Source organism: Anser brachyrhynchus (assembly GCF_964034855.1).
Source record: "Anser brachyrhynchus genome assembly, chromosome: 2".
In the NCBI taxonomy this organism is placed as follows: Eukaryota; Metazoa; Chordata; class Aves; order Anseriformes; family Anatidae; genus Anser; species Anser brachyrhynchus.
Window position 1 is genome coordinate 123,726,557 of NC_137695.1, and position 72,089 is coordinate 123,798,645.

The 72,089-nt window shown below is 38.6% G+C and overlaps 1 protein-coding gene across 1 annotated transcript; it reads left to right on the forward strand.

Moving 5' to 3' along the window:
• The first annotated feature begins 6,118 nt into the window (after positions 1 to 6,118).
• Positions 6,119 to 28,515, forward strand: YTHDF3 (YTH N6-methyladenosine RNA binding protein F3). The gene is made up of 5 exons (XM_080582395.1): positions 6,119 to 6,482; positions 8,293 to 8,317; positions 13,518 to 13,603; positions 14,829 to 16,421; positions 27,547 to 28,515. Exons 1-5 carry the CDS (start codon positions 6,459 to 6,461, stop codon positions 27,568 to 27,570), a joined length of 1,752 nt encoding a protein of 583 aa, XP_080438521.1. The 5' UTR covers positions 6,119 to 6,458; the 3' UTR covers positions 27,571 to 28,515.
• The last annotated feature ends 43,574 nt before the right edge of the window (positions 28,516 to 72,089 follow it).

Consider the following 72,089-nt stretch of genomic DNA (forward strand, 5'->3'; position numbering starts at 1 on the left):
AGAAATTATAAACTTAATCTAAAATTAAAGAACTGCATTTCAGTGCATATTCTCAGGCAAACAGTTTACCATGTAAGGCTTCACATCTAAACTGCTAGGTTACTTTGGGCCCCTCAGTACAAGAAGGACATCGAGGCCCTGGAACATGTCCAGAGAAGGGCTACGAAGCTGGTGAAGGGGCCTGAAGCACAAGTCCTCTGAGGAGTGGCTGAGGGAACTGGGGTTGTTTAGTCTGGAGAAGAGGAGGCTCAGGGGAGACCTTACTGCTCTCTACAGGTATCTGAAAGGAAGTTGTGGGGAGCTGGGGGTTGGCCTCTTCTCGAAAATATCTAGCGAAAGGACTGGAGGGAATGGCCTCAAGTTGTGCCAGGGGAGGTTCAGGTTGGAAATGAGGAGACATTTCTTCTCAGAAAGAGCAGTCAGGCACTGGAACGGGTTGCCCAGGGAGGTGGTGGAGTCACCATCCCTGGGGGTGTTTAAGGAAAGGTTGGACGTGGTGCTTAGGGACATGGTTTCGTGGGTGACATTGGTAGTAGGTGTGATGGCTGGACCAACTGATCTTGGAGGTCTTTTCCAACCTTAATGATTTTATGATTCTATGATTCTATTTACCTCCAGCTCCTCAAAGAAGTCTTAAGACCGGAATGAAACATGCAAGCAGCTGCCCACGAGTATAAATGTCACAGGCTAAATGGAACTAGAGAAGTTTTTCTTACTAAAAAATGTTTGGACGAACAGTAATATATCTGAGCACCGTCTATGCCATAGTTCCATGCTTTTTCTCAGCTGGCATATAAAACAATTTGGAACATGAGCATACAGCGTACTTTAAGAGGGTTTCTGCTTGCAGGGGTCTGCGTCTGTGTTTTAAAGCCACACACAAGATTTATTTATTTATTTTTAATAGACGGTTGTTGGTTTTCGTAGATGTTATATAGTTTGCCAAGGAAGTCGTAGAGGTACAGTCTTAAAAGCGCAGTGATGTGGGCCCCAAGTACCCCTGATATACAGACCCTGGCTACCTCTACCCCAGGACTTGGTTGTTACTCATCCCTCTGGGCTGTAGTCAGGGTGTTGGCATAGCTAAGCTTCAAACGTTTTTAAAATGAGCAACATTGTGCACCAAAAAAAGAGATTGCTCGTTGTGACTAGGAGCAAAGACAGCAAGAGAAAATATTAATTTTAGAAAAAAAAGGTGAGTGAGATTTAGATTAAAAAAGCAGACTGATGGACAGAGAAGGTTTCAGGGAATTCAAGAAATTAAGTTGTTTGTTTTTTGTTTTGTTGTGTTTTGTTTTGTTTTTAAGATTTTATTAAGAAGAAATAATATGAGAAGATCCATCAGCAACTAATCATTATCATGGACCCAGCCTACTATGATATGTGATTATACAATCACTTAAGCCAAACAGCTAGTACACATTGTTATCAAATATACCAACATTTTACATTAGTATATACCTGGAAAAAAAGCTTGCCAGTGTCGAAAGCTCCTGTCTTACCTTGTGCTGCCAGTTAATAGAGCCCACCAAAAATAATATTCTGGATAACAAAGGAAATAAAATCAAAGTAATTAGGAGGTAAAATCATTGTTGTTTCAACAATGGAATGTCTTTTTTAAAGACCACCAACCTAGGTGCAATATTCTGTAACAGTGTTACCTATTGGCTATTACATTCTATTTAACTGTCCATCAATTACAATTTTATATGTACTATGATTATTTGCAGTCCTTTCATAAAATGTTTTCCTCTGAACTCTTTTGTAAATGCAAGCCCATATTTCCTCATTCCCAAGAAGTGCATCAACAACATTAACATATCATACAACATTATCACTCTTTTATGGTCAGTGTATGTTCCAGAATGCCTGCTCTGTATATTGAAATTCACCATTCCATAGATGAAAACATACCACTCAAACCTTTCAAACCCTGGAAAAGAATGCTTGCTGGAATCTGGGATCTGCCCTGGCCTTCAGTGTAGGATTGTATTTCACACAGGATGAAGAGCATGTAGTTGTTTAATTACTGCTGCCCAAATTATACGTGATAAATATATTCCTATTTTTAATAGCTCAGAACTATCAAATCTCACTTATGGAGAGTAACTGTTTAGTTATCTGAGGCTGCGCTGATCAGCACTCATTTGTGGCAGTGTTTTGAGGGCTTTCACTGATGTGATCATCCTTCATGCCAGATGAAGACGAGCAGCCCACCCTCTTAACCACAGAGGCAAGGAGCAGAGGTTCAATGCCAAGGTGCAGCTTGAGGTGTGCTAAGAACTGAGACACTCTGGAAAGAGAAATAGAAGAACATTGATAGCATCCATCTCCTACCTCTGTAACTAGATGTTTCATAATCTTTTTGATCTGTTTGACTACACTGAGAAACACAGGCATCATGCTATTTACAGTTTGTCTGCTGTCTATTAATAGTTTGTAAGACTCTCTGGGTCACTTTCTATCTGTAGCTAAGACTGCACCTGTTTTCCAGTCCAGTGAGAGCCTCTGAGATGTATTGAGAAAATAATGGTTATTTGGACTTGGTCTTTTTTACATTTTAGGTGCTAAGAAAAGAATTCTTGCTACATTTTCTAAGAGCTTAAGAACTTTTGTCTGAAATCCCAACTATTTTCGAAGAAAGCATTACCATGAAATTTTCCTAATTTTTAAAATATATATATTCTTCTGCTTTTGTCCAGCAAAACTGAAGAGAAAAATGTTTCTCAAAAGGGTAAACTGTCATTCTTTTGTCCTTTCAATTTGCTATTAAATTGACAACAAACTTCTGAAAACAGAATGGAAAAATCCAAAAGGGTTTGTTGAATGTAACAGGGAAAACTTTGATAAAGACCTACTGATTCTGTAGTGAAACAAAGGATCCTCTTGCTCAGCTCCATAGTAGTCTAGAGCTACATAAGACCTTTTCACAGTCATAAGCCCACATCAGTTTGGTATGTGTTGCAAACAACCACGAGGAATTGGAGTCCTGAAGTGAATGTAACTGTTGGTTGGCAATCCCTGTCCAGTGAAGTCCAGCTGGAGAATTGAGAGTACATTGGCTTAGACATAGCTCCAACTGCACCAACTCTGCAAATCACACACATGGATGATGCAAATCTTCATTATGGTAATTTGATGGCAAAAGCTTATGGAATCAAACTATCACAGTTCAGATCACAAGCAATTTTCCTGAGGATAACTACTAGAAGATGAAAAATAAGAGATAAAAAAGGGACCTAAAAGCATTTTGAAAATGAAATGTATATACCTCTGAGGTCTCTAGGGACACATAATGCAGGAACTTGAACTATAATGTTACAAAACTAATTGCCACAGAGCATTCCAGCAAGTCCTCAGAGTGGTGCATTATTCCCATCAAAATGGTTCATTTGAGCTTAGGACTTTTTAAAGCTTGCAATGCAGACTGGAATCCTGCTGAACTTGCACTCTCTTTAAGGATAATTTTCACTCTACCACATTCCTAATGATACAGATAAGAAGGAACAAAGTAGATTCACTTCCCAGTACAGATACCAGCCTTATCAAAAATTGAAAATATTTGCAGTACATTGGATTTGTGTCACACATATTGCAGCGACCATTACAAATAAATTCTAAATTCTTACTGGTTTCATTTATTTCACTATTACATTGCATATTCAACTGAATAGAGGCTATTAAGTCACTAGCAACCAGCACTTTTTCAAAGGCAACACTTAGTTGTATAAGAGGAACAATATTTAAATCCTTGAATATTCAACAACTTTTGGCTTAAAACAGTAATGACATGAGGCCAAATCCAATGAGATTAAAAACTAAACTAAACTAAATTAAACTAAACTAAACTAAAATGTCTTTTCCTTTCCCTGAAACCTGTTTTTGAAATCCTTAGATGCTTACTTGCAAATTTTTTTTTTGTCCACCAGGAAGGCCAAAACCATTAAAAAAATGGTATTTCATTGTCCTTTTATGATTCCAAAGAGAAGAGGTTAAAAAATACACTTCCTAAATCTCTGGATAAAATCCTGACAACTGGCAAGGTAATATCAACCAGATGGTTTAAAACCCATTGTTTCATTGGCCTGGTTTCCCTAATGGACTGATATGGAAGACTCCTGTCTAGTGTTCCCAATGTCATATTTAGGTTTGTAAAACCAAAACTGGAATTCTTAATGCCATATTCAATATCTAACATGGTAGGCCACGTAGTGTCCCTGAAATGGTGAGAAATCTGAATTAGCTCCTCAGTGGAAAGAGATTAGGACCCACATTTATTGTGGCAGCATTCTAATCACCATACTAAAAAGTATTCTGGTGTTGAAGTTATTTCACTGTGGTTAAATAAAATAAGGATAGAAGATGCCAGCAGGGGAGAAAGTGTAGAAATGAATGTCTAGCTTACTGGTAAGACTATCTAAGGTGCGGATGGACGGATAAATAGCTGGATAGATAGATAGACAGATGTGAGGTGGGGGTTATTTCCACCTAAGTGCCCATGCTCTATGTTTGAGTTACTTTTACTTTTCCTCTGTCTTATTGCATTTTTTTTTGCATGTAAACTAGATCCACTTCACCAAACAGTGAGAAACCCCTTATGACATAGCAGTCTATGGAGTAGGAAAACAGGAAAAAAAAAAAAGAGAAATGTGATTTTAAAGACTGAACATAAAGGGTCCCTCCTGCTTTGTAACAGTGTTGCTACAGAGGCAGGGTTGCAGTCTTATTTGCTCTGATGGTCTTTTAAAGTAGTCCTATCGTTAAGTTTACAGATCTAGGAAAGGTCAGCTAGTTCTTCCAGGTGTCATAAAAGAAGACCAACTTTACACATACAGTTTAAATCCTTTTTATTTTGTGATGCTCCAAAAAGTGCACATAAAAATGATCACTTTTCTCTTTCATACATAACAATATTTGATGACTGTATTCATATCAACCCTCATTCTTCTATTTTCTAGCCCAACTAAAGCAATTTCTTTCCATCTTTTCCTTCAGAATGTATTTCCCAGACCCTTCATCATCCTCGTTGCTTCCCTCTTGACTCTAGCATCTATGTTTCTTGATGGGTACTTGTCAGAACTACAGACTGCACTACAGTGGAATAAATGAGCACTCAAGTCATAACTACACCAATTTTATGTAAGGTCCAGTATAATGCTCACAATAGCAAGAAATTATTATCCACTCTAACCTGAGTCTTCCATGCAGAATGGTTGCTTACCCAGTTATTTGGATCAGTTTGCATAATTGCTAAGGAAAAAACAAACAACAAAAAAGACATTCCTTACTTTGTGAGGAAAAAATACATGTGCACGCTGTAGCAAAAGGAACTGACTGCAAGTGATGTACCCTTCACTTTGCCCAGACCACTATGCTTACACTACAGATGGTACAGGATTTAAGGCATTACCTCCCCCAAAGCTATACAACATTTGAATTACGATGCTAGTTTTTCAGATTCAAGCCCATAAATGCTTGATGATATCCTCATTATTTGTCAGATGAGCCTTGGCTTTTATTGAAGATTATCTGCTACTGGAACCACCTCTGCATGCTGAACGTGTGTTTACAGTGATTAAGGCCTGCGTGCTTTATTAACGAGAGGTGAAAGTAGCCATACACGTAACACTGCGTTTAACCAAGTGAGAAACTCGTGGGCACTCTCACACCAAATCTTGGCGTTGCTGCTAAGGGCGACAATGTGTGTGGGGGGGGCACTAACAGCAGGGACTCCTGTCAGAAGAAGTGCTTCAACTGAGGGGCTTCAGGGCCTGGCCTGGCTGTAATTAGGGCTGGAACTGGGATTGTGACTGGGATTGTGGCTCGGATTGGGGCTGGTGCTGGGACTGGGACTGGAACAGGAACACGGCCCCGTCCCACAACCGCCACAACCCGTTCCACCCCGCGCATGCGTCCAGTGCCTCCCCCCCCCCCCCCCCTCCGCGCCGCTCTGCACATGCGCAGTAGCGCGGAGCCCATCACCATCAACTCTCCCCGGCTGTCCCCCGGCGAGCATGCGCACCGCGCGGCTCCAGGCGGGCACGGGAGGCCCAGCGCATGCGCGCCGCCCCCTCCCGGTCGCCATTTAAGCCGCTGGCAGCGCGTCGCCGCTCCCCCCCGCCCCCCCCCCCCCACGTGACATGGAGGCGGGGCCGGGGAGGGAAAGGTCAGCGGCGCCGCCGGCGGAGGGGGAGCGGAAGGTCAGGGCGCCGCCGAGCGGAAGTGGGAGCCGGAGCCCGTCCGCCATTGTGGGGAAGCGGAGCCCGGAGCGGGAGCAGGGGGGGGAAGCGGCGCTGCGTCCGGCCGGCCGGCTGCCTCCTGCGGGGACAATCAGGCGGCGGGGAGGAGAACGAGGAGGGCGAGGAGGAGGCGGAGGAGGAGGAGGAGGCGGGCGGGCGGCGTGCGAGCGACCACTCGAGGCCCAGGCGGAGCGAGGGGATCGCGGCTCCCCGTGAAGAATGTCAGCCACCAGCGTCGACCAGGTACCGGCCTGCCCTCCCTCCCCTTCTCCCTCTCCTTCCCGGCCGCCTCCGGTACCTCTTCCCCCGGCGCCGGGGCGGCGGCCGCCTCCCTCCCCGCTCTCCCCGGCCGCCATGGGCTTGTGCGGGCGGCCGGGGCCGGGCTGGCGGGCCCCTCCGCAGCCCCTATTTATAGCCGCCCATCCGCCCCGCTCCGCCTCCCCAGGCCCGCGGGGCCCCCCTGCCCGGCGGCTTTGTGTGCCCGGGCCCTCCCGGGCTCCTCGCCCCGCTCCCCAGGCGCCTCCGTGCCGCCCTCCTAGCGTTTTGGGGCTGCAGCTGGCGCATCCTCGCTCTCCACGCCTCTCTTTCTCTCTCCTCACCCACCTTTCCTCCCTTCGGGCCTCGTTGCTTTCTCTTCCTTCCCCGCGGCCTCCGCTCTTTCCACCCGCTCTCCTCCGTTTCTTCCCTGTCGCTGTGCTGCGATCCTTCCCGGGCCTGCGAGGTTGTTTTTTATTTTTAACTAATCTTTGGTAGGCCTCTGCTGCTCTTCTTTTCTCGGTGCGTGCTTTTCTGCCTCGCTCTCCGCTTCCTCCTCGGGCCTCTGCCACTCCCCAAAAGTTTTCTCTCTGCAGCCTCCTTCCCTCTTTTATTTTCCCTGTATGCCTTTAGTGTTTTGCTTCTTTTGTCCCTCTGCATGCTCTCCGGTTTCCTTTTATGCACTTATTTCTAGCTCAGTGATCTCTTAGCTTTTCACTGCTCCCCTCTCTTCTGTGGGGGCCTGCTGCTTCTCGACTTTCTTTTAGTTTTATGTCTCTTGTTGGTCCGTGCGTGCCTGGATGAGATATATCACAAAAGAAGATACAGCTGGGGCTTTTAATATTACAGACATTTTTTCTGGTTTGAGGAGAGGGGAGTGACTAACCAATGCAGCTTTAGATGGAGCTGTGTTAAACAGGCACCTAACTCTGAGACAGATGCCTGTGAAAGCAAGATGGAGGTGGTTATCTCTAACCTACCCTAAACTTTCAAACCAGTAAATAACCCAGTCTTTCAGGACTAAAAATTGCTAGAGTGATGGAGCCAGGGGACCCAGTCATGCTTAATTGTACATATATGAGGAGATGAATTAAGTTCTCAGGGTTAGTAGTTGTTTCTGTCTTTAAGCTGTTTTATTTTGCTGTAGAGGAATTAAGGATACTGTGATTTGTACTGTTACAGTGATTCTTAGTGCATGACAGATTAACAGTGTTTTGTAATGACTAATCCTGAAAAAAAATTCTCCTTAAGGTATTTCCGTGTGTGAAAGTGTAGAGACTTAATGTAATTGCCTAAATGAAGAATGTACAGCTTGTAGTTCAGCTTGCAATATTACTGTGTATTTATATACTTTTGTATATCTAAAAGGCAAGACATGGTAGGTTTTTTCTCTGATAAATAATCTTAAGTCAATTCTAAAGATGACGTATCATAATAAGGTTCTAGCACTGGCAGTGATCTTAAGCTAACTTCCTCTGTTTCAGTTTATGCTATGTTTATTGCTTATGTTTCTCAAGGAGGGGCAATCAAAATTCATTTCTTCACACTTTCACCACCAGTTAAGCTTCACATGCTGTAAAAGACTGTAGAATACTTTAATGGTTTTCTGTGAAATTCTTTCAATTTTAAAACGATTTTGTTGGGTTTGTATATCAGCATGTTTTTATAAGAGTTTGAATTTATATTTAAATTGAAAAGAACAGAACTAGCAAATAAATGGAGATATCCTGAAGTAAACATCTGAGGATTCTAACTGAACTTTTCTTTTTTGCTTCCCTCCCCCCTTTCCTATATACAGAGACCTAAAGGACAGGGAAATAAAGGTAAGTTGATTCCTTGTAATTTTGTGTAAATCTCTGATCTTGTTGTTTGTGGAGGTTAATGTGTTCTGAGACAATTATGGGAAGAGAATGCAGCTATAGGATGTCTTATTTCAGAGCAAGATGACAGGAAATGGTGTGCCAAATATTATTTCCCAGCATTTTTTCTATTGCACAATGGCACATCAATTTAAAATGTTTTATTTTGCAGATGAAGATTAATGTCAGGAGTAAGCAGATAACATAGCTATTTATTTTTAGCTGATGTTCTGTGATATGTTTGTATAATCTCTTTAACAGTATACCTTGGGTCTTTCTGTAGAGTGAATAGAATCAGTTTACTAGAATCATCAGGAAGAGTCTTTGAACAGCTTCCTCAGCTTGAGAGATAACAGCCACGTGACTATTTAGTTACTCATATCTGTGAGCAAAACAGATCACCCTCCTTATTTTCAGAAAATTTCTTGGCTTTTCACTTTAGTATTAGTCAGTCAAGACTGTTTTCTTAGTTTTTCTAGGCCCTTTGTTTTTCTTTTTCATATTTCTGTCCACATCTTAGTTATTAAATACCATACTAATCGGGGTTTCTTCCCTCCCACAGAAACAAACAACTAACTACTTAATATTCTTCCCTCAAAAATACTTGGCAAGTCTGTCTTAGACAGCATCTAAGGTTATATCTTACAATTTATTTCTGGTCTGGGATTTATCTTTGATCTCAAAATAATTTATCTGGGATTTATTTTTATTTAATCAGTACACTTTTGCCCATTTATTTTTTTACCTGCTCAGTAAGCTGGGCTGTAGAATAATATGCAAACAGCTACCTGCATGATGTATTCAATATGCTTGTTATTTCTGTATGCAGTAAAGAACCATTTTTTGGAACTTGTGTACTTCTTGCCAATGCTGTTCATTACCTGAACTAATCTAATTGTTCTCTGTGAACTGTCATTTAAAGTTATCCACAGTTTACTTATTCAGTTGTCCTGTCTGTGCAGATTATCTGCTTCTCATTGTATATGTCACTTATGTGTTGACATGTGGTTCCTGAATCTTGTTGAATTTGGCCTGTTCCCTTTTAATTGTGACATGCATTCAGAGAAAAATGAGCCTGTTTGCTTCCTCAGACCTTCTCAGTTTGGTCATACTCTCATGTTCTCTCATATTCTAATACTTACGGAGCTTTTAACTCTTTCTGTCTCTTTAAAACAGTTGTTTGTCTTTCATGTTGCTCTTAAATGAGAAGAAAAGTCAGTTCCATGTTAGCAAGTAGTTTGTGGCTTCCTGTTCTTTGAATTACAGTAAGCTTTTTTCTGAGGTTAAGATGCATCTACTAGAGAATCTTACAAGTAGTTTTTGGAACTGTACTCCATATATATGAATTGAGAGTGAAAGTATTAAGCATCTCTGTTTTGGATGCTGTTTTGCAGTTTGTTCAATAAGGAAAACAAGTCAACTTTACTGACTTATGTTAGCATTTTTTTGTGCTGTAATTTGTAAATACTTCAGAATGTGTGGATCAAAATGCAGCTCATAAATTTCTAAATAAAAAGGTTTTTACATTTTTTTTAATTTGGGTTTTTGTGGAGTGCATCCTATTAAATGTGTATGTATATATATATGTAGGCTGCTGGTGGGAATATGATCTCAATGAAAATTGTAGCGAAACAAACCAATAATCAGCTCAATTTTGTTGAAATATACATTAAAGCAAATAATTTATGAATCTGACTTATAATTTAGCCTTAGATTAAAGGGGTAGGAGGTTGAAGATGGTGGCATAGGGTAGCACAAATAGTCATCTTTGTATCAGACTCATTCAAGAGGATATGTCAGTAGCAGAAATCCTTACTGTCCACATGTTAGACTAATCTTTTTCAGGTGTCATGATATAGTCCCAGCTTAAAGGGACTTTAAGGGAAGATGTGATTAGTCTGAGTCAACAGACTAATCTAAATTTGATTCTGTGCATAAGAATGATGATGCTGAAAAGGATGGTGAAAAGGTTACTGTTTGCATGGGCTGATAGAGCATATGAGAGATTGAGAATAGGCAGTTGAATGGGTGTATGCATGTAAATAGAAAGTATTTATATTGAAATAAAAATACTAAGCCTGCAAATGATAGAAGTAGCTGATTTGTATTGTCTAGTAAAATGTTGTTAATGCTTTGTTCTAGTTAATTATAAGTTGGTGTAATGTGCTTTTTTCCTTTGACCAGAATGTGTGGGATTGAAGTTGTAGGGCGTAGAACAGTACTATCAATCTGCTGGATGTTAATTCCAGTATTCAGAGACTTAAACCAGTAAATTATCTTATCTTGAAAGTTTTCTTATTCTGTTTGTCAAATGCTGTACTGTTGACATGAAACATCAGAATTGATAACAATCAAGTGATGTCTTGAGATGAGGGTGATAGGGACCTGGTGTTCCCCAAGCTCCCTCTTTGCCTTTCTTTTGTTCATGCCAGTGTATCACACCTACGATAGGAAAGTGCTGACTTTTGTTTACATATGTATGTATATATCTTTTTGGTTTTGTAGGAGGCTTAAACATAAGATTATTTTAAAGCAAGAATGAAATGTTACTTGTTTATTTTAGGACTCATTTTCCACATTAATCAAGGTATAATGGCTTCTTCTAAGGAAAAGTTTATTCTTATGCCTTTGGCCATCATTTGTGCATTTTGCAAGTGGTTATTCAAAGGATAGTGGCAGTTAAAAGAGCATAAGCTTTAAGTTCCTTTATTTGATGAGTTGTTTCTTCACAACATTTAATTACATTGTATGTTTTCACTGTTTGCGGAAGCATACAGTATTTTCAGGGTTGGATTGATACAGATATTTTTAGTAACTGTAGATTAGTTTCCATTAGTGTTTTTCATCACTGCCCTGTTCAGTTGGAACACTTAATGTGAGGTTTGGGGTATAAGGCATGCATCTTAATCTGTTTGCTCTTGTTAAATCTGTGTGTGGGCTACATTCTTCATGATTAACATGTTATGTAAAGTCAAAATGGAAAGCCAAAGGAACACTTCTAGTCATGCCATTTCACTGGGGAATGTATACATTTAATAGTAAAGATGGCAGCGTGGAACTACTTTGTGTCACTGACTTAAGATCTCAATACAGAATGAATAAGAAAGGAAATCCATTTACAATAGCATTCTGTGTCATAGCTGACCAAAAATAATTCTAAGTTATCTTTAGATACCTCGGAAACAAACATGGCAGATGTTTATTAGTATAAAGAGATTAATTTTGGTAGGGTTCCAGTCTCGACATGCTTGTATATTCCTTTTTTTGTGGCTGCATGCTTTTAAGACACTTATCCCTCCATTTACTTTTCTATTAGAAGAAAATTGTATTTGAAAATTTTGCTGTCCATACTATTTGGTTAAGAATAAGCAATGGATGTGGCATGGAGAAAAGACTTTGAGGATCATCCTCTGGTGTGACTGGGCCAAACATAAAAAGGAATATAGTGTTCCAGCTCATTAGTGTGTTTCCATTGTGTTTAAATTCAGGATGATTAATGGCCAGAACTGAAACTCCTTATTTATGGGGAAAACAAAATAAAGCACTAATATTAACTTCAGTTGTTACTTAATTTATAAGTATTTTTATATCTTGTTTTAATAATGCTTACCATTTCTGGTCATAGTTGGCTGTAGCTAGTATGCAAACATACTGTGCCAATATGTAGCAATTGAAGTGTCAAGTGTTCTGACTTTTAAAACCCCTGGGAGATACACAAGATGCAAGTTGCTTCCCTCCTCCCCAGGTATTTGCTTTGGAACAAATCTTTTATTGTTCTGTGTTAAATTATGATTTTTCAGCTCTTGTTACTGCTGTCTGAAACTAATGTATTTTTCCAGAATTTTGGTTATTTCTTATGATTGTCTATTCCATTGTTATTTTTTCATCTAGTTTAATTCCCTGAAGATAGTTTGAATTACTGAAATCAAATGTGAAAAAACTAGGAAGTGACATGGTCCAAGTACTGCTTGGTTTGCAGTGTGAGCTTTGGGGGAGGGAAGAACACAACCAAACAACAAAATCTGCTCTTAAAAACTGGCTACGACAAAGGTGAAAGTTTAGTTACGTGGTTGTATATACTTTTCAGAAGCATTTGCTAAAAGAGGGAAACAGGAGTCAACTCATAACTCAGATTTTCCATCTGTCAGAAAATCTACTGGAACTTCTGCTGTCATGAATTTGTAGTGCACCTTATTGATTACTCTAAAACTTGTTTTCACTGAACCTACTAATAAAAACAACAGAAAAGGTATTCAGAAAAAGTAATTTCTTTTTGAGAAGTTAGTCTCAGATTGAAGTTGTATAATTTCAAATCAACAGCCTCCTCATTTAAATGCCTGTTCTGCTTTGCACCATGGGAAGCAGTGGAGTTTAGTAGAAATTTGTGCAATTTGACTTTAAATAATAGCTTGGGAGGGGGAGTTGAGAGATGCTTCAAATAATTTGGGAGCTGCAAAATCCCAGGTAGGTGTAATGCCTTAGATGAAATTAAAAGTAATAGGCTAAGAAGAGCAGGTAGGTAGAGATTCCAGTGTGAAGTGGCACATATGCTGGGAAAGGATTGTAATCACCCTTGGGGACTTTAGTTCCTGCTTATGTCTTGCCTTGTCCCCTCTGAACTTTGGAGATGCTGCTTATTTAGTATAGTGTAATAGTTATGTAGCAATTACAAAATTAAACAGCTGGAATAGCTCTTCCCCGTTGTCTTGGTGGGTTATTGACTTTACTCTCAGCAAGAGAAAAATACATGTTGCAGCTTTCCCTCAACCTGTTGAATGTGTGGTCTGGTTGGTCTGTACATATGCACTTGGTCTGGTACTTCTGGAAACGCTGGATTTATTGCCCATGCAAATAAGGTGTGACTGTAGTTTTTTGTCTGTGGAGTTCAGGAAAATTCCTCTTTCAGGAAGGAGGAAACTCCACAGACAGGAATAGTCTGTTCTGGTTGCAGTCTTTCCAGGCCTCTCCTGAGATGTAATCGGGGGACTTAAAGACAAAATGAACTATTTTCTTTAAATTGGCAATGTGGTGCTTAATGATAATATATTCAGTCTCAAAGCATAAGGAGAGGTATTTCAGTGCACAGGTGATAAAGAAGTGTTACCTAGATTGAAAGTGTGTGATAGATTTCCAGAGAGTATACCTAATACAGATTTACTTTTAGTTTCAGTACAAAACGGTTCGATTCATCAAAAGGATGCAGTAAATGATGATGATTTTGAGCCATATCTAAGTAGTCAGACAAATCAGGTAAGTGAACATTACTTTTTTGAATTTAACTTTGCAATTCAGTGGACTCCCAGGCCTAATTTGATGCTCCTTAGCATTGCTTACTTGTCTGAGTACCTGTTGAAATACAATTTTATATCTTATCATATCTTAAACAGGTAAAGTTGTCTTAAATTCTGGAAAAGATTCAGTTGAAAAGCATGTTCTGATATCTCCTGATCTTGTGTTCTTACTTCAGAAAGATCCAGTTACAAGAAGCTTAAAATAAAACAAACTCAAAAACCAAAGCAAAAGCCCACACTGTAAATTTACAATGAATTAATCGTATTTTAGATTAAGTTCAGAACAACAGTTTCATTGGCTCTGAGGAAATATTAACTGTATGGATGTGATTTCCTTCGACATTGGTAGGAGTATCTCATAGCTGATGGCATAATAGATTGAAGTTTAATATTACTATGGCTTGGTATAACACTTCTGCCAGAAAGGTAATGATTTGTTTTCAGAGCTGTGAGTTGTCTCTGTAGTCAGAAGTTAATATTCATTAAGTTAACTTTATATGTTGTGACTGCCTTGAGAGATGGGGAAAGGGCAAATTATTAAAAGGCTTTTGAGAATTTTTCCGGCTTTCCCATTTCATCAAGTAGTGTGATATTAAGGAGGTGTCAGCTGGATGATGATGGTGCCATATTTTTTCCAAAACAACATCAGAAGTTACATGGGGGGGGGGGGGGGGGTATTCTTTCAAGTGTCTTGGTGCTTTCTCACATAAAGAAATAGCTGTTGTGATTTCCAGGGAATCTTGGTATTTGTATTTAGCCAGTAAACTTTGTTCTTCTAGACCACAAATAATACTTAATGGAAATGTTATGGTTTGAGTATTGTTCCTCCCAAAACAAATAGACATCCTTGCATCCTTTCTGCCATCATGTTCCTGCAGTTGTCTCCTATTAAAAGTGAGAAATCTGACAAAAAAAAAAAAACAACAAAATAGCAAAACTTTAAATCCTAGTTGCAGATATGCCTCTCCGCTTATGAAACTACTGTTGTTATGACTTGTTTTTTAAGATGTTTTGTGGAAAAAATGGCAACTTCTAACAGGTATTTTATTCATGTTGCCTGTGAGGAGCGGTGAAAGTGCAATTTGATTCGTATAATCCTTAAAAACATTTTGGATGGTATTAGAGATTTCTTTGTCTTGTGGATGTAGTCTGTATTGCTGATCTTTTGTTTTATTCTCTTGCAGAGTAACAGCTATCCACCAATGTCAGACCCATATATGCCTAGTTATTATGCTCCATCCATTGGATTTCCATACTCTTTAGGCGAAGCAGCATGGTCAACTGCAGGTGACCCTCCAATGCCATACTTGACAACTTATGGACAGATGAGTAATGGTGAACATCATTACATACCTGATGGTGTATTTAGTCAACCTGGGGCATTAGGAAATACCCCTCCGTTTCTTGGGCAGCATGGATTTAATTTTTTTCCTGGGAATGCAGACTTCTCTACATGGGGGACGAGTGGATCTCAGGGACAATCAACGCAAAGCTCTGCTTACAGCAGCAGCTATGGCTATCCACCTAGTTCTCTTGGGAGAGCCATAGCAGATGGACAGGCTGGATTTGGCAGTGATACTCTGAGCAAGGTGCCTGGTATTAGCAGCATCGAGCAAGGCATGACTGGACTGAAAATCGGTGGAGATATGACGGCTGCTGTAACAAAAACTGTAGGTTCAGCTCTGAGCAGTACAGGTATGACAAGCATTGCAGCCAACAGTGTGCCCCCAGTTAGCAGTTCAGCACCTAAACCAACCTCATGGGCTGCCATTGCAAGGAAGCCTGCTAAACCTCAGCCAAAACTCAAGCCTAAAGGTAACGTGGGCATTGGGGGCCCTGCTGTACCACCCCCACCTATAAAACACAACATGAATATTGGAACTTGGGATGACAAAGGGTCAGTGGTAAAAGCACCCCCAGCCCAACCAGTACTGCCTCCTCAGACTATAATCCAGCAGCCTCAGCCATTAATTCAACCACCACCACTGGTGCAAAGCCAACTGCCTCAACAGCAGCCTCAGCCACAGCAACCACAACAGCAACAAGGACCTCAGCAGCAGGCCCAGCCTCACCAGTTGCAGCAGCAACAGCTGCAAAACCGCTGGGTAGCGCCTCGTAATAGGGGGGTGGGCTTCAGCCAGAACAACGGAGCTGGTACTGAAAACTTTGGTTTAGGTGTTGTATCCGTCAGCTCCTCACCTTCTGGTGTGGAAGTGCACCCAGTGCTGGAGAAACTAAAGGCCATAAACAACTACAATCCCAAAGACTTCGATTGGAACCTGAAGAATGGACGTGTGTTTATAATCAAAAGTTATTCAGAGGACGATATTCATCGTTCCATTAAGTACTCTATCTGGTGTAGTACTGAACATGGTAATAAGCGCTTGGATGCTGCTTACCGTTCCTTGAATGGAAAAGGCCCGCTCTATTTACTCTTCAGTGTGAATGGCAGTGGACACTTTTGTGGAGTGGCTGAGATGAAGTCTGTTGTGGACTACAATGCATATGCTGGTGTCTGGTCTCAGGATAAGTGGAAGGGCAAGTTTGATGTCAAATGGATCTTTGTCAAAGACGTTCCCAATAACCAACTGCGGCATATTCGCTTGGAAAACAATGACAACAAACCAGTTACCAATTCGAGGGACACTCAAGAAGTACCCCTAGAAAAAGCCAAGCAAGTGCTTAAAATAATTGCTACTTTCAAGCATACCACCTCAATCTTTGATGACTTTGCACATTATGAAAAGCGTCAAGAGGAGGAGGAAGCCATGCGTAGGGTAAGAAATCAGTATTATAGTAGCTCTCCTGTTTTTTCTACTTTTGGTAAGCTTGTTATTTCATATGACTGAAATCTCTGGGTGTGAGGGTTGAATCAGAAAGTGATGCTTTTTTCCCAAGGTGTATGTACTTGATACAACTAGCTCTTAATGAAAAGATTTAAGTTCTTTTACCTGTGTTAACAAAACAACAGTTACGTGTTTAACCACAATACTAATGTGGGCATGCATAAACTGACTTCTGATGTCTTTTACTTTTCAAAGTAAACAAAACCTGAATTGAGTGCGTTAACTGAAGTCTTCTAGTTTAGATTTTTTTGTTTCTCTGTATGTCATTAGAAAGACATGAAATTTCAGAAGAAACTTACGTTATTTAACAAAACATTTCAATTCAAATTGTTTTAACAAAATTTTAACAGCAAGATTACTGTGAAAAGTAGGTTTTCCTATTGATTCAATTTGTATTTTTTAAGTTTGTGAAATGTACGAGTGATATACACTGATGACTTCGTACAGTGTCAGAATTGTTTTTTGGACAATTGTGATAGTGCAATTAAAAAGTTAATTTCTGTGATGAAAATTATACCAATGATAAATCTGTAGAGAAAACTAGTTCCGGAGGGGTCAGTATTTCAGAAAAATGGGAAAGGCAAAAAAAGCATTTAATTAAAAGTATTTTTTAGTACTTCTGTTTGTTTTGTGTACCCCTCTCCTAAAAAACTTCTATTCACCATTGGCCTCAATATTCACTTTTGCTGTATTTTTTTCTTTCCAGGCTGGCTAGTAACAGTAAATAGATGATTTGTCTCATGGTGAGAAGCGTTTCAGGGGTCTGGAACTATTGTACTAGTTTGTTGATGTGCAAGTATTCAGAAGTAAGAATTTTCATCACTGGGGTTTGGTGGTAGTACTTTCTGTTCATCAGTCTCACCACCTACTGAACAAAACCCCAAAACTTTAGGGTTTATGCTAATTAGGAAACTTGTGGGCTGTAAAGTGCTGAATTTGTTTTTATTTGAAGCTGCCACCATTCTGGCTGTGTAAGAATTTCACCTGCTCCACTGTCTCCTTACTTCTGTTAGGTTTCTGATAAGTGTCTAGTGATTCTAGCCCTTGAACATACCTAATCCGTCAACATATGTTTGGCATCTCCTGTAGACCGGTGTTGTGTATACCCAAAATCAAGTTTGTAGTTTTATTGCACAACTCTGCAATAAATTATGTTGGAAGGTTTTTATTTGGAGGCAGAATGAATATGTGTGTATAATGCCTTTTGAATATACTTATCTTTTTCCCTTTTTAAAAACAGAGTTGCCCTAAATCAGTATTGTTACTTCTGTGCCATCTTGATGATGGGAGATCGGGCCGCATTCATATCTAATATTCTACATAAGGGGAAAACTGATGTTTTCAGGCTTTAATACAACTTCATTGTTGTTTTGATGATGTTTCAGAAGGATTATAGTGTTTCTGTATGGCCTTCGTGTTTCAGAAGTTTCTTAAATTTCTGATTATTTAAGACACTTTCACAAATAACCTTGGTTGCTTCAAAAGCTGATACTTTTGTGAAAGAACTTGTCAAAGGAGTCATAATTCAGACATGCCCTAGCGTGTTTATTTGTGGTTTTGCTTCCTCTGTAGTAGCTAAAAGCCATGAAATGTAACGGGGAGAGGGAGCATGGCTTTAGTAGTGTTTCTGTGTATGCTAAACTTAAAAATCAAATTACTAAACTCAGCATTTATTGGGTCTCTAGATGACAAAGAGGTTATATATATTTTGTGTAATAAAGGAACATTGCTATTTCCTGTAATATTCTTGGTGAAGCACATGTTCTCCATATGACTCAAGCAGTGAGCTCGGCATTTCTCTGCTGAAACAGCTACCTTTCCCAGCGCTAACGGGAACAAACATACTTGCACAGAAGGCATTGATTCTTCTCCAGCATTGTACAACTTGTTTTTGTGACAAATTCTTAAACAAATAATGACTTTAGTGCTGGATATCTAGTGAGACTTCTTTTGTCGATGGGTTTAAGATATGCCTTGAGCAAATTAATATGTACTTAAAATGTAGGAAGTCCAAATTAAACTAATGCCAGGTACTGAGATGATTTTTATTCTCTTACACTTGTGTTGATTTAAAATGTCTAGGTTTCTTCTTCTGTTATGACACAGTATATAAACAACCTATCCTCAGCCTGTAAACATACAGTTAACTCCTTCGTGATTCAGGCATAGCTCAGAAATAATTACTATTGTAAGCTCTGTTTTATGGTTAATTGAGTAATCCTTTCCCTAGTGCTGTCTAGGTTTTTATGGAGCTATATATAAATTAGTGCACTTTCTACTGCCAGTAAAACTGTATATTCTATGTATAAAATGCCCATTTTCTGTGGCAGCTGTGGGGATCATTTTGTTTCTAGTGTTATGAAAAATGTGTTAATGGCTGTTAATAAAATATTAAGTGCATCAGACAGCAGGAGTCACTTGCGTGTTCCTTCAAATTCAGTTAATATTTTGTTGTTACAGAGGTGGTAACAAACTTTCATACAGCCAGTGATCTAAACATAACAGCATGTGATTTATGGATTTAATTTACTTTATAACTGTTCATCATTCCAGCTAACTTATTTTAAAGTAATTGGTTGTAAAAATTTAATCTTAACAGCTCAGGGGGATCAATAATTAATTTCCAATATGACCTATCAGTATATTTTATTAAAATAGGGCAGTATACTTGTAAAAGTGCAGTGAATAGTCTGATGAACATGAAACTTTCTTAACTTGCCATTTGATAAAGGTTACTTCCAAATGATTGTGAATAGTCACTTCAAGTGTAAATACTAGAGCTGCAGTTTGTACTGTTGTTTGATGTGACCCTGTTCTGGGTGATGTCCCCAAAAGTGGGATTGGAAACAAATTTGTGCAGTAATCATTCAGTTTTCTTATGGCTCAGGTTAGTGTCCTGTTTTAAGTGTGCAAATGGTGTAGTCCTAAGGAGCAAAGAAATCTTGCCCCTCTTTCATTAGGTTTGTCAGTAGTATGTTGAAATCTAAAATTGTTAGTCCTTAGTTTGAACTACTGCTTTGGGGTGTAAGTGTGCATAATTGCATTCAGATTGTTTGAAACTGTTGGATTGTCTTTAAACAGAAAGCAGTTAGAAAAAGGTGTTTTTTAAAAAGGAGCAGAAAAAAACACAATTTAGGAGTGCATAATTACAGTAGAAAAATAAGTTGCAAAAAAATCAGTATTTCAGGTGCATAACTATGTAGATGAAACTAACATGGTTTTGACTAAAAAAAAGGCTGTTAATACTCCAACTTCACCCACAGGTGGTGGCTTATTAAACTATAACTATCTGTTGTCTGAGGACCTCTTGAATTCTGCTGTTTGTAGAATATAATGTAAAAAAGGTCATGGTCCCACATAACTGTGGAATGCTGACATAGTAACTGTAACATGTAATTGTCATGTTAATGTGATAGTCCTGAAAAATAGTTAATTGTTATCCATAGGGAACGATAATGGAAATGCAGTATGTATTCATGTTTAAAAATCCAAATGCAAATTAGATAACTTTTCAGGAAACCTTTAAATGGCAGGTCAATAAACATTTAAAATGTTAGCTTTTTCCTGTTGTACTACATATCTTGTAAGAGGGATGCTGATATAGCTGCACTTTGATTTAAGTGGAGTAATTTACTACTTTCTCCTTTATTATGATACTAATGCAACTTCTGTTTCTCTGATAAGTTGGGTCATTTCAGACTATAGTGTTATATAGTGTTATATATAGTTCCACTCTAGGACATTGATGTCTTTATGCTTGATTAGATATTTCTTAAAAATATCTTGAGGGAGGGAAGTGAAAAAACATCCATTAAGAGTAAACTGACTCTTCCCTCCTCCGCCAACCCATTCAACTACTATTTTTGTAATGTCAAATTCTGATATAGACACACAATCCTTGCACAAGTCTAGGAAAACAGGTAGTTAATGGACATTTTAAATGTAGCTAAGTATTTGTACTATTCTGTAGTACTGCTTTAAGTTTGTGTAGATATGTCTAAAGGACAATCAAAACAGTAAATAAAACAGGGTTTCTAATACCTTGTGAGAAACTTGTGCATTTACTGTATGCTTTTGTTGAAGTTTTAAAGGTTGTTATCTTACAATTTGCTTGAACTTGCGTATCTACAGTTTCTTCTTTGTAAATGCAGTGATATTGCAGTTCTCAAGTCTTTTTTAAGAAAGAAAAATGGTCAGAAAGTATTATCAGAAGACTTTTTGCTCCCTTGATATTCATAAGATTAATGTGTTACCCCCTGGTCTTGGGAGAAGAGGATTGTTTGAAGCAAGGTTAATTTAGATATTGATCCAGAAGTTTTGTCCTGTGATGCCATGCATAGTTTCCGTATCTTCATTTGCTTCAGCATCTTAAGTCATTTGGAAATACCTAAAAATGACCTACAAATTCTCTTAGAGGCATACAGATTTCAAATGTACGTGTTTTCTTTGCATGTGGCTGAGATAGTTGCTTGTGCTTAGAATTTTTTACAGGATGGGGATGGTTTAGAGTGGTCTGAGTATTAAAAAATGGTGTCAGAGTGACTATGTAAGGGTTTAGGTAGTGGTGTGGCCTGCCTTCCTGTAGGAAGGAAAAAGGTGCTGCAGCAGAGAAAGTCCAGTATGGGACTGTTGAATGAAAGAGCTGGAATGTAATTAAACTCACAGGTGGTCTTAGTTTAGAAAGAGACTTAGATGGATCTTCCTTTTTGCCTTGAAGTTGCTGCCTGCAGAATGAAGACTGCAGAGCCCTTTTTATTGAGGGGAATTAAACTCTCTGGCTCTAGGACTGGAATGACCAATTTCTCCTGTAAGATAGGGACCCCTATTGGAAAAGCTAGGAATATCAACCAACTGGTTTACCTTACTGTTCAGAGACCAGGTATTTTTGGAATCTAATTCTTTGTTCTTGAATATGAAGGTAGATCCTTAAAACAAGACATCAAACTTGAATTGAGTGTTATCTGTGATAACTTTGCTATTTCTAAATGCTGTGTCCAAGTAGTCTTTTATAGGATAAAGGAGCAATTCTAAATCCCTTCTTCCAGAGCAAAAGCAGAGCCCTGAGTGTATGTTAGTAGCTGTTAAAAAACCATGCAGCAGCCTTTTGCTTCCTGCTGCATCTCCTCAGATGACTCTGAAAACAAATTGACTAGAACAGTAGTGCTTTTTCCTGCTGTTTGCAGGAAGTGGGAAGAAATGTGTCTGTATAAGGTAGTCACAGCCCACATGACTTTCTAAACTATTTCAGCTGTATTTCATTATTTCATGTCATGGATGGACTAGTTAGGAGAAAATCAAGGAGAGATTGATAGTGGTGCTTTGCTGGAAAACCATGTCAGCTTAAAACCATACAAAGCTTATATATCTAGCAAAGCTGTTTCTGTACATTCAATTGAACTAGGATTGTTGAGGTTTTGTATGAAAATTGATTGGCTTTAACCTCTAGAGTCATCTATTTGAAATTAAGTATTACAAAGTTTTTTTATTGAATGATGAGCTGTTTGAGCCAAGTTCTGTTTAAACACCTTTTCAGGGGTCTGATAGTGTTCTTAATAAAAAGTGGTAATTATTATTGTATGCTTCTCTACTTAGGCTTATGGTTGGTTGTGAAAATGTAAACTTGTATGTTAATTCCAGTTTCATATGGAATATAATGAGAAAGCAAGATAAAAACGTTCACGGTTCCTCGAGGCAGACTGTAATTTCAGTTACACATCTGCAAAGATTGGTGAGGCTTAAGGAAAGTCTGAGAAATTCTTCCCCAGTATATTTTGTAGACCCTGCATTGAATGTCATAACCCTTCCAGGGCTACTCTAGATTCCCTAGCAGAGCAGTAAAGATCTTGTTGTCTGTGGGCTTCTGAGTAGAAGTAACAAAGGTGTTGGTCATCTTTCTGCTCCTTTCACTGTGACAGTGATCATCAGTGGATGCAGTTTCTGTGGATGCAGTTTTGAAAGCTATCAATTGTCAGTCTTCTAAAGTCAATATTGCACTGCTTACATTGTTAACAATTAGTAATGAGGAGCTAGAAACTTGATTTTTTAAAAACTTTTTAATGAGCTTGCTGAAAATGGCTGTATTGTAGCTAACTAACATCTGATATTTTGATGTGTACAGCACTGGAGGGAAGCATTTGCTACTGCTGTTAGAATTGACCAATCCATCACTGAAAATATCTGTCTGGGAAAACAAGACTGGAAAGACTTTCCTAGCTCTAGTACAAGCATGATTTCTGCAGAGCCTTTCTTTGTGTTTTCATCACATGGTATCTTCAAACTAGTTAGGTTTCTTTCCCCACCTCTGTCTTGAGTGTTCATACCCTGCTCTTTAGTATGTTGTAGAAATTCAGATATGGATTCAATTTTTTTAAAAGTATAACAAAATGATGTGATCTGTCTGTTCCACTAACAATGCTCTGCTCAAGTTTAAATTTATTTACCACTTCCATTGTAATTTTTCAGTTTTGCTGTTGCTAAGTGTTGCAGAGGTTGAAATAAAGTAAGATGCCATCAAAAATGATATGAAGAGTAGATAAATAAGTTTGGTAGATTTTCTTAACATTTACATGCTAGAAAGCCTTACTTATTATCTGGACATGAAATGATCTGCAACAGCGAGATCTCATGATTATTAATTCATAGGGCTTACCAGGAGAAGGAACTGCTCTGGAGTTTTAAAGCTTCATTTGACTTCCTTTGACTTTGTTGATTTTTAATTTGTGGCTTTTAGTTTGAATGTTGTAGTAAGAAATAAAAAGGAGAAGATATCTGCCACAGAAGAAACTTCTGGGTCCATGTAAGGCTTCTGGAAATCCTTCTCATCTGACCTTTTCACAGATTCCTAGAATTCACTAGAAGTACTACTCAGAAAAATGTATTTTATCTAGTTGTGAGGTAATAAATGTCTTAAGAGATGAGTGAGAAGTCAAAAGGGACTCTTGCTTGGCAAATTTTTAAAATTTTGGTAAAGTACTTAGTTAACAGCTGATGACATTCTTGCTGTAAATGGGGTAAACTATTTTTAGCATTTTTTCAGTTTTCTCAGTAATCAGTTCTTCGTTGTGGTTCTGAAGCACTAAGGTCAATTTTTATGCTGTTACAGCTATAATGACAGACTGGGGTGCAATAAACTGCAGATTATGGCTGATGCCATCAGTAAATGAGATTTCATGAACTTTGCTGTGGCTTCTCCTCACCACCTCTACAGCTGCCTCTGCCAGGTGTTTCTGCCCACGCAGCAGAGCTGGCAGAGCACCTCACTTCAGAAATGCAGTCTGACATGTTAGCTTACTTTGCAGATGAACATGAAGATTAAACCAAAGTTTGCATCGAAGCAACTGAGATATGCCACATGCTGGCTTCTGAAGCTGCTCTAAGCATACTACCTCTTGTGACAGAGGGGCAAAGCAGACATCTTCAGGCATGAACGTTTTAAATGTTGCAGCAAGATACACGAGTTCAGCAAAATTTTGTTTTGCAAGTATAGCTGATTGTGCTGGAGGTGAGCGTGTGGGGAAGCTATCTGCAATTTGCTTGGGTAAGTTTGCAATCCTCAATAGATTTCAAAATGGACACTTTGAAATGCTTGTACCTCCAACTACTATAAAAAAGCACAAGCCCTTCCTTCAGGTTTACTTCCTCTCACCTTTAAGCTTCAGTTTATGGGACCATGGAGGAAAAAAATCAGCTGAGGACTGTAGCAGCTCTTTTTGTTAGGTCACCACTTAAATTTTTGCTGCTAAAAATCAGTCTTTCATTCCCCTTTTGGGGAAAAAAAAATAAAAATCCAGAAACCAGCATTATGCTTCTTGGCAGTTTCCCTCAGATCAGAAAACATTTTTGTTAGTTAGAAGGCTGAAATTTTGTTGGCACAGTGATTGTTAAATCTGAGGGTAAATTACCCTGCAGTTGCTTTTCAGCCTGGGGTCATTCTATTAATGCACTGAATTTAGAGAACTGAAATTTTGAAATAAGTCAGCCTAACAGTTCAGACCAGGTTGCTGCATTGCTCATTTCATACCTTCATTCTCTCTAGATTGAGACATCTTTCTAATGCCTGAGCCTCTTTAGGTTCACCTTTGTTTGGTTTTTCGGTTTGTGTAGCAAGTTGTTTGCGTGTGTGCAATCTGCTCACCACATGGTCTATAGCTAACAGTTACTGCTAACCAGCTGTTGCATTCCCACATAGTTCTAATTCAAATGGCTAATTACTTTCCACTCCTGCTCATAAACTCCATCTAAAGCTGGATAACCTCACTTTGGCAAATTGTAAAGTGAAGCAGGCTGTGCTGGCCTTTGGCAGGCAACTTGAATTGACTAGAGAAGCTTTTTACCCTAGGATGCTGAGGAGAGATTTGGCAAAGATGTTGCTCATCTGAATGTAAGGAATAACTAAGATCCTTTTTTAAATGGGAAACATGGTACAATCCAGACAGTACACTGGAAATTTCCTCTGTGCTGATGGTGGAAAGCTGCTTGGGATATAGTCTTCTGATATTCTGTCAATAATCACTGGTTATACAAAAAAAGGAATACTTTTTGAGATAGGAAGTGAAGTTGTTAGTGAGTGATCTGACTTAAGGCTGGGGAGGGTTCTAGTTTGCTTCTGAGCATAGTCTTGTCCTTGTGTTTTGAAGAAATCAGGTTTTGCCTCAGTTCATTTTGCTGTACACAGTGCCAAATGTCACTGATACCAATATATCTGAAGAACAGTGTTTGCACATGTTGAAAAATGTCAGGTTTGTTGGTCTGCTTTAAGTGCTTAAATATACATGTAGTAATATGTAACCTCGAGACGACAGGAAAGGTGCATTGATTTTTCTTAAAACCTTTTTTTCCTCTCTGGAGTTCGAAATGGACTTGAAAATTGTAAAACCTCCCTTATTTAGTCCACTGGAAGCAGGTATTTGGGATATTGCCTTTCTATAGTGAATTTTTTTGAACTGAAGTGCATTTGGCTCAAGGGTGCATGAAATACAAGGCTGGTCAGCTTACTGTGCAGTAGTTCAGGATGCAGAGAAGCTTTGTAGACAGCTTGAAGTGTTTACATCTGTAATACCTGCGAATGGATGGCAACTGATGGTATTACCTGTGTATAGATACCAATATTTTAAATACTGCTTTGTTATTTAACATAGCAGTTTCATAGGCTACCACAGTACTGCAGGAGTGGTTTTCAGCACTTTGTGCAGTCCTTTCGGTTATGTCTGCTAATAGTACAGCAATAATCTAAGATGTACATGAGCAGGCTATTTTTGCATGCCTTACATGCATAGTGAGGCATGAGGCCAGTGATCATGTGCTTTTTAGCCTGGAGATACTCTTAACATACCAATTTATATTAATGACTGATAGTATCAATCTCACTTTAAAAACACTATGCAAATATTGGTCACTTAACTCTGAACTAGGAAAAATACTGCAGAATAATGTGAATGTTGTTCCTAAAATATACTGAATTTCTGTAGATTGTACAAGTTCAGTTATGCAGCTACTGAGACAGTGGGATTATTACTGTGACTAAGAACTTTGTGCAAGTCTTACTTTTTTTGTGTTCATCTTGAAGCAACTGTTCTTGAGGCAGGAGTCTGTCTTGGAGAAGACTAGAGCATTAGCTGTATGCTAATAACCAATTTAAGTGTCACATACACTTTTCATTATAATGTCTTCTGGGGAGAATTTATTTGTGATCCTATGCTAATTTTCACTTTTTCTAAATAGTTTCTAGCATAATAAAGTTTCAATATGATATGAGATAGTGGCTTTGAAATGGTTCAAATACCTCCTGGTTTATTTTGGTTTTCCTTGCTATGTTTGTTCCATTTATAACATACTGTGTAATGCAATAATAATAAAAAACACTGCAAATTACTTCTGTTCTCCTTTAAATGGGGGAGGGAACCACATCTTCCATGAAGGCATTTTAAAACATTTATGTAACCTTCTCAGTTTTACACGTTTTTTAAAAAAGGAAATGCTATTGGAAGAAAAGTTCTTAGTTTCCTGAAGTCAAACAATAGTGTCTTCCTGCAGTCTGGTTAGAAAGATACATAATGAAGACAAGAAGAAATAGTTCGTTGATGTTTTTTTTCCTAGAAGTCATATGTAATTGTATGTTTAATGAAGTAGAGAAAATTGGTGATAAAGAATCTGTGATAAAGCATTGAAAAAGTTACTCCTCTGTTAGTCTTGTAATATAGAGGAATGTTTTGTTAGTCCCTGTTAGAGATGCAGTTAGTATTTTAGCCTTTAACCATAGAAAGATGTTCGTTGTTTCTTTTATTACACATGTTGCGTATTGTCTTCCTTTACATTAAAGGCTACATCTCAAAATGCTGTGGCAGCTTGGTACTGAATATGAGCCTGATTCCAACTCAGGCATGCATTTAAGTATTGTTTTCGCATTTTTTTCCCCAGCCTATTCCTAATGTTTTTGCATTTCATTGGTAAAAGTAACTTTTTAAAAAATGTATGAATGGCTGTATAAATATCTTTTACTTGCCCTCTCAACACCATGATGCATGGAGGTGGTGGTATTGGTGCAACTCGTTCCTTTACCTTTTGATCTTAGGCGCATGGAAACATTTACTATAGTGGGCTTTGAATAAGGTACCTGGGAATACGATCCTCACCTTTTCAGGTATTTAGTGGACAGATCGAATATTTAAATCAATTTAGAGCATTTTTGACAAATTAAGTAGCAGATTTACCTCTTGTATTGTTTGTAGGTTCTCTGGATTCCTTAATCAGTTCACTTTGTGCAATATATTTTATTGGCAGCCTTTTAAAAGTAATGTTACAAAACCTTTGGTTTTTGACAGCTGTTTTTTGAGCATCTTTGCCTTTTAATTTGACCTATAGTTGTGTTTCTTCAGTGCCTTATTTTCAAAAAGTTGTCTTCAACTACGTATTTCAGATTTCTGAAAAAGCTTTTTCTTTGAAAGCTAGTTGCTTGATTTAAGAGAAATGACAAGCAATGTTATTGCTCTAGTGAGAAGAAAACAAAGTTTATGTATGTGTATTAACATTATTTTTCTTTGTTTTTGTTTTCTTTCAGGAGAGGAATAGAAACAAACAATAACTATATGGAGATGTCCTGCTAGAATTACAACACTAATGATGTAGACTCTGGAAATGCCTAATATGTCTAAGAAGACGTTATTAAAGCTTTTTTCTGCTTAAGGTGACATCTTTGAACACTTTAACACAAAATTGACTCTTCTTGTAATGGTTCTCATCAGTGCATCTGCCCTTATACTCTCTCACCAAACACACTTGAGAACTGTACCTTCGTCAAGCACTTTCTGTCCTGAAGCTTTTACCAGTATCTGCTGTCTTTTGTATTTATGCATCCTAGCTAAGGCACAGGAGACCGAACGAATGCAAGGATTCATTAACTCTTTGAATTTGTTAAATACTAACATTTAACCATTAGAAGTGGTTCAATGATGTGAGATTCACATTGCTTCAACTTAATTTTTTTCTTTGTTGTAGTTTTTTTTAATTGTCAGTTTTTAGCTATTCAACAGATTAAAAGCAAATCATGCCATATTTAGTCCTGGAGTAAAACTCAAGTCTAAATGTTCATGTGAAATTATTGTAGTAATCTTTTAATATGGCAAAGCAACTTTAAGCTGCAGTTTAGCCAAATGAAACGTAACATAAAATTATATTAGAATGACATTTCCCTTGTTTCAAACTGTTTGGTGTAAGAGAATATTAATATGCAGCTTGGTGGACGCCACCAGTTAATGCACATTTCTTTTTTTCTGTAACATGTATACTGAAAAAGTGCATTTGTCTGAGGAACTGTTTGTTTGCTACCACTCAATGAATCTCAGTTTTGAGTAAATGTACCTCAGTCTAAATCAGACTTTTTATGACCTTTATAACTACATTTAAAATAATCTTTAATTCCTATTTCTGGGTGTTTGCAAGCCTGACAGATTGCTATCATGAAAGTGAAAATTTACTCCTCTAGGTGATTCACTAGCTAAATAAACATAATTCTTGTTTAGCAAGCATATACTGTTTCTCAAATCTTTTGTTTCATTGTCCCAATGTTCAGCTATTTTTTCCCACATATTGAAAACATTTTTAAAGAAGTACTTTGATCCATGGGGATGACATTTGTAGCCATTTTAGCAAGATTTTTTGTTAGAACATTCGATAAGAGTTTTAGAATACATATTAAAGTGATTAATGCTATACTAGCTTTTAACTTCTCAAAATTATGTCTTTTGTTTCAGTTTATATAGCCAAGCACATTGTCTGCTGGAAGGGAGTATTAGAAAAATGTTAAGCAGGTGTATTGACTGTACAAAATACTGAACAGCTTGTACCAAACTCCAGGGATAGCTTTCTCTTTTTAGAACGGCACTGTAGAAGTCAGATATGTTATAGCTTAAAATAGCAATACCACATATTATTTGAACATGTTTCATGTCTTAATGTCCAACACAGATGTTTATATTGTGTTTCGAGCCTTTCATTTATAGATTCTGGCAATCAAAGTTCTGAAGCTTAAGTTCTATAGCTTTGTTTTGAATATTGGCTATTTTGCTGGATTTTACTTTCTCTCTTCTTAAGCCCCTAGCTCTCTTCTGACCTTGCATACAGAAAATCTTCAGTACATGCCATTTCTTCCTTGTTATTTAAAATACTATTTTATAACAAGGAGTAGCAGATATGAATCTTAATGTTTACTGCCTGGTTTCTGGAAGCCCAAAGTGGAAGCCACTCCCATGTTTTGGAGAAAAGAAGCAATCACACTTAAATGCAGATAGGGTAAGGAAGGGAAAACTACATGCTTATTATCTGAGGAGTCTAGGAGATCTAGGAGAGAAAGGTTGCAAGCCCCAAACCCTATGAAACTTGGCTTGAGCCCCAAAATTTCTACTTCCATGTCTTTTTCTTGCTAACAGATTTTGTAGGTATTTGTTTCCCTCTATTGGTTGACCTATGGATTACTGCCTGTTATTCTAACTGTAACTAATTATTTGAAGTGGCAAAAAACAATGTTGTAAGTTCAAAGAATGTAGTCCTTCTGATGATCTTTCGAGAGATCAGCATGTTTCTACTTCTTTGTTGCAAAAATACCTTAAGAAAATGCACAGACATTTCCAGTTAAGAAAGCTGCTCTTAGTCAGGTATTCAGGAATTGATTGCATGTGCAACCTTAGTTTGCTTCCACTGCAGTATTCATATTTTTGCAGACTTAAAGTATTCCCTGCTTTACCCCTTGCCTCTTTTACTCTATAGCATAAGCGTTGCTCTTTGATTGAATCAGGTTTAGTATAAAATGGGTTTGTCACATTGCAGACTTGGAAAGCTTGGAAAATGAGAGAGGATTGTAAGAGAAGGAGGCGATCACATTTAGAAAGCTGTGACAGTTCTTATGCTGTTCCAGAATTGTTAGCAATTCTACAAATAGAAGAGTTTCATTGCTGGTGGTATTAGTCATGTTGTGACCGACTTGCAGACTGCTGAGAGTTTAGTATGTGCAGCTGAAATGAAAAGGAGTTTTATGTGCATATAAAGTGCTGTAAAAATAGTGTATAATGTTGTAAAATCAGCTATGGAGTCCTGTACTGGTTAATGGACACATGACACTTCTAGCCTTCAGCTTTCTTATGCACGAGTTATTTTCCTCCAGAAAGAAAAGGAATGGTGCTTAATATCTCAAATAAATGTAGAAATACTTTTTTTGGGTCTGTTTTTTTCCACACAGCGAAGCTGTCATAATGGCTGCTTGCTAAAGAAGGAGTTGCTAGAACCCTTTTTCTGTTCGTGATGCCACCTCCTTTGTGTCAGCATTGGTTTTCCTGTGATCAATCCTGAGCCAGTTAAACCAGCAGAAAACTTCTCAAACCGGGCAGTTCTGTGAGGTTGAATGTTTACAAGGGAGATGGTGGGAGGAGGGAAGGATGTAAGTTCTTTCAGGAGCACCGTTGCACAGGCTTAGCTGCGTTACAACTATGTGCTTACAAGTTGGTGAACCATATATGCAGTAGTATTGTGAAAACTGCACAAGAGAGGACACACCAAGGAAAAAAGACAATCAGATGTCCTTTTCAGTGTAAGGTTTTGGTAGCGTACGGTAAAATAACTTATCACATGTTTAGTGATACCAGGAGGAGGGAAGAAATGCTGAGTATTTTCCATTTTGAGTACTTTGTTTTACAGATTTGAGAAGTCAAACGTATGGACAGGCCAAGCCTTTCAGCAATTGAGTGGGACAAATTAAAGTTTGAGCTTTGCTAATCTTTGAGTGTCTTGATTTTGTAATATCAGCGACTTTAACACTGGATATTTTTGGTACTTAACAAGAAATAGCTCCTGTCAGTTGAATGCTTGGGTTGCTGGCTGATGCAAAACATGGGTGCTACTTTATTTGTGGGAGATTTAGATTGGGAAAACTTCAATATTTACAACGAGGTAAAATTTCCTGTTTCATGTCTTTTGCTTTACCAGGCTTAATTTATCAAATACTTTTTCCTATATATCATCTTGCTCTTTTTTCTATTTCTTTGACACTCCAGCAGTTTCATAACACTGTCTGCAAAGTTGAGGTGCAAAAGCCCCTTGCCGAAATGATTTCCATCACAGACAAATCTGTCACACCGAACATGGTAAGCTTTTGGTCAGGTGCAAAAAACTGGATATTTAGGAGGAAGCATATTAAATATTTTTCATTGCTTAGTCAAAGTTCTGTTTTGAACTGTTCTGTAGTGTACAAGGGTTTCTACACCTGTAAAATGTTCTTTAAAAAAATTTTAATTGTTTTGATACACAACTGTCAGCACATTTCATAGAATCATAGAACAGATTGGGTTGGAAGGAACCTTAAAGATCATTTAATTCCAACCCCCCTGCAGGGAGGGGACACCTCCTGCTAGACCAGGTTGCCCAAGACCCCATCCAGCCTGGCCCTTGAATGACTCCAGGGATGGGGCATCCACAGCTTCTCTGGGCAACCTGTTCCAGGGCCTCACCACCCTCACAGTAAAGAATTTCTTCCTAATATCTAATTAAATCTATCCTCCTTTAGTTTAAAACCATTACTCCTTGTCCTATCACTACATTCCCTGACAAAGAGCCCCTGCCCAGCTTTCCTGTAGGCTTCCTGTAGGTTGCAATGAGGTCTTCCCAGAGCCTTCTCTTCTCCAGACTGAACAACCCCAGCTCTCTCAGCCTTCTTTCGTAGGAGAGGTGCTCCAGCCCTCCAATCCTATCTGAAACTGGCAATTTAAGTGAAAACAATGAAGCAACATTTTGAATTCTGTAAGTAACAGTTATCTTCATTTTGGCCCTATTGCAGCTATGTTTTCAATATTGTTGGTAGTTCTTTCACCAGGAGATATCTAAATACTTCAGATGATTCAGCACGGTGTTGGAATCCTCTGTGGACTGGCTGAATTTTCTGCTGCACTAATTTTTAAATTAATAATTCAAGGTATTCATATACAAATAGTGCTTTATGAAGAAGTGGCCTTCATGTGACTTTCAGTCATTTAACCTAATTTTTGCTGCCATTTTGTGTTACAGAAATATGCACCTATTTTCAGTGTCTTGTGTATTTTTTTGACAGGTAAAAATACAAATAATTTACTCATAAAATTAAGAGTGTTTTTTTCTATTCAGTTGTGGCAAAATCTGTTTTAAACTGTTTTTATGTACATTAGAGTACAGTAACAAATGAGTTTTTGGCATGAGAATTGACAAATTAATCTTAATCTCTTCGAAAGCTTCAGTGAAAGTAACCTGTTTATATCCTTATTTATTCTATTTTCAGTCTAGTATGTCCACCATAGTTTGGTGTGGGAGAGGAGAGTTTCTTTGTGTTGTAGGAATTTTAAGTAAGTTTGGCTACACTTAAAACTACAATATTAGTGTACAGCTGGCACGTTATCAACAAAGAATCTGTACTGTCTATTCTATTTTATATACTTGAATAAAGTGCATTTTAATATTATGAATATGGGTCTTTTGGTACAGGAAGTTAAATTTGTACCTAGTCCAGGCTTTTGACCATATTTTTCTTTCCATAATAATCCTGAAACATATGCTCAGTGTGCAGGGATCTGTAAGCCTAATATGCATATAACACTTCTTTATTAAGATACCCTTCTATGCATAATGTTTCTATTACCTGCTCTTACCTGACTGTGCCCTTCCCCAGAAGTGGGTATCTGACAAAGTCAGACATGAGTAGGATTTTTCCTCCAATCAGTTTACCTCTGTATTTCACAAGAAACTATTTTGCCATGGTGCAAGTAGAGCACAAATGGGTTGGTCTTCTGATGCCACTGATTTCCCTCTCTGGACAGAGGAAATTTGCTGATGGTTTAATTTGTGATGGTTTAATTTGTCTTGGTCTGTTTCAGCCTGTTGGCCACAGAAATTGGCAATGTAAATAGAGCAGCATGGCTTTAACAACTCGATGTATTGAGTCTCCCACGTTGTTTAGGCCAATCTTTTTAACATAACTCTACAGTGTTTTCTTTCAGAATGTGGAGGCGCACCGTTCCTTTGGAATTTTAATGGGCATAGCTATTTACATACAAGGATCTGCTCTAGGTGTTCCTCTGATATTTGTTGGTGGTGATAACTGATGTGGTAACAGTGAGAGTTTATAAGCTGTTTGCATATCCTATATATACACTTGTCACCTTAGTACTGACTTAACTTCCTTTGCCTGTAAGATTAGCTCATAACACTTGAGAAACTTTTCTTGTTTAGTTTCATCCACTCAGACTATTAACATTTCAACTGCCTGCAGAAGTTTATGTGCATCTTGAAAATGAAGTGGATGTTCATGTAATGTGAAACAAGATGCTCTAGATTGATGATTGTACTTCAAGTGGAGCTTGTGGGCTTTCAAATGAACGAGCTGTCTTTATTTGTGCCCTCATATGTGAAGCATTACATGTTAATCTTGAACTCTGAATTTATGTATCTTTTCATTTTCTGCAAACATCTGAAAGAACCTCAGATGTTAAAAACCAGAAATCCTTGTTTTATGCTTAGAACAGGAATAAAAATTTTCAAACTAAGCATTTGAGCAAGCTAAATGGAGGTTTAGCTTCAGTTTGAGATAATCTAATGCATTTCAACAAAATGGTAAGATAGGTTATTGGTCTTTCATTATCTACTGTAATTGTATATCTACTGTAAAAAAAAAACACAAACATTATTTTGCAGGCATTAATGTCTGCAGCTGCTGTTCAATAATACCCAAGAATCTCAAGTATTTGCATCAGTTCAGTGTAGCAGCTATGTAAAGTAGAGGATGAAAGGACTGAGATCTTTTTTACAAGAATACAGAACTGTTAAATTGGTTAAAATTAAGATGTTTGTGCTGTGTGACTGGAATATATTGGATGTTGAATCTATCCCACTTCAGCTAGTCCTCCAGAAAATGTTGCTACTAAATTTTTACAATTTCCTTAGTTTTTTAACTTAAATTGGCTGCCAATTTGTTTTACAACAGGTTTGCAGCTTAGCTCTCATGAGATGCTTCACTGGGTCTTGTGAGTGTGGTGCTTCATCAGAAAATGTGTAGAACTATTTAATTTCATCAAGTTAATGTAAAATAATTGCTATTAACTTGAGCTGTATTCCATTCAACGTCATATTTCATTATAATGCTTGGTCTTTCAGTTGTATTGATCTTCGTCTTTAATTTCAACAATACCACATGCAGATCAATTCAGAACTTCTTAGTTCCTGAAATTTATGCTTATTTTGAATGTTAATAAATACCTATCCTATCTGCCCCTTGGGTTTCTAGTGACTTGATGATTTCTCAGAAAACCTAAAGGCCAAGGATGGAGGCTTGTCCTAGGAAGTAGATGAAGCACTGGAGTACCAAAGAGAACTGATTTCTGTTCAAGACAAGGATGTTAGCTAAGATAATGTTGTGAGATTGATTTTTTTCACTTGTTCTTCAGTCTTACCTTCTCAGATGCCAGAAGAATTTTTGAGCAAAGAATAAAATGTATTATATGTACATAGAACACCTTATTCCAGTTGAGCTCCCAATTTGGTCTGCTGGCCTTTTTCATTTCTTTCTTAAAGCGCTTCAACTTCTCTCTTAACGTGAATTTTGCTGTTGGTTTTACATCAGTTTACTATATTAGAGTTAATTTGCACTCCGGTGTAAAATTCCCTACTTCACGTTTTCCTTAAATCATATTTCTACTGAGGCTTTGAAGGTTAATTGTGTTCAGCATAGGTCAGGCCCTGTCCCCATTCTACCTCTCTGCCCCTTCCTGCAAGGAGCAGTCATTGATGTTTTCTAGACTTCCTCAGCTAATTTCATGGCCAGTGATTTTTCTAGCCTTGTTTATTTTGAGTTGCTTATCTGAACAAGCTATTCAATTGCTAGTTTATTTCTATGGATAATTACTAGTCTTTGGAGCAGGTTATATTGATAAGTTGCATCATTTTTTAACCTCATACTCATTAAACAACAGGATAATGAAATATGGTGAAGTGATTTCTATGGTAGGTATATTAAAATACTGAAGGTTTCCTAAACCTGTATTTCAAACACTTTCACCACTTATATTCAAAGTCCTAACTAGCTTTCTGTGTCTCAAATCTGTCTTAATGTCACTCAGGACTTGTTCAGTAGGCTGAAAACTGTCTAAATGCTTCTGCAGTGTTACACTGTGATGGAGTTTGTCACTTAGTGTCTTTAGGTCAAAGAGTAAGCTTGCAACGTGAATTGCATTCAGGAGGGAGCCTGCTTTCTCTGCAAGAAAATGCACTTGAAAGGGCACTAAGTTTCTACCTTTTTCTTGTGATATTTTCCTCATAGTTATGATAATCATACCTATGGCGTGTAAAAGAACGAGCTGTTGGTTTATTCAGTTGCAGCAAGTGGGAGGGATAACGGGAAATATTTCAAGAAAATGTGAAACAGATGGAATTGTGTGATGCTTGCACCTGCAGGGAGCAAACACACCGACGTCTGAGGTAAAAGGAAACTGAGGACAAACTCTCCAGATGTACCCTGTGATGTTTTGCTATGTTTGTAGGCTGGTTCGGTTTGGAGTTCTTTTGTTTTTTCTTTTTAATTGAAGGAGTTTGTTAAACTCAAGTCTACAGTTCTAAAGATTACAAAGAAAAAACGCTGTTGCTCAGTTGGGAGAAATTCAAAGTGGTTCATTTTTTTTCTTTTCAAAGTTAGAAGGTACTTCTGAGTCCTTACATCTTTCCACATTCTCAAATCCCCTGAAAATAAAAAGGTATAAGCATTGAAGGAAAAAGTTTGTGCAATGCAGGTATTTGAACAAATTAGTTTGGAAGTGCGGCAGCTTAGGGGCCATCTACCAACCCATGAAACAATGTACAAAGAGAAGCATCAGTATGAGGTGCTGCTGCCTGGCTGCCCTAAAAAATAATGCAGCTTGCTTCTTGAGGTGCATACAGGAAAAGAGACTTCAAAGAGAGCTACTTGCTGTATCAGATAGCAGATCGAATGAGCTGCTATTTTTTTTAGAACCGTGCTTCTCAGAAGGTAAGGTAACACTGAGGCAGAGACTTTCCAGAGACCCTAAGACTTTCCAGAGACCCTAAATGAGACACACACTCTGTAGCAGAGTATTTGTCCTTCAGATATTATTTGTGAGAAATGATATACACAGGAGAGAAAAATAGCCTGTTCATACAGATTGGGAATTAACAAACCTCACCTACTCATAGTTGAACACCTTGTGTAGGTGTTAGAGACAAATCAAAGTCAGCTTCTGAGTTTTGACTTACTACCTTATCCTTTGTGCTCTTCTTTCTTCTTATTAGGGATCAGTACTGACTGCAAAATTCGTTCTCTTCAGGATTTTGTTATTCTCACTTCAGGGAAGGTAGTTTGCTAATAACTGTAGTGGAGTAGAAGTGGGAAAATTGAGAGAGCTGAGTCTGTTCTCAGCTGCTCTGGAATATTCTGTACATCTAATACAATGAGCTACAGAAAATTCTGTTTTTACTCAACATTTAGCCTAAATTTGATTTGACAGTGCTGGGACAATTGTATGATAAGGTGGGTAGATCAGAATAGCTACTCATTGTGCTGTACTTCTAAGTCAGTGTGGTAAGATCTATTTAAAAATACTAGCTAGCGGTTATTTCTTTCTTAATTCTGGTATCAAACAATTTAAGATTGTCATTCATTTTGCACTCAAAAGCCAATCCTGATTATGATGTTTAAAGCATTTCTGCAAACATTGGTATACAGAAAGTTCTGTGTATACTTCTAGAGAAACATCTTCAGCTAAAATGCACAAATATAATGCGGTAATTTTCCCATTTATACCTAGCTAACCATTAGCAGGCATCAACTCATCTATATTTAACTGAAGTAATAGTCCTATTACACTAAATCACATTTTCTACTAGTAATTTTCTACTAGTAGAGTTGAAAAACGTGCAAAGGGTGAGAGACCTGCAACATACACTTCATAAATACATGTCCCTGGACTTGAAAACTTGTAATTTAGACAAGCTAAGGAAACAGACGGTTGAAGAAGGAATGTGTTGTCTGCAAATATTTTACTCTGTTTTTTGGGGGGTGGTGGGAGGAGGGTTAAATAGGAACCAGTAGCGCTATGGTACATGGACCTTCTAAGAGAGGGACACAGTAAAAGAGTATTAGGGACTGAGAAGTGTTTAGTGGGGGTGGTACAGGATGAACCATGGATAATGAGGGTGTGAAAATGAACACAGGATTTAGAAGTAAACTTGTTGATAGTAACTGGGGATTTTTCAGTGTTAAGACTGAGTGAACTGGGGGAAAGGAACCAGTGTAGGCATTGCATCGTGCAGGTAGGAGGGAAGAGTTGAAAGCACAGATCCCTGCTCACAGGATGGCTGCTCTTGTTCGATGGTTGCAAATTTGCACAAAGGTAAGAGTTTGACCTTGAATCCCTACCTGAGGAGGGAAGTCAAAAGGGAAACATTCAGGCTGGTAAGTAATTTACCCACTAATCTGCTAGCAAAATGTAAAGAAGGTGGAACTCTGCAGCTTTTCAAACACAAGAACGAGTGCTGACCCTCAAGGGAGACTACACCTCGGTATGACATTCTGCAGGAGAGGTTAACACAGTTTCAGCCACCTCCTGTCAGCTAGCTCACATCACTAAAGAAAAAATTGTTGGCTGATTGGGCTCCAATTTTGTGATTCTTAACAGTCTGTACTGGAAGAACCAATATTGCAGAAAGTTGTGGGGCCATGTTCTTTCCAAGCAAAAAGCTTTATAGGCTTAGTTCTAGCCTAAAGTCCCTGGTCAGTAATGTCACCAATGCTAGTACCCAATACAGGTCATATCAAATCTTACCACAATATAATCCTAAAAAATTGTGTAGGAGTCTTCTACCCCATTAACTAAATACATGAATCAAAATGTGGCATGTAAGAAGACTGAATTTTGCGCAGTTCATTATTTTTCCTGGTTTCTTTTTAAATCAAAGTTCTTTCAACACTTACGCATCTTAGTGTTCATAATGTGCTAAAAAAAAAAGATCCTACAAGCAAATGCATGAAACATGTAAATAAATATTGCCTGAGCTGGTAGCCAGAAAGTATGAAAAGATAATTTTGTTTTGTGTTAAGAAGTTCAAGATGTTTGATGCAAAAATATTTTTAGAATTTACATCCATCCCTTTTTGCAGATATTTTACAATGAAAAGCTTCCTGCAAATTGCCTCATACAAGAATGCATATGAGAGACCAAAGACCTAGCTAATCTGATATCCTGCCTCTGACCACAACTGGTTGTGAACATCTAAAAACCAGTGTAAGAGCAAGGACAGAATAAATTGCCTCTTGCTTGCTCTCCTAGCCTCCAGCTGGCTGGGACTTTCTAAATCAGGACCTCTTCTGGAATTTTGATTTAGTGAATTAGTTCAGTTGCTTTATGATTTGCAAGTTATATAAATAGTTCAATGCAGCTTGAATAGACTCAGAAAACCTTAAAAAGGAAAATTCTATACTTCGCTTTTTATTATTAATATATCTGCAGTAGGAGCATGACTCATTTGACAGCTAAGAACAAAAAAGTCCATTGAGAACTTTCTCAAAAGGATTAAGTAGAGCATTAAGTGTGATTTTCCTCCATTAAAAGAAATTTTAAACAAATAGGAAATATATCAAGATGATAAATGGAAGGTTAGTCTCCAGGAAAAGTGGCATTTGCTTTGCAAAATTAAATCTGTACTGTATATGACAATTTTGTTTAGAAAGTTTCAATTAATAGATGTCTAAAAGGACTGTCCCCAGAATTTCCACAGACTTTCCCCCTGGAAAAATACCTCAGCACTCATGCAATGAGTTACCTTGGGTGAGAATTGGGTTGAAGTTTCCAGCTTGAAATGTTTGGTGTTCCAGAGGAAGCATGCTAAAGCAACCTCCAGGAGGACTTAATTTAGCAGTTAGATGGGGGCAGGTGCTGCACTCCCACTGAATCAAGTGCTCCTGTCCCTGTACAGAGACAGAATGTGCTCGATGTTGGGTTAGTTACTGGTTTAGGTTCTTTCCTATTCACTTCTTCCCTCGTGCTCGTGGCAGTGCATGTGGAAATTAGTGTGGAAAACCTCTTCCCAGGTGAAAGTGAGATCCTTTGCTTTTAGCTGAACTGTAGCTGCTGAAGGAGATACTTTCTGAAATATGGAAACCATGCTTTGAATTCCATGCTTTCCTTCCAGCAATGTCTGTTTCCAGAAAAGGGCTGAGATGCTGTTGGATGTTACTTATTCCGTGCTGCAGATTTTAACCTGAGTATTCAGCCTTCTTTACAGAGGTAGAGCCTTTTTGGAAGAGATTGAATTACAAGTGATAGCTGTGCCAGAATTTACACGGAGCTCAGGTTATTCTAATGTCTATAAAGATATGTTTGTCCGAGTTAACTAGTTGTGAAAGAGTGAGGGCTAGTGTGGAAAAAGTTGTTTATAGACATTGTTGTCATAGGTTATCATCTGTGCACATGATCATCTGGTCATAAACTTCATCGTGCATCTCTGCTGCACGCATGCCTGCTTCTCCTGGCCAGAAGCCATCCCCATGAGAGTTACCTGCTGTTGAAGAAGGATCAGCATGGTTCTGGGCCACAGCAATGTTCTTTGCTACTCAGCTTGCTTTCAACAAGACTGGCTAGCTCAGCAGCACCCCCCAGCCTGCTGCAAGCTGCTGACTTGCAGCTGGATCACATCTGGCAAGTCTGGAGCATGGTAGTTCAAATGTGCACAAGTCCACCTCCACCATGCAAGCCAACAAAGTGACCACTGCAGCTGATAACCATGCAGGATGAGCAGGTATATCTGCAGTGTGATTACATCAGAAGACTTGGTATCCACAGCTTCATGGCTTAATTCACTGGTGGAGAGCATTATAGAAATAATAAAATTGTTTGCTGGTCAGTGTCTGAGGCACCATCCTTTAATCTTCATGCCTTGGTTTCATGTCAGTAACGTGGAGGCTTCTTGACCTAGCAGGGGTTAGGAAATAAATTAATCATGCATGCAAATTCTTTAAAGATAAGTTTCAAGAACTTCTATTGTTTCAGTCTTTCTGATGCTCACTTGATCCCGAGTCAGGATAATTATTACAGCTCTGTAGGCAGAGTTTGGAATAGATGCAAGAGGAGCTTTTGGAGGCTGCATTCTCCTTTCTAAAAAAAAACACGGAGGATGGTCTTGCTAACTGCTTGCATTAACTAATTGTACTCCTCTTCTACCCCCTTGCTTTCCACCATCCAGTATGTTGAAGTGTCAGGGTATAAGTGTGACACTTTTTTTCCTTTGCCTTTGTAAAAATCTGTAATAACTGCTGTAATATCAGCAGTTCTTGCATGAAAATTGGTCTTCCCAACCCTGCCAGTCAGGAAAGTCTACTGCTAGTGTGCAGCATTCAAACTGAACCGGAGGAAATAAAGTTGCAACTTCCTACAAACATGAATGTCAAAAGTTTTAATCTGGAGGGTAAGTAAAGGTGGACCACTCTGTTGTGTCTGCGTATTCAATAACACTACAAGGCGCCTTATGAGGAATATTATTCTAACTTTTGAATATTCTAAGTTAGCTTTTCCCCCTGATGCCTATATATCTATATGCCACTATATATATATTTTCACTATATGTTTATATAGTATCTAGTTCTGCAAATACAAATGACTTCATAGGTTTATTACAATCTGGGCAAATAAGACCAAACTTAAGTTCACTGAATATAGGCTTTGGATTGCAGAGAACCATGACTGTAAACTGAAAGCATTGGGGAGATATCTGGAAAGATTTTATTTTAAATGCGGATCAAATATATCAATATTATTTGGGCATCCTTCACTTGAAACATTTCAAAACTTCTTTTCATTTTTTCTTCTCAGATTAGGATGCTCCACCTCCAAGCTAAATTTGGCATGTTAAAGATATGTAAAATTGTATAGGTAGAATTTAATGTGTTAGTCTAGCTTGGTGAAACTAAAGAGTATGGCCTTTTCATGCTCAGAGTTAGTAATAAATAAGAGTGCTTGTATAGCTTTACAAAAAAATATATATACATATAAACTTGTTTTCCTGGAAGAGAACTAGCCTGCCATGATGATAAAAATGTTCTGGGAAAAAGTAAAAATGGAACAAAACAAAAGTTGAAATCTACAGTGAAGTTTTGCTACGCCAAAGATGTGTGAAGAGTAGAAACAATGATTTTTATCGTGTTTCCTGGAGAAAGTGATGGAAAGATGAGTCTGGGAATAACTTTTAGGCAAAATTAGACTGTAGCTGTGTTAACACTATTTGAGGAGAAAAAGACTGCCTTCCCCTAGTTTAAATGCATACCAAATAAAAAGGGGTGTAAGTACAACACCCAGCAATCTCAGTTTCACGATCAGATGAGTGAGATGCCCTCCGGCTATTTAAGTACATGCATCTAAGTATGATTTAGACAAATGCACCAAGAATGCAGATGCTGAGAGTCGATAGAGAAGAGCTATGGCTGGTCTTGGGCATGACAGAAGCTGCTTAATTTAGAACCATGAGACCATCAGATGCTGCAGTGTGTGATGGGTAAATATAGCTCCTGGTTTTGGAGGTATCAGATTCTGAGTGAAGGGGAGACAGAAGCAATTGGGGCAAATTCTAGCATGGAAATATTCCCTGCAGTCGCTCCATTAACCTCATGCCCCAAATATGCTTTGGGGAAACAACAGCAGGATGTGCCTCTAAGCAGCACCTATTCCTGCTGGGCTGTTGAGATCAGGGGAGCACTGCTGGGGGAGAAGTGGATGAGTCCCCCCTCCGCTGGCTCTGTATGCATGAGATGTGCCTGGGAAGGTTTTCGGAGGTGGTCAGAAAGTGAAGCACTCTATTTTGCTTCCCTCTTCGTTTTACGCTGCTAGGTTTTGACTGAGTGCTGCAGAAAACTGGCATATATCTGGGTGAAGTACTGGTTCTTCTGAGGGACCTGTTGATTTTTGAGGCTTGGAGTTAGGTCCCTGATGGAGCACGTGTCACTAAGCTTCCTTTAGTGATGCTGAGAGGCAGGCCGGTCGTCGTAAGCTGCTTGGCAAGGCTGGGGACTGTTTTCTGTTCTGCCTCTAGGACTGTTTCCATAGCTCTGAAATATTTTTGTTACTCTCTGGTACAGCTGAATCATGCAAAGTGGTCTGGCATCACTAGTGGCAAAATCCATATCTCTGTTAGCAGTTAAATCCAGCTCGACCCCAAAGCTGACAGCAAAGATGATAAAATATTCATAAATATTGCTTCCTGATACTGGTGTGCAAACTTGAAGGGATGCTGCTGCTCCAGCCTTGATAAGCAGAGGTTTCACTGCACTTTGAGGAAGTTGCTTTTGAATAAAGGTCTCTTTGGCTCTCCAGAGATGGAGCACTCTACGATGTGTGAAAACGGGTATTTGCTGACTGGAAAAAAGAACCGGAAACTTCTGAGACAAGACAGCAGAGGGAGCCATTGAGATTTGGTATGTTTGCTTCTCTTAAATAAAAATAAATAAAATTCAAGTTGATTTCCCTTCAATATGGGAATACAAGAAAAAAATCCATGATAGTTCAATACGTTTTACAGTATGATCACTGGCAGCATTGATGTGCTTCAGAGATTTGATTATATTAGTGTTTTGGGCAGCTTTCTAAATAAATTCTGAGAACACAACTTTGTGGAGCAATGAATGATGTTAATTCATTACATGTATGCACTCCCTACTAGAATGTGAAACATTGTTTATTAAAATCCATACTATAAACCTGAGCTATTTTTAGTCTGTGCTATTAGTGGCCTCATTTTTATATCTGGCCATATTTCTTTCTACCATTCTGTATTTACTTTAGTCTATGTATTCCCATATGTTTGCACAGTGCCTGGAGCTGTGTGGGCTTTGCAGGAACATTAACAGAAGCTTCCAAAAGCAAAATATATGTGCACAAAATAAGTTTCCATATTTTCAAAACTGTATTAACAAATAGACTGTGGCAAATGGGTGAGAAGAAAAGGGCATTTATTTTTTATTCTTCACTCTTCTTATTACCTGCTAGAAATGACAGCAAAAATGTCAGCTCATGGTGGTACATGCTGTATCCACAAACACACGGAGGCATGTGCTCTCTGAATCAAACAGGAGAGCACAAACAGTGATGTGGGGTGAGAAAGCAGAGGTGGGAAGATTAAATCAGCTGCCTAGAGCAGGCTGATGCCAACTGCGATTTTACCTCAGGCATCTTTGTTCCCATAAACTAGAACTAGATTATGTCGTCTGTCTTAAAAACAGTGTTCTGCAAGCTTATTGCATTTTGTTTGCAGCAGGACTTCATTATCACAGGGTGCCTGTTCTCTAGTTTTGAATAGTAGTAGGAGGAGTAACATGTTACCTTCTTCCTGGTGATTCCTGCTTAGTTATACGCTGAATACATATCAGCCTCAAAAAGCAGGTATTTTTCTTCAGTTCACTAGGTGTTTTTTTCCTTTCTGTTGTTGTTATGAAAATACCTAAGGTACAATACAAATTCAGTATTTCAACACTAATTGCATCTTCGCGAAGGGAAATTTAAATTTCTTGCTTTTCTTGCCATCCTACCTTGGCAGGTGTTCTTGTGTACCTTCTAGAGCTACCAATCATTTGATGACAAACATGACAGCCCAGTGTTGCTTTCATGCTAGCATTTCTGCTTCAGTGCAACCTATAGAGCTAAATGTAAGGGAGGGACAGATTTGCTGATCCTCTCACTTCTGTCCAGCGATCAAATCCCTGTATGTTTGTTCTGGCAGCAGTTTTACACCATACAAAGTTAGATGGGAAATCAAGCTGCCAAAGGGTTTATATACACTACAAGCTTCTTGGAGTGCATAGTATAACCAAATCTACTGTCTGCAGCTTCCAGGTCTATGCAAAACCTTTGTGCTGTAGATGAAATGTTTGTGCCCTCAAGTCTTGTAGTGCAGATTTTTTTGTTTTTAGTGCAAAAAAGGGAGATTTTAAAATAGCATTTGTGTTTTAATCCTCTTTGCTTTCTGGTGTCTGCATTTTCTCAGACTGTACTTGTACCTGGGTTGCTGTTACATGTTGTTGTGATGTGTCTCACTTGCATGTGTGAGAAGGCCCACATTAGCAGTTGGATAAAAGGACTAAGGAGGTGGTAACCAGACTTTATTGTAAGGAGGGGGGTCTGGTTATGGAGCCTCTCTCTTTGGAGATCTTCAGAAATTGTCACGACGTGGTCCCGGGCAACTGGCTGTAGGTGTCCCTGCTTCAGCAGGGAGGTTAGATCAGATGACCTCCAGAAGTCTCTTCCAACCCCAGCCATTCTGTGATTGACAGATTTTTGATTGTCTACTGCTGTTCATATAAATGGGTATGCAGAGGTTTGGGGAACTCAGTTTTCAGGTTAAGGATTTTTATTTTTTATGATTTTTTAGCTGCAATCTAAGACGCTGTTGGAATAAAAATTAAAATGTACATTCTTTATAGTAATTATATTATACACCAGCTAATTCTTTTATTAAGATTATTGATGTATATGACTTAAATGTATAACACCTGAACTTAGAGTATTATTTAGGAAGTGTATTTATTTCACAAGGTAATCAAGACCTTTTACAAGTCAAGCTGCAGATACTTGTGATCTTCTTGATGCCTTTATTTATTTTACTAGTGCAAATAAAATGAGATTTACACAAAGAGAAATCCTTTTTTCTCTAATCTTAGGTTAATGTAGGTTTACACCATGCAAAACTGTCCTCAAGTAAAACACACTTCATACTTTTTTTTATGGTTTGTTTTCACTCTTGCACCCACTCTTTCATTCATTTAAATTATCTTTTTGGATGGCTGGGTATTTTGTTATCTTCCTCTTTGAATTATGGCAATTGTTTATTGTCTACAGTTTTTTATTATTGATTTAAAATGTCTGCTTAGCTAAAAATGCAAAAATCTAATCTGAATTTCTAAGAACTTGGAATTAATTTAAACCTAATTAATAAGTTCCAAAATTAAATAAACAATCTTTTGGGTTATAAATGAGAAAAAAAGAATGATGAGTAATTCTGGTGACTGTTCTAAACAACATTTGGGTTAATACATAGATTTCCAGTATAGAACGGTATAACTAACCTTTCCTTTGACTTTTGTATTTAGTTGATACTTTTTTTTTCTCTCTGCAAACTTACAATGCCATTCTTAATTCCTAGACTGAGCATCAAATGAAAGCTGGGGCACTCTGGCATCTCTGTCCATTGTAATTACTTTCTTAAATTTTTTTGGTGACAGGTTGACCTTGTTAGGTTCCAACTGTCATGTAGTAATATGCACTACAGTGTAGTATTATACACTGCAATGACCTTGATCTTCCCATGTTTAATTGTCCTTCCTTATTGCCTTTCAGATGTCTGGATAGTTTTCAGTTATGGCTTCTAAAATTATGAAGTTGATGCTGAAACTCTGTCACTTCTTGAAAATGTAATGTCTGACCTTCATAGCTGTGTTCTGCCGTTGGGGCCCAGAGATAAACAACTTAACTGGTTGTCATGTTAAAGGGTAGTCAAATGCTTGTCTGCTCTGGAGCCCTGCTAAGAACTTTTGCTGAGACAGTTTCACGAAGTTGAGTCAAATGTTTGCATGTTTCGGAGCCTTCCCAAGTACAGATATAACAGATCAGGAGTTGGCATTGATAAATACACTTACTGCAGTAGTGCTCATATAAGGTTGCCAGCAATCTTATCTGGGGTATTCCTCACCAAAAGTTGAAGGTGCAGAGCTTTCCAAGACTGTTCCTGTCTTGGTGGAGAAGGAGCACAGCCCATCAAAAGGAGCACAGCCTCTTCTAGGTCTCCAATCTCTCCTGTCCCTCCCTCTTCCTCTTTTCTAACTTTTCTCTCTAAACTTATCTAACTAATGGTAACACTAACTCTTTTTCCTAGCATTAACACTCTCCACACTTCCTTTATATCCTGACCTTCTCCCCCTGGAGTGATGTTTGGCATGATTTGGGTGTGAAGTATCAAGTACTACAGTCATATATGTTTAGCATTTAATTCATTAAGCTCTTTCTAGGTGTGTTAATTTTAAGCTCTTTATAGGGGTCTTAACTTTAATATTCATTTTATAAATAATAAAGAAAAAAGTTTCACTCCAGGCACCGTGACCTTCTGTTCTGCAACCAAAACAGGGCCATCCTGCCACTGCAAAGCTCCCTCCTTTGACAGGCTCTCACACCAAGCTTGCAGACCTCCATCCACAAAGTTTGTATAAGAAATAAGTGGAAGCAAGCTGCTCAATTCCCTCCTTGCCCAAGGCCAGTGCTTACCAGTGACACTAACAAGTCTGACTATTCTCCATACCTGTTGGCATTTTTATTCCAGTGGGTAGATGTACACTCATGAGACCATCAGGTTGGAAGTTTGTAGAACTCTGACAACTTAGCTGCTTATAAGCAAAGTGTTAATATATAATATATAATTAAAAAGCAATGAAGAATTGAACAACCCAGCTGGATTTTGTATTTGGTGTAACATTGACTGGTGTTAAGTACTGAAAGTGTCAGTCCACTGCGGTGTCTAGTCCCTCATGGAAGTAGTCTGTGGTCCAGAAACAATAGTTCCCTATCCATAGATACTGAGCTGTTGTTTCCTGTTTACTTCAGACATGATCTCTTTCAGAGTTTTGTTCTGATGCCTGGAGCCTTGTGTTGCTCCTCAGGAAGGCTGAGTTCTTGCCTGGGCTAGTGGTATCAAAGAATGTTGATGATTAAATTTCTCAGGGGCTTCAGCTTTGGCCATATGATCTTTCATGTCTTTTGACTTTAATAATAAAGAAGGCTGAAAGCTACTTCAATTCCAGATGCAGTTGAAGTTTGGGCCTGGTTACTTCTCCCAGAGGCTGTTAGAAGTTTGCCTACCCCCAGCCTGCTGGCTGTTGGGGACCGGGGGATTTGGAGAGAGTCCTGATGTTGCACCAGTATTGCTCAGCAATAGACAAAACATTGGTGTGATACCAAGGCTGTTCTAGCTACAAGTGCAGAGCACTTGCATGGGCTGCTGCAGGGAAAGTTAACTCCATCCCAGCCAGACCCAGTACAGTCACACACAGTATAAGACTTTCACCTTTCTCGGAATAACTACAAATAATAGGTATAAACCAGTTACTGTTAAAGAGTTTATTATGCATCTGATGTTATTTATTGTTATTGTACTTACTATTGCTATCATACATACTATTAGTTATCTTATGCTACTTGCCTGAAAAAGGATTCTGATAATATACAGTCAGGACAACTGCTTCCTAAATACTTGATCCAGGAACCTTTTATTAGAATAGTAAAGCACCACTTCTTGAAAAGTGGGGTGAAAAAGCTACAGTTTCATCCCATTGGATGTCAGGTTATGGACAGACTAGAAGCTGAAGAGTCAGCAGATGCAGTTTATACCCTAGTTTTGCCATCATGTTATTACTTAACAGTTTTAGGCTTTAGATTAGCCACTTTCTGAATGGAAATAGCAATGCTTCACAGTTTGGGGAGTGAGCTAAACCCTCTGAATGAGCAGTGTTAGAAATAAATAATCAGCCAAAAATCCATACTTGCTTTGACACTAATAAGGGGAAAAAAAAGAACAAACACCAAAAAGAATCTTGCATGGTTAAAAGAATAAGAAACTGCACAAAGGAGAAAAAAAATGGGCTAAAACATTTTAAAGATTACAATATTTGGAATATGGAAGATTGAGTTCCAAAACATATTATTTACCACACTCAAATTGGAGCTCATGGGAACTTCACAGGATGCAGTACTTAAAATATTATTCAAAAGACACTGTAATAAAAAAAAAGTGAAGATTAAAAGTTAGTCACAAATTATCAAAAACAAGGCTTTCCCCCAAAGCGTCATATGTTTAAATAATTAATAACACTCATATTTGATCTTGACACTTAATTCAAATGCAGGATAGACTCCAGACCCAAACTGAAAGGAAGTGCTGGTATTTTTCCTCCTTCATTTGCAAGATCTCTGCTCAATGCCATATTGCTTGTTTACTTCTCTATGATGCTCCACTTATCTAGTTATGTTCCATAACATATATGCTTTAATATTTGATCATGGGAGCTGGGCTCCTGGGCAAAGAGAAGGCTTGATCTATCAAGATGATCTCTCGAGATTGCCTAGATCATGGTCCAAAAAGCTAATCCATAGATATGCTTTCCTTTGATTTAAATGGGAATTAATACTTCGGATTTAACTCCAGTATCGAGTACCTACTCTGTTAGTTACGTGCTTCCTTTCTCTTACATTTTAGTTTGACCTACAATCTTTTTTCAAAATTTTCTCAGAAGACCATTTACCTATCTTATTCTTTAGCAGCCTGTCCCTTGTCCCCTCTATCTCTCATCCTCATTTTCTCTTTCCAGCCATCATGGTGTCTTCCCTAGTACTGCTTGTTGGGTACGTCTCCCTTGCTTGTTTTCTGTCAATTAATCCGCTTTGATTTCCTCATCTGCTCTCAGTTCTTGTGTTTTTATCTCTCATCCTTGCTTTGGCTTCTCCAAGATCACCAAAAGTCCTGCCTGCTACTCCTTTTGCTTTTATTTTCCAGTTCTGCACTAAGCTATTTCCTATTCTGTGTCTTTTCCTTCTACCTCTCAAATGTGACTCTCACAAGCTCCTAATTATTCCTTACTAGGTCTGTTTTTAGAAGTGTTAAGACTGACTTTGACTACATGTCATTTGGAAACCCAACCTGGTTTAACTTTTATACCTCTGTCAATTGCTGGTTCTCTCCCTCATTATTGTACTTTTTGGGTTATTATTACCTATCTCCTTTTCTTTTTGCTTCTTCTCTCTCTCTTTCTGTATCTTAGATGAATTGTATTTGTTGGGTGACTATTATTTCTACACTTGCAATCCTATTCTCTGTTGTCAAGCTACCTCCACCCTCCAAAAAATCCACTCTCATTCCACTTTCGTGATATCTCTTCAAGAATGTCCAACCAATAACTCATGTCACCAAAAGGGCTATTTATATATAGACTTCATATAGAGGGATACACATTTTATTTTATACATACATATATACAAAGCATACATATATACAAAGGAGACAGTCCTCCATTTCACATATTCACATGCTATTTTTGTCTCTGAAGACAACCTTGCTTTCTTATTTCATTCAGACCTATAAAAGTATATCTTTGGATATCACGTTTCCCTCTCCTGCATGTTAGAGCCAATTGTTGCAGGTTTTTTCAAGATAGATCATCTTTTCAGTCCATTTTAGGTAAGTAGCATTTTTTAATTTTCTGTGTCAGTTATTATAACATCTATCTGGCCATGAGAAATGCAATTTTGCTCCATTCAACTCTGCAGAACACATCTGAAAAGATTTTTTTTTTCCAGGCCATTGCTTAGACTTTATCACTTCTTTAGCACATCACACTCAAGCTTCATTTCACAGTTCCTTCCCAGCCTACCCACCTTCTTACTTTTACTGCGAATATGCCAACTACTTCTGAAGTAGCCTGAGATGCCAATTTCTCTTTCTTTTAATTTTTCAGGTAAACACCCTTGTGCTTTCTCATGTTACCAATTAATCTTCATACTCTCCTTCAAAACTTCCATCTCCTCTATGCCCTTATGTGGGGTTGTTACATGCTATGACCAGTAAAGTTGATGATGCACAGCAGCATCTTGCTTCCTTGTACTTCCTCTGACTGAGATGAGGCTCAACTGGATTTTTTTTTTTGATTGCCTAGTTTAAGGTTGTCTGTAATTAGTGCCTACTATCTATGGCATGACATCACAGAATGGCTGAGGTTGGAAGGGGATCTCTGGAGGCCATCTTGTCCAACCCCCCTGCTCAAGCAGGGTAACCCAGAACAGGCTTCCCAGGACCACATCCAGGTTACTTTTGAAGATCTCCAAGGAGGAGCTCTGGGCAACCTGTGCCAGTGCTCCATCACCTGCACAGCACAGAAGTGATTCCTGATGTTCAGATAGATCTTCCTGTGTTCCAGTTTGTGTCCATTGCCTCTTGTCCTGGCGCTGGGCACCACTGAACACAGCCTGGCTCAGTCTTCTTTGCACCCTCCCTTCAGGTATTTGTAGACATTGATAACATACCCCCTGAGCCTTCTGTTCTCCAGGCTGAGCAGTCCCAGCTCTCAGCCTTTCCTTGTAGGAGAGGTGCTCCAGTCCCTTCATCATCTTGGTGGCCCTATGTTGATCTCTCCCCAGAATGCCCAGGTTTCTCTTGTACTGGGGGTGGGAGGCCAGAACTGGATGTAACACTCCAGGTGTGGCCTCACCACTGCTGAATAGAGGGGAAGGATCAACTTCCTCAACCTGCTAGAAATACTTTGCCTAATGCAGCCAAGATTACTGTTAGCCTTCTTAGCAGGAAGGTCACACTGTTGACTCATGTTCAATTTGATGTCCACCAGGATTCCTATGTCCTTTTCTGCAAAGTTGCTTTCCATCTGGGTGGCCTCCAGCATGTGCTGGTGATTGAGGTTGTTCCTCCTCAGGTGCAGGACTTGTTGAAACTTGTGAGATTCTTGCCAGCCCACCTCTCTACCATCTCATTATGAGGATGACTCACCTCATTTTGAGATGTGAACTCAAGACATCCCAGAGAAACTTCTTGATGTAGCTACCAGGATAACTTGCTGGCCAACTGATGGATGAATTCCACCATTTGTGACTTCCTTGTATTTCTGCTTCTCTTACCTTAGAAACCTTGCATGGTAAGGCAAGGATACATTTTTTTTTGATCTGGGTTTCTACAGTGCCCTAATGCTAAAAGGAGTCCTGGTCCAAGGCCAAGTCTCCTGGATGCTTTCATAATATCAATAATATAAATATATCAATGTACAGATTAAAATTGAGGGTGTTGTTTGTTTCTAAGGCCCAATCTCACTCTTTTTAAAATCCTGAAAACTCTTTAAATCACAAAATCTACATTCTTTCCCAAAACAGTCCCAGAATTTATCTTAAATTTACACTAATACTAATAACCTTTTTTAAATAACTTATCCAAAAAAATATTTTTTCATTTATTGAAAAGTCTTAACTAGTACTAGAGCTGTGATGGATGTTGATTCTTGGGACATGGGAACGGTTGCTGGTAGATGAATTTTCAGAACCAAATGTTTGTCTTCCTCATCAGTTAATCCCAATTAAATGGTTAGAAAAGCTCGCTGCTCTTGTTCCAATTTGTATTGATCAGCTGACCCACCCTTTGGCCAGGGCAAATCACAAGGCACTTATGCTGCAAATATTTGTTGTAATTCATGTAGCGCTTGCTACATGGTGCTCAGGAAGGTAGCAGAAAAGCCTGTTGAGCGCTCTGTCATGTATTGCTGTGCCTGTCACAAGATATTCCTCTGCATTTCATGGCAAACCTAAACTGACTAGCAAGAGGAAGAAAATGTTGGGATGTAACTGCTTTGTCTTTCTTTTTTGCTTCTTCTTCTGATCATACAACTTCACAGTTAAAAAGAAAAAAAAGTTGTCCAAAAAGTCAGTACTTTTAAAATGTTTCCTATAGCTCCCATAGTAGTCAACTGGGGCTTCTTTGTTGTATTTCATGAAGGGACATTTTTAAGACTTGATTTTCTCATGGGAAGGAAAATACTTTTGAAGAGGAAGCAGCAATATTCGTCAATGCTGATGATGTCACTGGCAGAAGAAGCTCATGTGCTTTCAAGCCTGGGGAATCTCCAGCAGTGTGGTGACAGCAGGTGCCTTGCTGCAGACCTGGACCTTGCAGGTGCCTTACTTCCAGCCATGCTTCCTGTTCTAGCCTTATAACATCATGGTTAAACACTACTAAATTTTTAATTATTTTTTAAAAGCAAAACTTGTATTTCCTGTTTGCCAGCAGATGGCAGTGGTGTAGGAGTGTTTGAACATAGTTTAAGAAAAAAAAAACGAAAGAAAAAAAAGAAAGGGTCTTTGCTACAACTGTTTGTACTCTCTCTTAGACATGCAAGAGGATTATGAAAACAATTTTCCTTGGTCTGCATAAGTTGACTAATCCTGTTAGGACTTTTCGATCAATTGATACATTTTTGAAATCACATTTTTAGTAATTACTTTTTCTAGTGTATGAAATGATACCATATTGGGTATTAATGAAAATGGATGCTAATATCATAAACAGAAGTAATTTTTACACAGCCTTTCCCTAGTGACACAGGAGCATTGAAGCATCTTTAAGCATTTTTACTTTTGTAAATAGCCAGGTGACAGCTTTCTGGTTTGTAAGTTATTCTTTGAATTATCCATTTGTGCCATGATGCAGGATTTGAATTTGACCTTTTTAAAAATAATTTTTCATCTCTAATGATGCATCACTCTGCATTTATTAGAAATGGCTCTATTGGAGGAGGATATAATGAGCTATTAACCCCTTGTTCGCACAACCAGAATTGGGTCTTGCTTCCATCTCCTGTGATGTGATCCTGACTCCTCACACTCGGATCAGGGCTGGGGGGTGCCTGTTTACCAATACACTCGACTGATGAGTCATGCCTGTCAACATATATGTACCAAAAAGTAGTTTGGCCCCACATTCAACCCCCCTACTCAACTGCTTTCCAAAAGTGAAGATACCTGAGCTCTAAAAGTTTATTGATTTTTGGATGTTAGTTAAAAATGATAAAATTGCATGCAGTGTAAGGCCAGAATTGTCTTAGTTCAGGATGTTCTGAGCAGCCCAGTATCTTACTTGTGCTTAAGTCCTTTCAGGATTCAGAAAATTGAGTGTTTCTCTGCTTACGTCCCTGATACAGCAGGTGAGATGTGAGACTAACACACGCTGACAGAAAATGGTGCCTCATAAATTCAGTTGTTGCTTCTGCTTTTCTTTTTAACGCAGCTGAAGTCTGATGTCATGATGACTCTCTTTATTTAATACCTTACTCTTGAATTACATTAAGCATTTTTCAAAAGCTCTTGAAAATATCAGCTGAGCATCACCATACCTGTGGTAGGAGCTCGCTCTTTTGTCAATGGAGGGAAAGAGGAAGGTTGTCTCTAGTCATGGCTCAGGTCTCAGGAATGTGCAAACCTCCCGCAAGGACTGACGGTAGTAAAAGTAATTGGCTCAAGTGGAAAGTTTTGCAGAAAATTATCAGCATGGACGAAAACATGAAAATGGATGAGAAATGGCTAAACAGAGAACAACTTGTGAAGTTATCACCAAGAATACAAGAAAAGAAGAGACTAAATCAATAGGTGAGAGAAAGTAGGGAAGATATTTAAATTAAGGGACCAGAAGTTCAGCAGAGAGGTGATGGGGCAAAGACTGAGTGAGCAAGGTCAAAATATCTGCAAGAAGAATCTTTTTAGGAACTGGAAAAAATGACTGGATACATTGGGAGGGAAACAGCAAGTGATGTCATTAAGGAAGTCAAGTAGGAGGTAGTTGTGCTAATGAGTATTCTTTTTTTCCCTTCTGTAGAAGTAGACATAGGTGAGATATTCTTCCTTTAATATCCTGAAAATACATTCTTCCTACATATTCTTCTTTTAATTTGCCAAAAAATACCTTGACTTTATCTACAAGGAAAAGGCATTTGAAAATTTCGTGCCACATCGTTCACAGTAACATTTCTCTGTAATAAATCCTACGCTACACCCATTTTCTGACTGAATTGCACTAAGCATGTAAATATATTTTTAAATGCAATTAGATATGAGACAAAATACTTCTGAGAGACTCCACATTAGACATAACAGCCCTAATTTTACTGTCTTTTCTTTATCCCCTGGATTTGCTTCTCAAGGAAATACAAATTATGGTATTGCTGTGTGGCCACAAGATGTGGCCACAGATGAGGCCAACCCACAGAAGCAATATATTGAATCACTGGTCCTATTGCTTACTGACACTTGAAACTTAAGAAACTATGGTTACTTCTGCTGTTTTTTTAAGCTTCTAGCATGTTTAAAAAGGCAGAGATAAGTACCAGCTTCTGAAAATAAAATAAAATAAAAGATCTTATAACCAGAAACTCTGGGGGAGAGATTTTTCCATTACGTTTTCATATTCATTTTCCTGGGGAGCAAGTGGCACCGAACAGTCATGTTACCAAGCACCTCCTATCAGCTAAAGCCAAGCATGTATTCTGAACTACATGCTCGCATGTTTTAAAATTTATATAGGCCACTGGTCTTTCTGAAACATGCAATAGTTAGGCTCTTCAGCTTAATTCAGTGTTTAATGCAGGAGCTGTGTGGAGGAATTATGACTTGCACTTGGTAGCCCGCAGGTCATTTTCTGCTTCAAAATAATTGAAATTGTGTGGAAAAATGAAGAGTTGTCAAAGATGAAACCAGTTCTTAAAAGACAAAAATCATACACAAATACAGATCATGATCTGGTGGTTGTTTGTACAGCAGTGAACACACCAGGGTTCTGGGCTGGGGATACAGAATATTATTGCAATACAAATAAAGACTGCTCACGCTTTAATGATTTAACATAGTGCTCATGGGGCCAGTGAACTGTATCAGTCAATGCTTTCTGTAAATACTGAAAACTGTTCATGTGAATTATCAGCATGATTATGTAGCTCCAATATTGTTTGCTTTGTTCTATGCCTTTTAATTTTTGATGGCAGTGCCATTTTGTGAGAGAGTTTGTGCAGTGTGTTACAAAGAAGGAGTTATGCTATGCTTTAGGTGAAAAAGAGTTCACTGCATGCAAGGAAAAATAAAAATATTTGTCATTCACAGACTCTACTTATTTACATAAGTTTTAATGATGAATAGAAAGTGGTGGTACACGTTTGCCCATAGAAGCACACATGAACATCTCACAAATATGCAGTGACCCTCAGCAACCACTCCAACCGACAGAATAATGGTGAAAAAATGTGCTTTCTAATTCCTGTTGGATGAAAATGATATGCAAAGTTCAATTCCAAAGGGAGTCGAGGAATAACAGGAAAAGAAAATGAAGGTAAGAAAAGGAAGAGTAAAAAAAAAAAAAAAAGTATGTCTGATTATGGGGTTACTTCATCTGTGAGAACTGGTGGGACGTCAGGCCATCCAACACAGTGAGGGTCTTACAGGGCCACAGAGAGCTGGTGCTGTGGGAGTAGAGGGCCAGAAGCACGGTGAAACGAAATGAGTGACTTTGCAAATGAAGACAGATGTGCTTGCAACAGCAGGCAACCAATTCAGTGAAAAGAAACGCCATTACACCAGCAGAACAGGAGTAGCGCTCTGTATGAGCCTCACAGGGACAGTCTAGTGTGCAGTGACCATTAGAAAGGGATACCAATTTCATTTCGAGGTGTTGTGTAAAAATAAAGTATCTGCAGTTAACCACTGAAATTGTGTGCTTGTAATTTTGTTACAGTAGCATCGATCACCCACCTTTTTGCTAGTGATTTGTGAAAGAGAGGGAAGTTAAGCAGACAGATAATGTTGCTATGTATTTTGTATCTTGTTGATGGAAACCAGTTTTTATGAATGCAGTGATGTTTGGGAATGTAGTAAACTCTACTAGAATATGCTTTTTATGATTACCAGAAATGCCATAACATTTCAAGGTACTAGCTTCCGAGGACTGATTTATATGATTTAAAAATCTTTGAGGAGAACAGATGTGAACACTGAAACCAAATGAGAGCATGCATTCCTCACATCTGTCCCTTTAATTTTCTGTGTCTTTGTGACTCTGTCTGGAATCGAGGGATGCTATATCTGTCATATGCCAACAGATGGCAACATTATAAGTCCATTTTTAAAGATGGTTAGAAATAGCCATATTCTCAGCTGCTCCAAATTTAGTTAGAAAAAAAAAAAAAAAGAGGAAAATTAATTGTATATTTCCTTGGAGGTAAAATGGTTTTGTCTGCCAGTAAAAATATGCACACAATCACAGGTACAATTATTTGTTCTTCCCTCTTTTAATAATTCTTTTGACACTTCCTGTATTTCTTTCTCTACGTACTTTACATTAAATTTAATGTTCAGTGTTGTTTGACCTGTTTTTATTATGCTACCCTTTCACAAGTATGTATGAAACAATGTTCAGTGATGTTTCCTAAGCCTTTTGAGATCCCAGAAGTAATAAAGCTTTAACATAGATAGACATCTCAGGTGTTTTCTATCGGTTTCCTTAATATGTTTGTATAATATTTTATCAGAAGTAGCAATAGCAACATAGAAGTCACGGGGTGAATTCCCATTGTTTCCCATTATACAGAAATCAGACTAGATGAGCCATTGATCCTACCGGCTTAAACTATGGCACTTTATAATAATACTGAATGAAATCTAGGTGCAGCTTTCACAATTTATGAATAAAGCAATTTGCTTGGCTTGCTGCAGCCAGTTCGCTCACATCAGTGGGCCATGCATTGTGTCTCAGTTGGCTGGGAGGCTCATGGCAGCTTCTCCAGCCTGCTCAGCAATTCAGCCAGCAGCTCTGGGGCGGGGGGGCACAGTGGTGCTGGGGGATGAAATGGGGTGGAAAGAGAAGATGTCCCAGGAGGGAGACCTAAAAGTATTGTGGTAGAGGTGCAGCCAAGTTGGACAAAATCTTCAGGGGACCACCATCTTGTCTGAAATTGTGTCTATGCTTCAGAGTTTACTGATTTTTTTCTCCTTATTGTGTATAGTTTACATATGTACATCAATCAGATCTGCTTTTTAGTGTGAATAATATTCTTATTTAAATATAAGTATCTTTATTATTTTTTTTTTGGTGTGTGTGTGCGTGTACAGCCTCTATCAGTTTTCTAAAAGTACCATTCTTGAAATTAAACCTGAGAGCAATCAATCTTCAGGGTTAATCCATGCAAAATCAGAGGCAAGGGCTTTCAGAGATGGGGGCTATATTGAGAGCAGTAATAGGCTCTGGGGGGGTGGGTGGGTGGGGATAGGAGCATTGCTGGAGGGTGAGGAGCCTCCAGGCTTAAATTTATGTATTACCCTAGGTGAGGTCCCTTTGTCCCTTTGGGTAGGTAGATGAACAGGAGAGGCTTGCAAGTTTTAGGTCATTTTCTTACAGAGAAATTCTAAATATTTAAATGTGAAAAGGCCTTTACAAATGTGGCATTGTTATTATATCATTGTGCCTACTATAAGGATGTGTGTAAGCATCAGCACCTACTTGGAGTCCTACAGAACAGTATCATTGAAGTGAAGAGTTCAGAGAATGTAATCCAGGCAGGACTCTTCACTTTGTTACAGAACAGAGACTAATGACACCATTGTAATTTGGCTGTAGGCCAAAACCTGTTGCCTTTCATAATTAATTGGCTTGTTAGCTTGCAAAGAAGAATGCACATAGGTTGTACTAAATGGTGTCAAGTCAATCTTAGAAGCAGCCAGTACAGAGTACCTCAAGGATCTCCTCTTAAACCTTTTCTTTGTCGCTAGCAAGAAGCAAAAAAAAAAAAAAAAAAAAAAAAGTTCTGTATTTTGTATGATTTTTAGAGAATATGCAACAAGAGCTTCTCTACTTTCTACTGAATCTGAAAGCCAGTTTGCTTCAAATAAGAACCATTGAAAGAGATACTGCCAAAGCTGTGCAGCAGAGTTTGTAAATTTATTGCAATTAGTAACCAGCTGGCTCACCCACAGTGTCTGAGAACAAGTTATGTGAAGAAGTCCTCTGTGGTGTGTCCCATGCTCCTTATGGGTTCTCAATTTCAGCAATGTCCCAGCAGTGAATATTGACCTTGCTTCCATCCTGCTGTCCAGGTCATTCCCATTCGAAGACCAACTGAGGCACTCTGCGCTTCTCTCCCTGCAGCTGGATTACCTTTAAAACATACCTGGGTGTTAGGAGGGGTAGTGCCTCAACTGTTTTACTCAAACTGCATGTTTGAGGATGAAGATGAGGAGAGCACTTAGGCAAACAGTTCCACCGACTTCATGAAAATTGTCCTGCAAACTTCTACTTCTCAGAGTTGGCTTACATTTGTAGCAGCTGGGGAAAAGATGCTGAGTTTCACGAAAGCACTCTTGCCTTCCATTGCGTATTTGATGAGCTGCGCCCTGCATTTTGCTTGAAAGTGTCAAGTCAGAGGACAGGCTGTGCTATTACCAGGGCTTAATGGTGCCATGCTCCACATGGGTCTAGCTGTGGCTGTTGAGCATCAATAAGGCAAGTTCTGCTTGACAGCCTGAGAGCTGTGGGGAAACAACCGGCCCCTTGAAAAACCTTTAAAAGCTGCAGCTGCTCACACAGATATTGACCTCAGCCTTGAGGAAACACTTGTTTAGCTTCATAAAAAGAAAAAAAAATCCTGCTTCTGAATTATTTCATGTGCAATGCATGATTATAGGATTGAGTGCACCCTCAGCAAGTTTGCAGATGACAACAAGCTGAGTGTTGCGGTTGATACAACAGAAGGATGAGAGATACTGTTCAAAGGGACCTGGACAAGCTTGAGAAGTAGGCCCATGTGAACCTAAGGAGCTTCAACAAGTCCAAGTGCAAGGTGCTGCACCTGGGTTGGGGAAAGCCCAGATATGAGTACAGACTGGGAGAAGAACTCACTGAGAGCAGCTCTGCGGAGAGACTTGGGGGTGCTGGTGGATGAAAAGCTTGACATAAGCCAGCAGTGCGTGCTTGCGGCCCGGAAGGCCATCTGCGTCCTGGGCTGCATCACCAGAGGAGTGGCCAGCAGGGTGAGGGAGGTGACTGTCCCCCTCTGCTCTGCCCTCGTGAGGCCCCAGCTTAAGTGCTGTGTCCAGGTCTGGGGCCCCCAGCACAAGAAGGACGTGGGGCTCTTAGAGCGAGTCCAGAGGAGGGTCGCAAAGATGATCAGAGGGCTGGAGCACCTGTGAAGAAAGGCTGAGAGCTGGAGATTTTCAGCCTGGAGGAGAGAAGGCTCTGGGGAGATCTTATGGTGGCCTTTCACTACCTAAAGAAGGCTTATAAAAAGGATGGAAAAGGACTCTTTACTCATGCAGATAATGATAGGACAAAGGGGAATGATCTTAAACTAAAAGAGGGTAGATTTAGATTAGACATCAGGAAGAAATTCACTCAGAGGGTGGTGAGGCACTGGCACAGGCTGCCCAGAGAAGCTGTGGATGCCCCATCCTTGGGGGTGTTCAAGGCCAAGTTGGATGGGGCCCTGGGTAACTTGGCCTAGTGGGTGTCATCCCTGCCCAAGGCAATGTGGTCAGAACTAGATGATCTTTAAGGTCCCTTCCAATCCAAACCATTCTATGATTCCATTTTCATCTAAGAATCATTGTACAGTGTAGGATTTGTCCTTTTAAAAGGAATACCTCAAGCTGCTGTTCTCATATGGGACTGAACCTAGGTAAGTTTGCAGTCTGAGAAATGTATAGGACTGAAGGGCATTGTTTTCTCCTGACAGGTGTCAAGTATGAGATCTGTTCTCCATGGCACCTTTTGGAAGGCAGAGCTTCTCTCTATGGGACACTGTGGAATGGTTGCCTGGGAGTGTGTGAGTGAATGGGGGCTGAGAGCTGAGCTTTGCTTTCATTTAGACAAGGCAATGGCTAGTGATCCACTCTGCTGTGCGTGTTACAGGGTGTGTAACTAGTACATTTTGTCTGGAAGCTTTGCTGACTTTCTGGAGCCAGATGCAACCAAACCAAACCAAACCAAACAAACAAACAAAAAAACACAGAGGGATGCAGCTACATATCTGCTGCTAGGACAGGGTACCAGTACATAGACCATGCTATGAAGGAGCTGCTGGTAAATCTGATCAAACTGCACCTGGATGTCTGAGTTGTACCAAAGACTCCTTCAGAGTCTGCACCTGGAACAGCTCAAGTCAATTAGCTGAGCTTTGATCAAGGTCCTTTTTCTTGTTAACTTTTTCAGTTGCTGCTTCCTAGCCCTTCACCCTCAACAGACAAAAGGTGTCTTATCCCATCAAGGTGTCCTAATAAAATGAATAAATAATCCTGAAGTGCACCAATAGTCACATGCAAAAACCTGTAAGCCATGATAGTAATGTCACCTCAACTTGCAGGATACAGACTGTAGATTTATGCAAGTATTTAATAGTGGCTTGCCAAGAGAATCGGTACTCTTTTCAAAAGGAATCTTTCTTTGTGTCTTTTGATATTTAAAGAGCTGTAATTACAATGGCAAAGCTTTGAATTCTTTTTTTTTTCTGTCCTCTTTTACACATTAATTTATGGACCAATCCAACATTACAGACAAGCTAATGAAAGAACCACACACTCCCTTTATAATTTTTTCTTCTTTTTACAGTTTCACTTGTGTGGATGAATGCAAAGTAGTTAATGCTATAAATAAGTTTAATGATGTATCTCTTCTCTCAATTGCTGGTTGTTGATGCTGCAGTACTGCATAATAGGGAAAGAAAAGAATTGAATTTAAATCTTTGTCTCTCTCTTTCCCCCCCATGCTCCGAAAGGTTCCTCCAGCTACTAAATACAAGTATTGCTCTCTCGGTTCTATTCCATATATTTAAAGCTCTCAACATAATTCCCTCATCACCTCCCTTCCCCTCCCTTTTAGTATTTTTAGCTTTGCAAACAGATCAAAATTACATAAGCCAATTTCAGTAGCTTCAGCAAAATCAGCAAAATTTGGCAACCTCCTATGAAATAACATCTTTTCAGCTGGCCAGGGTTGGTGGTGAACAGCAGCAGGTATAAAAAGAGAGGAAATTCCTAATGTGAGATTTTTACTACTGCCTCATGCAGTATCTGAGTGTTGTCAAACTTATTATGGGGAAGCCTGGGGTTTGCACTCTTCAGGACTGAAAGTGATATTCACCCCTAAATATGCTACGTCCAGGTCAAGGAGCTTAATAACAATCTAGTAGTAACCTAAATTGGGAAATATCTGGGTTGTCTTTTGCAATTTGTTACAGAGATTACTAATCTAGGTGTGGTCCTGTGTCAACAGGACTATATGATTTCCAGTAATTTGATTTGGTTTGTCTGGAGCACAGATAGAACAAACCTAAGTTTACTTTGAAACAAGTCAAGGAGGGTTTCTAAAGTTCCCAAGTGGTAATGTGGAAACCTGTACATTACTTCCACAAAACTAAAGTTAACAACACTGTGTTCTTTATGCAGTGAAGGAAGTACCTCGATTAGAAAGCCTAAGAGGTTAGGAAAGCAGTTAATCTCATCTACCTCACATATTTGCAGTAGGTTTGGGAACAATGTGCCTCTGAACGCAATAGCTATCTTGGGCGCTGGGTGGTAATTTCCATATAAGGGACATATCTGGAAAGCGAAAGGTTTAATTGTGCCCCTTTATCTATAGAGGAAACACTAATGTAAAAATATATTCCAGGATATCTTTGGGAGCAACAAACTCTTTTGCAAATTTCTCTATTGAAAGGATCATAAATGATACAGATTCTCAGGGTACGTATCTGTCTGTCTGTAATGCTGATGCAGCAATGTGACAAGCAGAGATACCTTGATAGGTTCAGGAGTAATATGTGATTTGAGGTTGAGGTTAAAAGATGCTATGGGACCAGCAATTTGCAACATGGCAAGTGCAATGTAGTCCTTCTTCATTTCATGGAGGATCTGGGCCTGACACACATGGGAAACTGGTAAACCTCAGGGTGCTTTGATTAGCTAAGATTTTCCTTCAGAAGACCAAGTAAAGTGTTTAAAATGGAACACAAATGAAACTCCTTCCCTTGAAAACGTCCAGGTATGTCCTGGAGATTATTCCATTCTTACTCCCTCTTTCCCTAGTCCCATTAATTTTTAATTCTTCTTTCATCATGTAGGATAGTCTCTATGGCCAGGGTAGAGGGTGGGCTACAGCCCACATTGAGTGTGGAGACGACACTCTAAACCTGAGGAATTGATACAACTATGCATCAATGAGTTGTTCCACAAAAGACAGGAAGTCTTCTTTCCTACTATACAGTGCTTCAGAAATAAAGGAGAGCTCTCCTCCGTAAGGAAGGAAAGGGTGCAAGTGCCAGCTCCAGAAGTGGGTCTGGACTGTTGGTCTTGGGTGAAGTATGGTATCAAAGATCAGCCAATGGGTGGAACTACTGAGGATCTAGTGGGAACCCCTTCTGGGTCCTTGTGTGTGTGTGAAGACATTCATTCAGGGTTCATGAATGAGGCAGTCAAATACTGCTCCTCTTTGGCAGCTTTGCCTTAAAGGACTAGGCATGAAACAGAAAAATTAGAAGCTTGCCAAACAAGCTGGTAGGGCCTTGAACCAATGCCAGAAGAAATGGCAAAAGTCTTGATTTTCTTTGCATTTTGTTCAGGCCTAGGACACTAAATGTCCTTAGCAAAAAACATCCAACTGAGTTGTCTGAGTCCTTCTGACACTGGTGAAACTACAACAGAAAACTGAGATGATCTGTTGAAATAAGAGTTTATTAAACAAACTCTCTCCTAATTTTGGGGAAAAAAAGAATGTGTATTTAAGCTATTCTCACAAGATGCAGTTTTTTTATGGTATTTTGTTGATGATTGCAATAGTGATACTTAACTTCTTTATGTCAGAAATGTTTTGAAATTAATGAAAATATATAAGCAAGCGTTTCTGGTGAAAAAGCAACTTACAGTTTATTTGTATGAGACTTTTCACACAACACAGAAAGTAGGGAAAGTTTTCATTTCATCTGCATAACCGTTATGTTAAACTGCACATTAAGTTATACATGGTAGTGTTCAAAATACTCCTGCTGCAGCCAGGGAACAATGGGAGAGCAGGTAATTAAACACCTGCAGAATTTCATAGGTCTTAATGGAAAAGTGTGTAGTCTGGCAGATAATGTGTCTCTTAAGTTGCGTAAGTAGAATATTTGAAGTACTGTTAAAGTAGCACTTTTATTGACATTTTGAACATTTTTTCCATCAATGCCATTACAGATTAATTATTTTCAATTTTCTTAAGTGCCAAAAAAGTGTGTTAATCTGCATCAGGTCACATGATGGAAAAGGAAAGATCTGAACCATCTGAAATCCTAGAAAGGTATATTATGATAATCATTAAATTTTTATTATTAACTTTAAATTCATTTAAGATCAGGTATCTGTTAATTTTTCATTAGCTGGTCAGAATTTCTAATAAAAATGGGAAATCTTATGGCTGTATAAACAAAAATTTCAAGGGTCATATTCAATACTTTTTTCCCTTGTTCCATAGGATTTTCTTTTTTGAATTTCATCTTCTTTTTATATGTTGAAAAAGATGTAAATTTGAATGAACTTTCTGAAGTCAAAAGGGGGCTAGTTCAGTTTTTTCTTTTTTATTTTGTAGCAATCTCTCTCTCTCTCTTTTTTTTTTTTTTTTTTAAGCAGCTTTAATATTTAGTCTTAAGGTCTGGAATATTCTACATTTCTAAGAGAACTAAGTGCCAAAATTCTATTGAAATTCAATTACATTTGGGAGCCTAGTCCCTCTATAATGGTTTTAACATATCAGTCAAAATTAAATTGATCAGTTGCGATAGCTGGTATGATAATTCAGGAGAATTTACTACCAGCATATGCTATTTCAGGAACTGTCATCCAGTTAAGAAAAAAAAAGAAAAAAAGAAAAAAAAAAAAGAAGACGAAGAAGGAAGAAGAAAAGAAAAGAATTTCAGTAACTGAAGAAAACCTAGAGATATATGAAAATGTGTCCATTTAGCTCAGGTATTGTCTATCAGAGCCAAACATGATGAAAGCTTGGTCAAGAAGCTTTCTGTCTCAAGAAGAGAAGAAGTTTCACCAGCCCTGCCAGAGGTTTTGTTCTGAATGTTGCTGGATTGATGCAAGTGAAAAGCACTGGAAAACGCAGTGCACGATGAATGATGCAGTGAGCTTCTCCCAGCCAGCTGGACAGACTTGCTGGCTTTGGATAAAGTCACGAGAATGGGCAGATCTTGGGCCCTTTGCTGACTGCAGTCATGCGTGGATAATTTCTTTGAGTCCCGTGCATGTCTAGGTGACAAACTTTCCACCCATCATCAACATCCCTCTCTGCACCCACCCAAGTTGAGCATGGCTGGGGTTTTGAATGCTGGTTTTGTGCTAGTTTTGCCCCCCAGCAGGTTAGCTATGATCTTCCTGAGCTTGGAGTGAAAGTGCTGTGGGTTGAGCTAATGCAAAGCCTACATGCTGCTGCTTAAGCTCTCTGCAGAGTCTGCAGAGAGGCGGGCAAACTGTCCATCTCCAGGTTTCAGCACGGCACATTGCACTAGAAACAAACCTGAGATGCTGTGTGCCTGCTTAATGGCTTGTATGTGCAAGTGAGATCTGATCAGAGAGAAATACCTTTTTCTTTTTAATAGAAATGCCTGGAAGTTGGGAAGAGAACCAGCAAATATTACTCTAGTGCTGGTTTTCTTTCCTGTCTTTCTGTTGTGGTATGTCAGCAGAGCCTGGACTTGGATTGCCTGGGTAATGACTCACACGCTCGTGTCTGCTGCTGGCTTCAGCAGACCCCGGGACCAAGCAGCCTCTCCCATCCTCATAGCTGCCTGCTCTGCGTGGTGGGCACAGGGCACTGCTACCCTTTGCTCTCCTCTGGGCTCACCCTCTTCCTCCTGCAGGCACTTGGCTGGATTAACCAGAGCTCAGCTCTGCTGCTCGGCTCTATGTTTCCTCTTGAACTCTGTGGTTTTGCTTTCAGTCCCTGTTTTGTTAGCAAAGTGCTGAGAAAGAGTTAAATAAATTGGGCAGCGTGCGCGCATGTGACTGTGGAATTACGAAAAGCCCTGGCTCTGGCAACTCGGCAGCCGACAGGGGATTCGGGGGTGTGGGGCTGCAGATGGCAGCGCGTTATTACAGCCGCAGGATTGACGAACGCTTGCTGCAGAAATCTCATGCCCTTGCCACAGAGACTGACCTTGAAACACTGCAGAACTCCTTGTGTGGATTTCCGTGTGCCTGTGCCCAACAGCCTGACTTTGTTGGAGGTGTTTGTTCTGCCCGGTAGCTGCGTAGATGATGCTGTGTGTTTGTTACCGAAATGGACTGTTGCTGTCTACCTGAGCACTCCTGTATTTATCTTTCTCTTGTCTAAGGAATATCTTTGATTGCATGAGTCCTTTCTTAGCTGTGGCTGTTCATGTGACATCTTTTCTTTGCTGTGCTCAAAGCTGCTTTTATGCCTCTCAGTATCTCAAAGCTGCTTTTATGCCTCTCAGTATCTGTCCCTGAACCTACTAAAGATGCAGTGAAGGTGGGCAAAGAAAGAGGGAGAAAGAGCACACTTGGTTCTGTCCAGTAAAATGATTCATTGTTTCACCATTTCCCTGTTCATAATCATTTCTGTAACACAATGGTTGTAAATATTTAACATAGTCTTGATACAGCACAAATAATAGATTTTTTTTTTTTGAAAACTGGGAAAAACTTATTTTTTTGTCTATTGTGAGTAAAGCAGTAATATTCCAAACTGAACCCTACCTCCCAAGCAAACAAATAAACAAACCACCTAACATTTGTCACTGGCAAAATATTATAACAAAGCCTTAAAAAATCATTAAGTCAATATTTCCTGGTGATTTATGATACTCTCCTGTACAAACAACCTGAAGCAACTTACAGAGGTAAGGCAAGGAGAACACTGTCAACTTGGAAAGCTAAGTGATGAGATTTCATAGAAAATAAGTCTTAGGAAAATGTTGCTCAAGAGAGACAGGAGACCTTATAAAGAAGTTACACTGAGGCCACAGGTAAAAACTGTCCAGTGTAGGCGGAGGGTAGACAGTAGAATAAAAAAATCACATGTGGACAACTCGTAACTACTTATATGACCTTGAGCAAAAGAAGAACCTGTTCAAAAAAGGAAACCTGATCAAGTTCCCAAACATAAGTATAAAACAATTAGATTTGCCAGCAAGAACAAAGTCAAAAGGGCAAGTTATGAATCAAGATGAATGTTACGTGGGGTGTAAAGGATAATGAGAAATGATCTTATGTTGTTAGGAAGAAGACAATCAAGGAAAAATTGGTCCATTTCTGAAAACAGAGAGAAAGATATCAAAGGTGATGGAGTCTGAAAAATTTGGACTTCCCTGTTCTTGTTCTCAACAAAAAAAGTCCGTGCTCAGGTTATTAATGTAACCAACAACAAAAAGGATTATAAACAATAAAGACTTTTCATACATAAAGAACGTACAGGTTAGAGAGTGTCCAGAAGACTTCAATCTATCAATTTTGAAAATATCCAAAGTTCATTAAAAAGCAACATGAAATAATTTCTGAAAAGTGAAAGGCTTCCTCTGAAGTCTTATGAACAGTAGCTGAGGTTTTATAAATTTGGAAAAAGACAAACAAGATTTTTGTTTTTAAAAGGAGGAAAGAAGGAGCTTGTGAATTAGAAACCAATGTAATTTCAATTCCCAGGGAAAAAACAAACAAACAAACAGAAAAGTCTATTATAACAGCTATTTGCAAGTACCTAGAAGTTAATGAGATGCAAGACAGTCATCATGGAGGGTTGTTGGAAACAAAGGGCATCAAATCAATCTGATATCTTTCTATCAACGTAACACAACTTCTGGGGAGAGAGTGTGTAACAGGTATTCTAACTTTTACGAAGGCTTCTCAAGTTGACACATGATATTTAAAAGTAAGCTACAGATTTAAATTCTGGACAAAACTACTATAATGCAGGTGTAAACACTGAAAAATTATGCTGAGTTTGTTTTCAAGGTAGAACATTATGTTTTGTATTGGCTCAAGAAGTTGCTTTGTTCTTGTCCTGAGCTTCAACTTGCTGAATGTTTTGATTTGTTTTATGGCTAATGAAATGAAAAATATGTTTATTAAATTTATGGATGACATCAAGGTGGGAAGACCTGGAACTATCCTGGAGGACAGCATTAAAATTTGAAATGAACTAGGGGAAGAAGTAAGATACAATTCAATACTGAAAATTCTGCTTTTAGGCATCTATAATCAGCTGCATAAAGACAAACTGAAGAATAAGATCATCTGTAGAAAAGGGTCCGCAGGATATAGCCAGTGTACATTGCATGAGTCAAAAAATTACCTGTTTTTGCAAACAAACGTAGATCTGCTGGGTTGTATAAATCATATCTGCTAGATGTGGTCTGTGGTCTTACAAAAAAAAACAGCGTAGTGTTAGTTTTGGTCACTATATTTGGAGAAGGCACGAACTGACAAGGTACAGGAAATGTCTATACTGAAATCAAGAAAATATGCTCTCTGGAATAATTTGGGATTCATTTTTATCTTCCCATATGAAAAGAAAAAGAAAAGCTTCATAAGAGAGGTTGGGTTTCCGATTGGTTTCTCCTATATGGATAAAGCAGGAAGTAATGATTTTAAGTTACAATGAGGGAGACTGCTATTAGGACTCAAGGAAAGTAAATAAGGATAGTCTAACCTGGGAAAAAGCTTTCCTGAAAACTCTGGGCAACTTGTCATACGAAGTCTGTAAGAGATTGGGAAGTGTCTGTCAGAAGCAGTGAAGAAGCAGTAGGATATGAGATGAACCAGATAAGGCCTAGAGGACTCTTCCAGGGTTTCTTTTCTAAGTTTTCATGCTTTCTGTTTGAAGGATGAAATGTTTATACTCAAAGGAGAGACAGAATTATACCCAAAGGAGAGCCTTAGGGGCAGATCTTTCCACCCTTGTCCTGTCATCATTTTACTTGGCCAGATTCCAAAGAATTGGTTCAATTTCTTCTTGTTAATGAAAATAAACAGTTTCAATAAACCACTTTAACCTTGTGGTTTTATTGAGCAGGATATGTTATAGTGGGCCCAAACTTAGGCTAATATCAGTGATAATATCAGTGACAAAAATCTTTAGCATCAGGGCTTTGGTGCTGATAAGATTTATAGATTTCCACTTTTTTTTCCCCCCTATAAAATAGGACTGAAGTTCCTCCCTCTTCACTCTGAGGCAGGTATTGATTGTTGCCTCTTATACACGTAATATATTATAGCAGGAGTCAATAAATATCAGACCTTCTCCTCTCTCATGCCACAGTAAGAATTTTTGGGAGGGAGGCAATGAACTGCACTTTAATCCTACAAAAGACATTTTGGTGATGCTCAAGTGCAGGTGAATTTTCACTTACAGATCTAACATTTTCTCATAAACACTTTTGGATTTGTGATTTTATTAAAAACTTTCAACATCTACCATTGCTGCTGCTGTGCTATCTTTAAGTAATTTGTTATAGAATAAGCCCATTAACATGGCTCTGTTTACAGCCTAACAGTTCAGCTGCAAGATTTTGTAAAGATGTTGTGGGGTAGATGTTTCTTTGCCTTTTAGTTATAAATAATAAATGATTTCTTGGAGAAGTACATTGCTTCTAATTTAATAGAAAATACTTCAGTAATTGAACTGGCTCTTTGAATGTTATATTGGCAAGCTTGAGAAAAGTATAGTAGATTATTTGGATGAGATAAATAGAAGTATATATATGCTGTATGATGATTAACATTTTTATTCTTATTAATAATACCACTACTCCCAGGAAATAGTACAAGAAAGACACTTTTTTTTTTTTTCCACAGTCTGATATGACTCCTTACTACAGTCTTTTTCATAACTGAAAGGAAAGTCATACAGCATAGCAGCCACATGACTTAAATTAGAGTCCAGTCAAGGTGGTTGTGTTGAAGAGTTCTGAGAGACAGAGGTACTCTTTTGTGGAAATTTAATTAGGAAAAATCTGCATGCTCTGTGCCAACAGGTGTAATATAAAGGCAGGGACCCTGTCATCTCATACGTTTGGCTCTTCTGGTAGAGCATGTAGCTGGGTATTGGAACCCAGGCTCTCCCACCTTGCTATTTTTTTGTGACAGAGAGCTCCTAATTTGGGATGTTGGGTACCTTTAAGGATAGGCATCTCATCTAGATGGGATTTGGGTATCTTGCCCTAAAATAAGGAAAGATTCTGTCAATTGTTATTTTTAGGGAAGTCATTCTTCTTCTTTCAATCCATTCCCAGGTCAATGGACTTTTTTCCAGCAGACAAAAAAGTTTGGGCTGATGACGCTAAATGTGCTCTGCTTTCCCTTTAGTAAATATTTAGTAAGTATTTAGCTTGTGCATTTGCTCTCTCCTGTTCTCATTTGCATTTGATCCCCTCAGGAACTGGGAAGGGAAGACAGTAAGAGAATGGTTTCTTGTTTCTGATTCTGCAAAATGTCAAGCTTTGTGCAGCAGTACTGGGATTGTCACTATCCCCTATAGACAGTGCTCAGCAAATCAAATGGTCACTTGTTTCTAAGTGGAACTAGGAGGTACTAATATATATTTAAACTGTCCCTTTCTTGTCTTCACATTCATTTGCTGCTGTTGCCATTCCTCTTTTTAATGGTACAACCAGGAAATACTGCAGAGAGGCGCTTTATCAAATGACGGTGTGAAAGCAATGTACTGAGAGTCAGATGTTACATTGGCTCCCAGGGGGTCAGATCCCATGTGGTTATTACCTGTCTGTGAGCTGTCACTGACTCTTTCACTGAGGTGAATTTACCTCACATGGACCACGTGGTAAACGATGCACATTCTCAATCAGTGATTGAGGGAGAATTTGCAGAGAATGAATTTACATGGTAGTACTAACTTGTTCATAGTGATACTCACAAGGCAGGCATCAACAGAGCAACTGCTGCATAAACGGCTCAGTGATATCAGATGAAGCTGCGTACCATAGAAACACTTAGAATGTGATCATTGTCTTTCCTTTCGTTTGTGGTCCTAATAAGATGTTAGAACCGCAGATGGTTTTGTGGTATTTCTTTTCTATTGGCATCAAAAAGGCAAATATTAATTTATTTAGTGAACTGAAATCCAACATTTCTGAGCATCTCCATTGTTTAGGCAGGACAGATACAAAATGTAAGGCCACAGGCTCCTCATATTCAGTGCTTGAACAAGAGCCAGGCTATGTCAACTAATTTCTCTAAGTGGTTGGACCCTTTATGGCCTTTTAAGAATAATGGCACCCACTGCACGTACTGTGTTAACACAGCTGAAATATCAGCACCCACTTCTTCAAGAGCATCTGTGTTGCCATATACTTAAGTCAGCAATTCAGGTAATTCAAGGAAAAGCATATGCAAAGTCGTTGGGGGAGATCGGTGAACAGGCAAGAAATATTGCTTGTTTAGGTGTTCCTCTACTCTGTGTGCTGACTTTGGTCAATCTAGTCCCTAGAGTTGTGGCCATAATTCCTAGGCACTGAGGCTGTTAACCATGCTGATGTTTAAATCTCAGTGTGACTACAAATGTGGTACACAGAAGCGTACAGGCTTCTGGAAAAAAATGAGCAATCTTTGATTCTGCGTGGTAGTAACATATTTTAGAGTGAATGGTTTCAAGCCCCTGTGTGATTCTCAAAAAGGAAAAATAATGTCCCCATGATAATTTTGATTTCACTTATGTTGTAATAAACTCTCAATTTAAAAATGAGTTATCAATTAAGAAATATAAAAAAATTAAAATGAGTTGTAACACAATCCTTTCTCCCCTCCATCCTCAAGAAATGGAAACCCAAAACATATTTTAAGGAAAGCTGAGAAAGTAAAAAAGCACTGTCATCTGCATTCTTCTGTGAAGACAGGAATTTCAGTCCTAAAATTGTAGGGATAAGATAAATTAATTTATTTTTTTATTTTTTTTTTTCTTCATGGTTGTGTACATCTGTCTTCATTATGTATAAAATGTGACTTCATGTTTTATACACATATAGGCAGTTTGGCTCTGATCCTACAAAGCCATTCCTTTCATATCTTTCATGACTTTTTTGAAACAATAGGAGCTCAGCACTACTGGCACAAGGACATTTATTTCAGAGCAGAACATTGCATATCTCCTGAAAATCTTGGTATTGATTCAAAGTGGAAAAGGAATGTGTCTGCATTAAGCAAATTTAGTGGGCTGGGGTTGCATTCTGTGACCCATTTCCCTACACAAAGTTGGCTAGTATAGTTTATTTTAGCATTTTAAAGTAGCTGAATTCTTGTCTTTGGTTAAGGTAACTGAATACTAGACAATGGGAACTCAAATGTCATGAAGACTGAAAATAAACACTGTATATCATTCTTTCTTCCTGTACAAAATTTAATAATAAAGTATTATTTAAATTTTGATTTTTTTTCTTTTTTTTTAATTACACTGTAATCTGGGCGTGAATGATAGATAATACAGCCTTTGAAAATTTAGTATAAAAATAATATTACAGCAAGACAAATGCTGGATCTAGTAATTTTTCATTTGGCTTTGAACAAGTCTTACTTGATGTTTGTTTGTTTGTTCTTGCTTGCTTGTTTGTTTTTGTATTTATTTATTTTTTTATTTATTTTTTCCTCTGGCTTTCTGATGTTCTGAATGATTGTTCCTGAAGTTCCTTTGTGCTTGACCAATTCAATGTTGTACCTCTGTTTTGGAGATCTGATTATTGACAATTCTTTCTTGCTGGGCAATAGGGTACTTGACACCAGCTATATGGTGGGACTCTCCCAGGGCATCTCTGTAGAATGCAGGTCTCTAGTGACATTTTAGTGACTCAAAGGAGAGAAGGCATTAAACGGTATAGTCTGAGGTTTTGCAATTACTGCAGACTTGCCTTAGGTAAAACACAGGTTGTGTCACTGCAATGCCTAAATATTGTAATAGGAAATATATTTCTTTTATATTTTTAACATTTTTTTTTCTTTTTGCTTTTTAATTGATTATTGCTCTTTTACATTTTTTTATAATAATTGTTATTGGTCTCACTGCATCACAGATTAACAGGAGTTGCTTCTGTTTTAATATTGCTTTATTGCCTTTAAGGAGCTACAGTAAACAGCCAGACTTTCTTGTACCGGCATGTTTTATGTTTTATTAGAAGACAACTCTTTGTGGTAAATCCTCATCCTGTTAAGCACTGATTAACTTGAATGGAGTTAGTCTTTGCCCATTAAGTACTTTTAATATTAAATAGTACCTTGAGACCTTGCCCGCGATGGGGCCGTTTGTGCCAATTCATCTACAAACTCACTGTGAGGGATGGTCCTCCATTCTCGCCTCCACCAATTCACAGTCTGAAGAGGCAAAGCAAATGCTGTGAGAGGCAGCAGAGGGATGAGGAGATGTACCCATGATTTCTTTCCAAAGATCTCTGACTATAGTCACATTTTTAATACTAGGTCAACCCCCCTT

Bases quoted from the DNA above. Each gene is read 5' to 3' on its own strand.
- YTHDF3 (XM_080582395.1), top strand. From the start codon at position 6,459: ATGTCAGCCACCAGCGTCGACCAG. The intron at 6,483-8,292 runs GTACCGGCCTGC...TCCTATATACAG, and splicing joins CAGCCACCAGCGTCGACCAG to AGACCTAAAGGACAGGGAAA. The intron at 13,604-14,828 runs GTAAGTGAACAT...ATTCTCTTGCAG, and splicing joins TAAGTAGTCAGACAAATCAG to AGTAACAGCTATCCACCAAT.